Genomic DNA, 72,089 nt, shown 5'->3' on the forward strand with positions numbered 1-72,089 from the left:
AAAGGCTTTATTTTTAAATATGTATTATTTCAACCTTAAATATCAAGAATTTATGGAAGGGTACTCATACGACAAGGAACGTATGAGTAGAGTAGAGTAGAGTAGGAGTAGGAGTAGGAGTAGGAGTAGGAGTAGGAATAGGAATAGGAATAGGAATAGGAATAGGAATAGGAATAGGAATAGGAATAGGAATAGGAGAGTTGGAAGGGACCTTGGAGGTCTTCTAGTCCAACCCACTACTCAGGCAGGAAACCCTATACCATTGCAGACAAATGGTTGTCCAATCTCTTCCTAAAAACGTCCAGTGTTGGAGCATTCACAACTTCTGGAGGCAAGTTGTTCCACTGATTAATTGTTCTGTCAGGAAATTTCTCCTTATTTCTAGGTTGCTTCTCTCTTTGATTAGTTTCCATCCATTACTTATTAATGCTTATCCATTCTATATTAAGCAGCCTTATAAAGAATAGGTACAGAGCCTTGATGGTACAGTGGTTAATGCACCCTGTTATTAACACAGCTGCCTGCAATTTCTGCTGGTTCGAATCTCTCCAAGGCTCAAGGTTGATTCAGCCTTCCATCCTTTCTAAGGTAGGTGAAATGAGGACCCAGTTCGTGGGGGCAATAAGCTGACTTTGTATAAAATATACAAAAGAATGAAGGCTATTGCTTAACGCATTGTAAGCCGCCCTGAGTCTCCGGAGAAGGGCGGCATATAAATCAAATTAAAAAAAAATAAAAATAGGTGCCTTATCCACAGCCTACACATCCCAGATGAAGAAGATTTGCTACAATAATAAGGATCTTTCCAATGGGAGATGCAGCTACTGATCTGAAATGGGTCTCTTCAGTAATAGAGCTAATAGTTAAAGTGCTGGCCTAGAAAACAAAGTTTTAGTCCTATCAAGGCATGAAAGCCAGTTGGATGATTGTGGACTAGTCCCTGTCTCACAGCCCACAACTTGCCTTGTTGCTGAGAGGAAAACAGGAAGCAGAGCATTATATAAACTGCACAAAATAAAGGTCAGATATACAGATAATCCTCGACCTACAAATCCATTCATTTAGTGACTGTTCAGAGTTGGAACAGTGCTGAAAAAAGTGACTTTGACCATTTTTCACGCTTATGAGTATTGCAGCACTCCCGTGGTTATGTGATCAAAATTCAGAAACTTGGCAACTGGTATGTATTTTTGACGGTGGCATGGGGTCATGTGATCATCTTTCGTGATTTTTTTTTTTTTAAACAGGCAAAGTCAATAGGAAAGCGAGGTTCATTTAACAACTGTATTTTTAACCCACCAGTGATTCACTTAACAACTGTGGCAAGAAAAGTTGTCAACTCATTAACCAGTGTCTTGCTTAGCATCAGAAATTTTGGGCTCAACTGTGGTGGTAGGTTGAGGACTACCTATAAATCTATTAATAAATAAGTGTTAAAATAGATAGATGGACCCTTGACTCCCTCCAGTGAAAGATGCCTTACACACCGATTGTATTGTCTGTTCAGTCTCAGGCAAAATGATTTTTATTCTCCCAGGCCTTTGTAATTTATAAATATATCTACTGCATAGACATTTTTAAATCTTCTGGCTGATGCTTTTATTCTACATTAATTAATGTGTCACTTTTTGTGCATTTGAATTATTACTCTGAGGGTTTCTCTTTTAATCTTGTGGTTATTATGTATCACAACAATCCATCTGGAAAAACTTGGTTTTATTGTAAAGGATGGCATATGAATGTTAAAATTCAATTACAAATCCTTTGTACTTTGCGATCACAATTACAACATTTTCTCCTCCCATTTTCTCCAAAACAGGAGAAAAGTAGAGGGGAAAGCCGTAAAAATTAGCCCAAATCTCTGGTCTTTATCTAATACATGGTTTCTCAACCTCAGCAACTTTAAGATGCATGGACTTCAACTCCCAGAATTCCATGTACCTTAATTTGCTGAGGTTGAGAAATACCGGTCTAACATTTTAACTCTATGTTGGAGCTAATATTGCAGCTATAGATAGAGTGCACTATATTACAGTGCATTACATGATTCTTTTAAAGTCCCTCAGGACCTTCCTGATTAGACTCTCAAAAGTTTTCATTATAATTTAATTACTTCCTCAGAATATAGAAAATAATCTCTACCTTGATGGGCATATTGTGCACATTGCAGTCATACTTTTGAACTAAAACGATGCTACAGAATTCCAATAGTATAGTGATTATTTGAGATTTATGTGCCAAGGCCGCCCAGACATCAATCAAAAGAATATCCATACTGAATTACAGCACTCTCCAATGAAAAGAGGGATGATAAAGAAAGCTTAACTGAATGCAGTTAATAAAATGGGCCATGGATCTTTACATTTTGTTTTCTACACATCTGACCCAGAAAATTTAAAATATAGACCCTACGAAGAATCCCATTCCCACAACAAAGTTCATGAAAATGATCCTATGATTTTATTTTCTTCTAGCCCAGGCTTGCTTAAGTTACAAATAGTTCTTTTAGTCACTTAAGAATTATAATCCTAGTACTTTACTCTGTGTTTATTTAGTTTCATCACATAACATTGCATTTAAAGCATGTAAACCAGTAGGTAGCTAACAAACAAAACACCAAACCAGTGAATTAAATTTACTTTGATAATAAACGATTCAGAAGAGCAGCAGAAAATTACAGAATACAACCAAAAGAAAATGCCAATTAAAAGCATAGAGAAAGTTAAACATTAAATGAAACGATGCAACAATTTTCAATCCAGATCAAATGTATTCCCACCAAAGATAAAGATCTGTTTCACGAACTTTCAAAAAGCTTTCATAAAGGGATTTTGAAATCTAGATGCCACCCTCAGAAAGGCTTCCTCGTGTATTTCACTGAATATATTTTCTAGGACATTTTTACTCAGAAAAAAGATACAATCTTTGAGTAATGTTCATCCATGAAATTGTCTTGGAAACAATATGGAAATGGTGTGCCAATGTTTCCTTCAAGGGTGTTTTTCAGCTTCCCAGTCTAGCCTGAAGCTCTGATATTTCCCAAATAATAACTGGACTTCCAAGTACAGACCAGATTAGCAGGAACAACTACGTGCTGAGGCATGGAGCAAGTGTCCCAAACCAGATAAGAAGAACTTCAAAACACATTACACATACTTCTCTGTATCAGTTGGTGCAAAGTGATATCCAACAGGATGAATTACCCTCACCTCAAGTTACATTTTGACATTTTATCTGTTGGCCATGCTGGCTGGCATTTAGAGAGCTCACACTCTATTCTAGCACATCAGGGGCACAAACTTTGGAAAAAGCATGCATGGCCAGCTCACACTGGCTGGAGCAGGAAGTAGGAGTTTTTCTTAATTCTTCTCCTTTACATCTTGGTTAAGAAGGCACCTTTTGAAAGCCAGAGGGTCAGGGAGAATTAACTGTACCAGCCTCAGTAGGAAAGCGACCTCCCAGGAAATAATGGCCTTCCCAGGAAGGAGCAGTTCAATGCTACTTTTGCCTAAATCATTTTGACGACAATATCCAGTAATAAAACTATCTTTCCTGGATTTATAATTAAGATATAATTCTCAGATTGAGAATTATAATTCTCAATTATAATTGAGCCCAAATCTCAACTGAGCCCAATAAGTGAAAGCCCAATAAGTGTTGCTAAGTGAAAATATTTGTTAAGTGAACTTTGACTCATTTTATGACTTTTCTTGCCACAGTTGTTAAGTAAATCACTGCAGTTGGTAAATTAGTAATACGGTTGTTAAGTGAAACTGGTTTCCCCATTGACTTTGCTTGTCAGAAGGTTGCACAAGATGATCCCATCACCCCTGGATACCACAACCGTCATAAATACGAGTCCGTTGGCAAGCGTCCAAATTTTGATCATGTGACCACGGGGATGCTGCAACGGTTTTAAGGGTGAAAAACGGCCATGTCTCTTTTTTCAGTGATGTTGTAACTTTAAACGGTCGCTAAATGAACTGTTGTAAGTTGAGGACTACCTGCTTGGCTCCAAGATGGACATAGAACTTTGCGCCAGATCAAGTAATTGGAGGCAATTAAGTTAGACTTGCTCTGCTGGCAATCCTAGGACATGTGGTTCTGTTTTTGCATGTACAGTGAAAACAGTCTGATTCACCACGTGAAAATCAATCTCCTAAATCAGCCATTTATGGCAGTGCAGCCTGTAACTTAATCCATCCCAACTGTTTTCCTTCCACGTTTCTCAGCATCCTCGTAAATGAAGAAGTTCGTGATGGAAACAAATTGTATGACGGATGAAAATACCCTCAGTTTGAAAAATCAAAACAACACTCTCTTGCTAAGAAAACTTATGAGTATTTTCATGCTGGGGAGCAGATGTCTCCCTCAGGCAAACAGCCAGCCTTGTATGTGGAGAAGGGAGGCCTGTTACATTGCATTCTGTTTTCTGCCTGGAGAAACAATCTTGGGACAAAATCATTTTCTCTCATTCTCTATTTTGTGTTGAGATGGAAAAGTAATACTTAAATGCCAAGTTTCATATGAAAGATCGTTTTAAAAATGGGGATTCGATTAGTGTTGAGGCCCAGCTGCTTATTACAATGCTGATTGGGATATTTGGTTCCTAAATTAATATTTTCCATTTTTATGGATATCTCAATAGATTAACAACACAATCCTGTATATATTGACTCAGAAATAAATAAATCCAAGTTCAGAGGGATTTGCTCTCATATAAATGGGCTGCAATGTAAATCACACTTGGATGACACACTGCAAAGTTATTTGAATTATTGATTTCATTGGATTTAGAGCTTGCTCAACTTCCAGACACCTCTGGATGGCTTACATGTTAAAAGTAGAAGCAGTGAAATGAAAATAAAAAAGAGAAACGTGTATATCTGTTTTGTGGCTATTATTTTTAAAAATTATTTTACTACAGATGCATTTTTTCAAAGTTAATGTTTGCTAATAATGTTATATTATGGATATTTTGTATGTACTAGATGAACCTGTAAGCCTCTGAGAATCATTTGACTGTGGCTGGTAATAAAACAAATTAATAAATGTATTTTTTTCCCCTTTCCATGACCAATTCTTGGAGCCACCCTGGACAAGTCCTTGAAGTTTTCTTGCCAAGGATTACCAGAAGTGGTTTGCCATTGTCTGCCTAATGATGGACTAGAACTCATAATCTCAAGATTTCTAACTTGATGCCTCAACCACTACACCAAACTGGCTCTAAGAAATGTATACATTCTCCTATTTGAATCTCCCTTGCCCTAAGGTTCAATTATAATAAATCTGCCATGATGCAATTTGCATGATTAAAAACAATCATCATCATAATAACTTGAGCTGCTACCCTGCTTAGCTGATCCTCAAAACAGTTAAGCAGGTTTGGACTTGATTAGTACTCAGATGAAAGGCAATCAGGGCAATAGACTAACCTGAGAAGTTTAAAAAATCTCAAACAGAATAACAAACTATTTCCATATTCAGAGTTGTTTTACAACTGAGGAAAAAATCTTAAAGGACAAGATATGGATGCTACTTAGAATTGAACTGGATTGGATCTTACCTAGTGCCTGTTTAGTTCCAGGTGCCAAATAAATTCAAGCTGGACATGCTAAAATCATTTTATAATTACTTCAAGCACACTGAATGTTTCTTAGGTCCAGTCGATCCATTTTCATGCTTTTATTTGAATTGGGCTAATCAAGAACACCAAGTATGTAATACTTTGTTTGTGTGTATTTGCATGTGCATATGTCTGTGCACGCGTGGGTGCCCATTAAACTGAAGAGAAGATCTGATCCCTTATTACTTCAATGGAATATTTTGCAGAATCCCATTGAAAAGCCAACTGCATCACTAGAACTGTGCAGACTTTCAGAGACACACCTTCTTAACTTTGAAACCAGATTTGGTCAAATGTCTCTAGCATCTGAAATTGGGCACCACATATTTCAATTTCAATCTGGCATTTGAAGTGGGCTGGGCTGGGAAATGGTAGCCTCACAATCAGATATATAATGGATTAAGCATTAAACAGTATAGATTGAGAGCTAGAGAACAGAGTGAACTTTTAAAGCTATACTAACATAAGTAATCAATAACAGATAATAGAGCAAGCATCTAGCACTGAAGAATTCTTCATTTCCAGCCAAGAGTGGAAGTGCCTGTCGTATCCAAAATCTGATGATTAATTTGATTTTGAATGCTGGAAAGGAAGCTGAGCTGAAACAAATGGGACAAATGTTTGTTAGAGTTGCCCACCATCAGATGGGGATGGAGAGGCAGTGTTTGGGATTAGGAACTGGGAAATAGGGAGGCATCCAATAAATTGCTAGCCTATAGAAAGGTAGGCAAACTGGACTGAGAAGTTTGTTCTGGGAACCAACAAGTAAAAGACAAGAGAGCAGGGCTAAAGGCTCCAGGCTGGGCATTAATGATCAGGTTCAGCAGGGACCATCAGGGGAAGGTGTCTGGAGGAAAATCCTAAATTCACTCAACAACAAAAATCTGTCACCCAGCCAGTGGGGCTCAGTTTGCTTCATCTAAAAAGCAAGGCATTTGTGGTAGATTGGGAAAGAAAACTCAAAGAAAACTACTTGTGTTACAGAAGCCAAAATCCACCCATTCATAGTGAGGGATTCTTTTATGCCAAATCAGCTGTTCCTAGCACAGGAAGGCCACGGCGCTGTTTGGAATGGAAAGCAAAGGGGAATGAATGAGGAGGGAGATCTTTACCTTTTCTCCCTTCCAGAAGCAACAAAAAAAAGGGGGGGTGGAAAGTGGGGTGCAAAGGGGGCATCCTATATTTCCGCGCGGAAAGAGTGGGGGGGGGGGGTTTCCCGTGACTCACCAGTTCCAGCTTCAGAGCCTTGATCTTCTCCCCCAGCCCGTGGCGCGGCCCCCGGTTCGGGCTGTTTCGAAGCAGGTGAGCCGTGGGGTCCCCCCGCAGCCATCGGATCAGCCCGTCCGGAGGTTTCTGCCCGAGTTTCATCTCCAAATCCTTCAGGTCCGGAGGCAGGGGGAGCTCCGCGCCGCTACCCGGAACCTCCATCTCCCGGGAAAGGGGCGGTAAAGCGAGAGGCTGGATCTGTCTCGGCAGCTGGAAGCGGGCGCTCCTTTCCCCAACCTTCCAGCTGGGCTTTTGAGCTGAAGGCTCGGCCTGGCAGAGAGTCCCTCCCAGAAGCTCGGGGCGTGTGGGCGGGAGTTCCGCAGGCAGCACCCTTATAAATCGGAGCCTCTCCGAGGGCCTCGGCCGATCTCTCGGCTCCGAAGTCTCCCTGCGGGCTCCTCATCACAAGCGGGGCTTCTCCCCTTCCAGCGGTGCTTATTGCCGGGTATAACCCGGACCTTTCCTTCCTCCCCGTCGCCGTCCTTGGGTTCCCCTTCCTTCTAGGGGTGCTGGAAGCGGCCGGCATTCAACCCGGGATGAGTTGGCCGCGTCATCCGAGCAGGCAGCGCCAATGCCTGGCAAAAGTTCCAGGGAGCTGAGGGAGCAGCGCCAGGTCGCCAGGCGAAATCTGCCCCGTCCCGGGATTGCAGCAGCAAACGGCAAAAGTCCGCCTGCCTTCTTCTTCTTCTTCTTCCCTAGAGGGGCTGCCTCCCACCCACCCAAGGCCCCCAACGATGCGGCTCCTCTTCCCAGCCTCCCCTACCTGCCCGGGATAGGAAACACAATGCGGAGGAGCTAGCCGCCGAGACGGGAGCTCAGCTACCGTAATGCCCCTCGGAGAAGCACATTCCGCCTTACCTTATTTCCTGAATGGAGAGCAGGCGCAATCAACAAACACCCGCAAATGGAATCCAGCCTTGCCAGATTTCGAAGTTTAGACTCATTCAGGGGTAAAATCCAGCAGGTTCTGGAAAACCGGTAGCGGAAATTTTGAGTAGTTCAGAGAACTGGCAAATACCACTTCTGGCTGGCCCCCCCGAGTGGGGAGGGAATGGGGATTTTGCAGTATCCTTCCTCTGGAGTGGAGTGGGAATGGAGATTTTGCAGCATCCTTCCCCTGCCATGCCCACCAAGCCACACCATGCCCATCAAGCCACGCCCACAGAACCAGTAGTAAAAAAATTTGGATTTCACCACTGGATTCATTAGTTTAATTTTACAGGCTTTACCTTCCCATGTCTCTTTCTTCCCTTGACCTACATCTGCCTTTTCTTTTATTATTGTATTTTATGCCACTTTTTGGAACTCAAGGCATTTCAGGGATAAAATCCAACAGGTTCTGGAGAACTGGTAGTGGAAATTTTGAGTAGTTCAGAGAACCAGCAAACACCGCCTCTGGCTGGCCCCAGAGTGGGGAGGGAATGAGGATTTTGCAGTATCTTTCCCCTGCCATGCCCACCAAGCCACGCCCACAGAACCGGTAGTAAAAAAAATTGGATTTCACCACTGAGGTATTTGTATATAAAATGACCATCACCGTGAATAAAATCTAATGATTTTCACGACATTCAACATACAGTGTATGAAAGGGAATATATACCATACGGCCAGCAGCCAAGAAAGGAGCACGTCAAGTTGTTCAGGTTGACCTGCAACAAATACACAGATAGTCCTTGACTTACAACAGTTCATTTCATGACCATTCAAAGTTACAGGGGCACTGAAAAAAGTGGCTTATGACCATTTTTCATACTAACGACTTTTGCAGCATCCCCCCCCCCCCATGGTCATGTGATCGAAATTCTTGTTCATATTTATGACAGTTGCAGTGTCCTGGGGTCATGCGAACAGCTTTTGCGAACTTCTAAGAAGCAAAGTCAATGGGGAAGCCAAATTCACCAAACAACCATGTTACTAACTTAATTGCAGTGATCCACTTAACAATTGTGACTAGAAATGGGGCAAAACTCACTTAACAAATGTCTCACTTAGCAACATAAATTTTGGGCTCGATTGGGGTCATAAGTCAAGGATTATCTGTATGTGAAATATTTAGTTTATAACTAAACTAAATATTATTAAAAACTATATAAAATACCTTAAATATTGCTTTTATTTACAAAATAAGTGAATAAGATGCAGTAGATGTATTACCCCATAAAGGACTATGGCTAAGACTGCACTTCTATTCAAAACATACACATACATACACACACACACACACACACACACACACACACATCCATCATCGTATTAGCCGAGCTTGTTCCTACCATGGTTGGGGCAGGGGGATCTGAAGAAAATTGTATATGTATCAGTTTGAATCCATGGATGAAGAGTGAGATATAAATTTATATTAGCATGCAAATGATTTGACCAGGCATAAGGAATCTTTCTGATGACTCTAGAATAAATAAGGCATTTAGTTACAGCAATGGAAAGTCTCTGTACTAATCCAGATGTTTTTAAGTGAGCTTGGTATGGACATGTAAATGTGTTCTTTTCTAAAAATCAAATTTACTTAATGCCTTAGGTGGACTTGGAATAAAACTTTCCTTAGCTGCAGTTAGTGTCATTCTACCCATATAAGCATTTTAGATACAGGTGTATGTTGCTTAATGACTGCCCTGTTTAGTGACTGAAGTCATGATGGTGCTTAAAAAGTAACTTCACAACCAGTCCTCATATTTATGACAATCACAGAATCCCTGGGCTCATGTGATCATCTTCAGGCACTTCTCAAATGGTAGCCATTTATGATATGTTGTAGCATCCTGTGGCCATGTGATTCCCACACTTCAGAACCAGCTTCTGTCAAGCAGTGTCAATGAAGACTGCAGTAAAATTGCAAGTTGATTTTAATGACCTACAGTCTACAGTGAGGTTATAAGTTGGTCATCATTATGTGATGCTTTGCTTACCGACTTTGCTTAGCGATGGAGTTTCCAATCCCAATTATGATCACTAAGCAAAGATATCAAACTAATTGAGGATTCACGGCCCTTATTATTACAATATCCCTTTATCCACTGTTTGTTGCGGTCCACCAGCAGCCTGCGGAGCTGGCAGTGGAATCGGACAGTGAGGAGGCTGGGGAGGAACATGGGCCAGTCCTGGAGTCTGGGGAAGGCTCGGACGAGGGCTCTGCGTCAGAGGTAGAGATGGGGTCAGGGCCATCTGGGAGTTATGTGCAGACTCCAGAGCCTCCAGAGTCGGACATCAGAGAGGCAGAGGAATAGGAGGAGCCTGTTCCTCGTGCACGCATGCACAGAGCTGCCAGAAGGCAAGAACAGTTAAAGCTAAAGAGATGACTCAGGAGTAAGGCCTGGAGATGATTGGCCCCTCCCATAAGGCTTAAAAGAGAAGCAAAGGCAAGTGGGCCCTTTGCAGGAAAGCAATGTTGTTAATTCTGTTCCCAGTCGGCATCTCTGTTTGATTCTGGACTCCGCGTGGCTTTGCCAAGTAGGTCTTTGGCAGCGTGTCAAGGGAGATAAAGGTTGATGATTATCCGGAAGGACTTCTCCCGAAGGACTTTTTGCAACTAATTGGGACTCAGCTGTGAATGAACGTAATTCACAGCTGTTGCAATAAAAGAGGTTTTTGGGACTACTCGTGTGTTTTAATGACTTAGGAAGCCTAGATCACAACACTGTTTGGAGAAGTTCTTATGTTTGAACTATAGCAGACTGAAGTTCAACAGATAAAGCTCTTCTTTCATTGTTGGATTTAAAAGCTAAGAAAAATTGTGCTTATTGATTCCAAGCATATCATTCACATCATTAAGAGACTAGCTAAAAATAAAATTACATCACAAGAGGTGAAGTGGGCTCACAACTCAAAATGCTTCTTTGCAGATGTTTCTGTGACTGTCACTAGACTACAATTTTCCTATTTGTAAATATGAGATAATTACACTAGACATTTTATGATTTCTGGACCAAGGTATTGTATGAATCCAATAACTGACGATTACTCAGTATGTCACAGTTAAATAGTTCAGGACTAAGCACAATTTACTAACCCAGCCAAGGATGTCTTCCTGTTCTGAGTCCTCGGGCTCAAAATATTCTTCCTCTGAACTACCTCTGGTCATAGAGACCATCCTCCCTCTCGCTTGGCCTGCATTCCCATAATGCTGCAGAAGGCATTTCAACCATGTCAAAACTCATTACTACACTGTTTCTCAACCTCAGCAACTTTAAGTGATGTGAACTGAAACTCATAGAATTCCCTAGCCAGCATGCTGCCTGGGGAATTCTATTAAAGTTGCTGAGGTTGAGAACTGAATTACTATGTAGTACAGTTTTACATACCAAATAGCTCCAGTCTAGGAATATGGGATTCATCCATCATCTCTGAAGAATTTCAATTTCAAATGATTGAGGCAACAATAGTTCTTCCTAGCATCCCACCTAACCCCAAATCTTGCTTCCACAGGAGCTCTCCACAGTTCTGATCCTTAGCTCTCTGATCTACCGTATATACCTTGCACACTTCCTAATTCACCTCTCCCAATTTGGTATTTTCCTGACATACAAAGAATACAGGTCAGCATGTCAGCTTGGAAGGCTGGCAGTTACAGTCCCAACATGTGTGAAAGACACAAATGTGAATGTAGTAAAAATAAATACACCTCCAATTGCAGGGAGAAAGTAAGAAAATACATTTTTTTTTAATTTGATTTATATGCCGCCCTTCTCCAGAGACTCAGGGTGGCTTACAATGTGCTCAGCAATAGCCTTCATCCTTTTGTATATTTATACAAAGTCAGCTTATTGCCCCCACAACTGGGTCCTCAATTTACCTACCTTAGAAAGGATGGAAGGCTGAGTCAACCTTGAGCCTTGGTGAGATTCGAACCCTGCAGTAATTGCAGGCAGCTAGTCTTAATAACCAGTTTAATAACAGGGTGCCTTGAACCAGGAGAAAGAAATAGAACTCTAAGAGTTATTCACGATGGCTAGCATTTTGAAACAGATGCAAGCGGAACTGCAATTTGTAAGTACATATGATAATACATAATTATTTCTACTTAAAAATACATATATTTTGCTGAACTCTCAGTACATGCTTTCCCACAACACATTGAAGTAAATTGGCCTGTCACTCATCAGATTACTTTTCTGTGTACTCCTAGACAGTATAGTTAATTTATGGAGATGCAGAAAATTGTGGTTCAATGATTAACATAGGCAAGTTAAATACAGGGAAAGCTACTACTGAGAAAACTGGTGAACAAGCCAATTTAGAATCAAATAAAAGATAATTTAATCATATAGGGAGCTGGAAGATCCATTTCATATTTGGAAATGAAAGAACTTTCAGCAAAATGTTATCAAGGAAACACTCTGCAATGGGTCACTCAGGATTTTTTAGAGGATGTACCAGTATGTATTTTGCCTTAAGTTCTATTAAATTTACAGAGTTTGGGTAAGGTATTTCTAATAGTGCCTTTACCTGCTGCTTTTAATTGATTTTTGTATTTTTCATTTGTTTGTTCATCCACCAGAATTCCAATGGTAGGTAGGCAGGTGAATAATTTAAGGAATAGGTAAATTGTTTTAAATTGCATATTTGGAACATATCTGGAACACCCCACCCCCAATGAAGTTGGGTGGGCCCCCAACTCTGCCAGCTTTTTTGTAAAGCATTTAAAACATGACTGTGTTCCGGGCCCAGGGATTGGGAGATTAGATGACCCCTTGAGAAGGTTTTGTAAATAGTTTTGTTTGGCTTTTACCCTCAGGACCACTGTAGGTGCTTACCTTTGTTAATATTTTAAAATTGATTTCAAGGTATTGTTAGCTGCCTAAAGACACATTTACAAGATGTGAAACCATATAAATCAATTAAAGAAATCAATATTTAGTAAGTCCAATTGGAGTTTATTCTGGGGAAGATATGTAAAGCCTTGTAGTATAATATAATTATTGTTCAAATGTGTAACTCTAGAAACATAAGAAGTGGATGTTTACCAGACAGACTGGCTTAAACTGGCCAAATAGTAATCAAATACTTTTGCTACAGACCAGATAGACCATATTCTCTGGAGTTGCTGCAATCTGAAAGTGTGAAAAATAAGGAACACCAACAGTTCCCACTCTAGACACAGTAGTCTAACTACAAAAGAAGGTGATTTATGGGATCAAAGGGGCATAGGATTATTATTATTATTAGGATCCAGTCATGACAGAGATACTATTCTGAAGATCTGAGTGAAGAAAAATTTCTGTCAGTGGCTATATCCACTTCCATTTGAGAGCAATAAGTATACAGTGAAGGTCAAGAAGCAATGGTGGAAAGGGAAAATAATATCAACTGTTATTTTATTTGTACAGGAGCTCAAGACAATATGCTAGTGTTTCCTCCTCCTATTCTTCCACACAACAGCAAATCTGTGTGGAACATTGGGTTGACTAGAGAATGACTAGCCCAGAATCCCAATGAACTTCCATGTCCGGGGGCAGATTAGAAGTTCAACAGTTTACCCACAATACCACACTGGCTCTTATCATACCAAAGTTCCTCTTGAGTTGCAAGTTTTGTGGTGTTGCAGTAAATTACTTTCTTTCATGGTATTTATGCACCATATCTTTGGAAACACTGTGTGTGTGTGTGTGCATGCACACACCCACACACATACCTTTCAATCAGTGGCAACTGTCTGGACTGAACCCTGCAGGACTTTTTGGCAAGAATTTTCAGAAGTGGCTTGCATTGCCTGCTTACTAGGGCTGACAGAGAACGACTGGCTCAAGGTCATCCTTAGGCTTTGTGCCTAAGGTGAAACTGGAACTCATGGTCTCCTGTTTCTAGTATGGTGCCTTAACCATAATACCAAACTGGCTTTCATTTGGAGATCTGTCAAAAAAAAGAAAAAAAAACTGTTCGCAGCACATGAGCTACTACAGGGTGACCTAGCCTGAAATACTCCTGCCCTTTGGAATTCTTAAAGGGACAAGGGCAGGAAACACAGGATGGGCAGTCTTCAGTTTTTCCAAATGCTTAATTGGAGTAGAACATAATAGCACAGAAGCTGCCTGTGTAATCATATCTTATCATACATACTTATACATGTGCATCCAGCATGAGATTTCCTCTCAGAATAAGTGATGTTATGCAAGGAACAGAAGGGAATAAGAAATAAACATTCAAAGAGTTTAAAAACATATATCTGGAAAGTACCAATTGAAAAAGGATGATGTAACATATCCAATATAATATATCCAACCTATAAAAATAAAATGCAGAATGAGATTATTAATTTATAATAATCTGGCCATTCTGGTTTATACTTTTAAAAAAGTGAGATCTTTTCTTTGTTTCTCCACTTTGTAGCTGATAGTCATGCAAATCTGAATGGCTAGGAATTAGTAGTTCCTGAACCACAGAGCTACCAGCCTGCCTGCGTGGACAATGAATTCAGCCAGAACTTACAAGGAAATGCACACAATCAGCCATTTAATTGTCAGTCTACTCCCAATGAAGTTCCAATCCATCCTTCAGAACAACAGCAGCAGCAACAACAAAGCAACACGTAAAACACCATCCATGATCAATGACAGAGGAGATCCAGACTGCCCTGTTGAGTTTCTTACTGGCGTAGAAGAAAGAACTTCAGCCTAGACAGCTGCAGCTGCGTTTTGACCCTACTTGGCATTTACTCAACTAAGAATGGAAGGTGCATCAGATGAAAGATGACAAGCTGTCTCCTGTCCCAAAAAGTAATTTAGAGGAGGAAATCTGGAGGATTCCCTAAGGAAGGTAATGAGTAACGGCTACTATCCTCTGCAACTCAAATTATCTGAGACACACATAGGCAACTGAAAAAGTATCCATGCTTTGCCCTTAGAATAATCTTATTTTATCAAATGTAAGATGCTGCAAAAATCCTGACCAGCACTAGATGAGGTTTTGCAGCCTAGATACAATAAGCCTAACATAGAAAAAATCCTGATACTGCTAATCAGCATAGCTCAGTAAGGTAGATTTTATTTGTAGACAAAGAATAGGCAGGATTTTCCTCAGCATCTCCTAGTAAGACTGGAAACATGTAATATGTGTAGACTATAATGGTCTAAATCAGAGATAGAAAAATGCAGAAATCCGATATTCCTATCTATACTACTAGATATCTAGGAAAAAAGGAACTTTTAAACATTATTTTGGCCAACTCACAAGAAGGCAGTTTATTATCTGAGAAAGCTTCTCTGGAAACTTGGAAGAACTGATAGCGATACTGAGCTAGACTGACCAAATTGGTATGAGTTTCTTCTTATAGTCCTCAGATGATTCTGTCTATAAGAATAGTGTTGAAGTCCCAAATGCCTACTCTGGATGAGTCTTGCTGCTCTTAAGAGATGAAGTATATTGTAGTCATCATCAACAAATAGTGAAATGGCCCATCTGTGAAACAATATGAAAATGGAATGGGGCAGGGGTGGGTTCTATTTACCTTTCTACTGGTGTGCAGATCGCTGATGACAACATCCGGGACGGAGATGGGGCCTCCTGCCAGTTTTACTACCAGTTCTTGTGAACCGGTCCGAACTGGGGGCAACCCACCACTGGAACGGGGTATTTAGCATTTGGTCTATGGTTATAGTTCTGCATTCACTGACTTATGGTCATTCAGAACAAAACCAAATGAAACTCTCCTCTAAATAGACATTTACTATATATAACTCCATTGCAACAATAGTCAGATTGAAAAGAAAGAACCAACTGATCATAATACAATATTATTGTATTAATTAGATCAAAATTCATTTAGAGCAGTCTGTTAGCTAGAAAGCTGCATTTTTAATAACCTTACAGAAAATCCACCAAGAGCAATAAAAGAGCAAGCAGTAAAATTACCCAGTAGCTAATCACAACATCTTAATGGAATGATTAATTTGAACACTGATGTCAACATTGTGAAGTCAAAACTAATTAATTAAAATTAATTATTTAAATAATCAAATAAATGGATTTATTTTACTGATTTATTTGAATATCCTTCCTGCCCTTTAAAGTTCCCAGAATGGCTTGCAATGTATGGCAATTACAATAAAGCAGATTAAAGCGAAAACATCAATATTAAGAGAAGTACAAATCATCCAACAGTTTTAAACAAAACATAAACAGAGAATTTGAGAGCCCATGAAAAGGTCTCTGCCTGATAATGAAGTGATATCAAATCAGGCTCTCTGGGAAAATTTCACCCATCACCATCTCTGATTAGCAATCAACCTTATCTGGAAAAATGCCCTGGCTGTTTCTAAATATGGCATTTAAATTATGTAAATAATCTTCAGGATGCTCAGCCTTCCATCATACCTTAACATCACATCAACTTATTCAATTTGAAATACTACTTATGTTGACTGGGACTGTGTCTAAACACAAACTTAAGGAGTTAAAAAATTTCAATCTCCACATCTATAAGAAATCCTAAGGAAGCACAGAACTGTGTGGGTGAGACTGTGCTTAGTAAAATATTTTCCCATGAACTAAATCACCCTGATTCTGTTTAGCCATGCCATTATGCTGCCACTTAGTGGTGCAAAATTTCTTCTGCATCAAATAGCCAATCTACTTTTATTACAAAATGATTCAACCTATGGAACAGAGGCAGAGTTGTGGCCACTGCTCCAAAGCACCACTTTTGCCCATCTATGTTTTTAGGTGCAGACTCTCTACAACAGGGGTCTCCAACCTTGGCTGGGGAATTCTGGAAGTTGAAGTCCTCCAGGCTTAAATTTGCCAAGGTTGGAAACCCCTGCTCTACAAGTGCTACAGCCTTGTAAATGAATTGACTATGGGTGTGCTACCAGCCTTCAAAAGCACATTAGTTGCTACAGTGGGCAAGAATAAGTGAACTCTTCCAGCAGCGCTTGGGGTACACTTCTATGCTGGAAACAAAGGAGGGGAATTTCCACTAGCAATTTTCTTGACTTGAACCAGGCAAAAGGGCAAATGGAATAATTTATCTCTCTTGCAGCAGCCTGTTCACTCTCTCCTGTATGCAATTCCTTGTTTCCCGAGGCCATTGGGAAAATGCTTAAATATACTTTTGGTTTACCTGCCTGCAACACCAAAGAGGCCCTATAAAAATTTATGAACTAAATATTTTCCCCATTTCCCCGTAATATTAAAGTAAGCAACTACAGTGATCTACCTAATTAAACGTATCCTGAGTTCAGGCAGGGTTATCAAAACTGGATTGCAAGCATCTGGATGACAACTTAATGGCAGGAAACAGACTTTTCCACATGTCTTTGCTGTCATCTCCTGATCATCTAGATTTTTGCTAGGTTAGCTGTATGTAACATCTTCAGCCTAGGACTAGGTCTATTAGCCCACATTCAGGAGAAATAAAGTATTTGTTTAAAAAATTACACAGATTCATTAATCAGTAGCGATCAGTTAGCTAAAGGTGAGTAGTATATGTCCATGCAATATATCTGAGAAGTTTCAAAAAATAACAAGGAATAAAGAGCAACCAAGATGATTAGGGGACTGGAGGCTAAAACATACGATGAATAGTATGGCTAGGCTAGTGAAGAGAAGGACCAGGGGAGACATGATAGCAGTGTTCCGGTATTTGAAAGGCTGCCACAGAGAGGATGAGGTCAAGCTATCCAAGACACCCAAAGGCCAAACAAGGAATAATGGATGGAAGCTGATCAAGGAGCTGATTCAACCTACCTTGTTTCCCCGAAAATAAGACCCTGTCTTATATTTTTTTGAACCCTGAAATAAGCGCTTGGCCTTATTGCCATGCACTCAAAAGCTCGATTGGGCTTATATTCAGGGGATGTCTTATTTTGGGGGAAACAGGGTAGAAGTAAGGAGAAATTTTCTGACAGTGAGAACAATCAACCAAATGGAACAGCTTGCCTTCAGAAGTTGTGGGAGCTTCAGAAGCTTTCAAGAGACTGGACTGCCATTTGTCAGAAATGGTGTAGGGTCTCCTGCTTGAGCGGGGGGTACAAGGTCCCTTCCAACTCTATTAATCTGTATCTAAAGAACAAGAAATTACCAGGTTTCATGTTAACTATTCAGAATTTATCTCCTTTATCGTACAGAATTAGAGAGCAAAGTAAATCAACATCAATGATCATAAATATTGTCCAAATAATTGTTGAATGCAACGATATTTATGTGCACTCCAGCTAAAATATTGTATTCAGCCCTGCCACTATCAGTCAACTTTTGAAAGTCCCTGACAACTGGGAGGCTATAGAACCCTGATCCTATCTGACATATAACTGTCAAAATTTGACACTATCTGATTGCTAATATACAGCAGCAGTCAATTATTTAACATTATGTGACATGTAGCAGCCAGCATTTATTTATTTATTTTGGTCCTTGCTTAAAAGAATAAGCAATAAACTGGTGCAGAAATCTGCTGTCGGTGATAGCAGGTGATATACCCTGGAACTAGTGATGATGTAATATAAGACATCCTCCTTTGTGTGCCTGTTGGCTTATCCATGATTTAGCTCAATGTGGGGTCCTTCATGTTCTCTGAGCTTGGATGTTTTCTTGCAGATGTTCCATTACCAAACTAGGTGTGATTAATGTACCAATATTACCTAGTTTGGTAATGAAAAGTCTGCAAGAAAACAATCAAGTTTAGAGAGCACCAAGGACCCCATAGTTGAACCCTGAGCTACAAATATTCCCCTACAAATTATTCTATTGGTAAATTCAGAGGTGAAATGCTCCCGGTTCGGACCGGATCACCCGATTCGGTAGCGATGGAGGCGGGTGGTTCAGAGAACCGGTAGCAAAAATCCCTGCCCCCCCCCCCATGCCCAGCTGACCCGCACAATCATCAGAGGCTTTTTTTTTTTACTTTTAAAAGCATTTTTTCTACAACCTCTTCGGCCAAAAAATGCTTTTAAAAGTAAAAAAAAAAAAAAAAGCCTCTGATCGCGCGGCTCAGCAGGGATCGTCAAAGGCTTTTAAAAGAAAAAAACCCTTTTTTTCTTTTAAATGCCTCTGACGATCCAAGCTGAGTTGCCTGATCAGCAGAGGTTTTTTTAAAAAGCCTCTGCCGATCAAGCAACTCAGCTGGGATGGTCAGAGCCTTTTGAAAGCATTTTTTACAACCTCTTCGCCAAAGAGGTTGTAGAAAAAATGGTTTTAAAAGTTAAAAAAAAAAATTAGCCATGCCCACCCAGTCACATTACTCCCCCCTCCCACCAAGCCATGCCCACAGAACCGGTAACAAATTTTAGATTTCACCATTGGCTCAGTTCTCACATTTCTTTAAGGGCTCACACCATTGTAGGGAGGATTTGGGTCAGGTCATATTAATCTGAGATGGAGGCAAAGGAGGACACCCTTTTATAGAAAGTTTTAATAATTTAAAATCAAGGAAGTAATGCATGGCTTCATCTACAGGTGGACCTTGACTTACAACCGTTCATTTAGTGACTGATCAAAGTTACAACGGCACTGAAAAATGTGACTTGACCGCTTTTCGCAGTTATGACCTTTGCAGCATCCTCATGGTCATGTGATCAAAATTCAGACATTTGGCAACTGGTTCACATTTGTGATGGTTGCAGTGTCTCAAGGTCACATGATCTCCTTTTGTGACCTTCTGGCAAAGCCAGGTTGCTAACTTAACAACTGCAGTGATTCACTTAACAACTTTGGCAAGAAAGGTTGTTAAAATGGGCAAAAACTCCCTTAACCAATGTCTCACTTAACGACAGAAATTGTGGGCTCATTTGTGGTCATAGGTCGAGGACTACCTGTACAATACTAAGTGTCTTGGCAGAATCATGTTCGTTGTACAAGCAATACTAGCTTGGACCAATGGTGGGTTGCCCCTGGTTCGGACCGGTTCACAAGAACCAGTTGTAAAACTGGTAGGAGGCCCCGCCCACCGCCCCGGATGTCGTCATCATCTATCTGCGCATGCGTGATCCCGCAATCAGTAAAGGTAAGTAGAACCCACCCCTGCTTGGGATCCTTTATAACACCAAGGCATAAAAGATGATCTAAAACAGGGGTCTCGAACCTTGGCCACTTTAAGCCTGGAGGACTTTAAGCCTGGAGGACTTCAACTCCCAGAATTCCCCAGCCAGCTTTGCTGGGAGTTCAATTCTGGGAGTTGAAGTCCTCCAGGCTTAAAGTTACCAAGGTTGGAGACCCCTGATCTATAAACCTCAAACGTGGCATTCCGTCCCAGACTCCGATCCAGCCACATGAAAGCTTCACACGAAGTATAAGCCTCACGGACGGAAGTCCCCGAAATCCGCCTGCTTCAAATCCTCTTCAAACCCAGGGGATTCCAGACGGCAGTGTCTAGGAGAAAATTCCTGCGTAAGCGAGCGAGAGACCGCGCGTGTACCTGCACCTGCCAACCTTTCCCTCCAAACTGGGAATCTACACTGGGGGAAACCTCGACTTCAATGCAAGCCAAGTCCGGGGGGGGGGAGAGAGGCAGTTCTTCTCACCCCCTCGTTTCCTTCAAGCCCAATGCGGGTCTGCTCTCCACAACGTCGGGGAAGGGGAACACAGGAACGAGCTACCACCTCACAGACTGACATAAAGTGAGACTGCTGGATGGAGTCTTCCCTCCCCCCGCGCCTTCTTTCAAAAGGCGGGGCCCCAACTTGAATTGACAACCGAGATACCCAATCACAGGTTGCGCCATGCGGGCTCTTTTTCTTGCGGCTGGTTTTTGTTGCTGCCGCCGCCGCCACCCGACCTGAATTGAAAAGCAAGAGAGGCCTCGCCTCCTCTCCGGCCGCTCCGCCTTTCCGCCCCCGTCTACCCCAACCTGGCCAGTAGCCTTGCTTTTGAGCCGTCTCCTTTAAGACCCGAGCTTCTAACCTTATATCCCGCGCCGGAAGCGGAGCGGCGCCTTCATTTCAGCTTTTCAGTGTGAAAAGGGTGTCGACAGCTGTGTTTCCACCCGCGCTCTTGCAGGGGGCGGCTGGAGTTCTAGAGTGCGCGGCGCCGGGCTATGGAGAAAGCTCCGCGGCTGGCCTGGCGGGGCTCAGCGCCGGTGAGTGGGGTGTGAAAATCAAAGGGTTTCGCTTGGAAAAAGCGGGAATGGGGGGGGGGGGGGTTTGTCCTTTCCCAGACACTGACGATTCATTTTGCATCATCACCATCATCCACTCCCTTCCGTTTGTTTTCTGGGGGAACCGGTTCCTCCGTCTTATTAATTTTAAGGCGCTTCCAAATCCGTCTCGTTTATTAAACGGGCGGGGTGATAGGAGAAAAGAGATCGTCCGGCCCACGCGTGGGGTTTGTTTTGAGATAATTGTAGGATGGCCGGCTCCTTTCTTTGGTAGCCAAGGCTGTCTTCTCTCTCTCTCTCCCTCCTCTTCTGCGTGGGGATTTCTGCTTGTTTTTTGTTTTGCTGAACGCTCCTCCTCCGCCTTTTATTCGAAAGCTCCAGGCGGCATCCCCGTTTCCTTGATGAATGTAACTCTTGATATAAGCTTGCTTTGGGGTTGGGGTAATTTGTGGGAAGGGTTGAAAAATGTTATAAAAACGGATGGTTTGTACATGTGTTGCCCCTATAAATTCTTAGAATGTTTGGCTGGCATGTCGATGAATGGGACGTTGGAGTCAGGAAAGAGCTCCATGGGATTTGAAGTCCAGAATATGGTAGACGATGGCAGATTGAGGAAGAAGCTATTTTTTAATAATAATAATAAAAAAATCCTCTAGAAAATCTCCTTAGGGTGATGAAGCCTTATCACAGATGCTGATTCTAAAGGATGAAAAAAAAAATCTATAATATTTATCACTTTGCTGTGTGATCTAGAGATCTGTAGAGCTCTATAGAGCTCTGGATCAGAAGGCAATTCATAGAAGAACTCTCTTTCTTAGCAGTGTTGGCAGGATGCTTCTATATGGGAAATTCAGAACCAGACAGATCTGGTTCTTTAACAAGCATTGCAAACTTAGATCAGCCCCCATGCCATTTCTAGCATGTTCAGATTTTTCTTTTAATCTTTCTGAGAATGGAAATGGGACAAAATTTTCTGGATGCCTCTAAGATCTTGCCTCCCCCTCCCGTTTTCTGCTTGTCGCCAACATCTACAGAAGGTTCTGTTAACCTGAAAAATACGTTTTCTGGGCGGGGATTACACAATATGAATATAGTAACTATGATTTTTTGGGGGAAATGTGGCATAAAACTCAAGGTTCTTTGCTTGACTCCATGTTCAACAGTCTTCATTCTTCTTTTAGTTTTCCCTGACAGAGAAGTCATTGTCATTCCTTCCGGTCTGTCCTTGTCACACCATTACATTCTGCAAACTTTCAAGTGTGCTGCCCAGAATAAATTATGTTAATGAAATATTTGTGCAAACTTGGGGTTTAAAAAAAACAGCAAAACATAGTGACATTCTCTCAGACATTTTAACCTAAATATGACCAGCTCTTCCTTTCATTTTATTTGTTTACTTTGTCCTGCCAGGTTTAACTTGAAGAATTCAACTAGAGAAGAGCAGATGGTGAGACTTACCTCATGTTATCTACTGCTGTCCCTTTTGCCCTGCTGTGATGGATGAATGGAAGCCTAACGCACAACCCAAGCCGTGGAAGAAACGCAGCTGGTACCTGGCCTGGAAGTACAAGTTGACAAATCAGAGGGCACTCAGAAGAGTGTGTCAGGTGAGAAGAAGCCCTACTCATCGCCCTTCTGTTTAGATACTTTGGTAATGGGGAACATTATATCTGATAAGACGATTAGCAAAGATCTTGGCTTTGTATACTTCTGGATTATAGTGTTTAAGGAACAGTAATCCTTGAAATGGAATCACGTGGAGATGATATTCTTTATATAGCCTCAAGAGCATATTTACACAAATGGACACACTACTTTGGAAAGACAGGATGGTGTAGGATTTTGCAAGCTAGCAGATCTATTATAATTCAAACTGTTCTTCAGGCAAGAGTACAGGCTATGAAAGCTCAAGTTTCAGTAAGAATTACTCAGCATGCAACATTAAAACATTTGTATCTTTTTAATGTATCAGACAAGGTCATATAATCTGAACATGTTTCTTTTGGACATTTATTTTTCTGCCTAAAGAAAAATTGCATGCACTTTCCATTAAATATTTAACAAAATATGTAATGAAGGGTTTTTAAACCATTTCCAGACTGATACATCTGATAATTACAATTCATAAATTGTATCCTTTTTTTGATAGTATGGACTGCATGTTTTAAAAAGGAAGGAGTGGGTCAGACCTTACACAGGAACAGAAATCTATACAAGATGACTAGGCAGAGTACAATAAAAATCAAGAATTAGAACATATAATAAAACCACTCAAAATACTTATATAATTAAACGCAAGAAGAAGATCACAAGAAGGTTAGAATCAGAATGTTCTGCATGGTTCAGTTTACACATGGGCTCCCTGGTACCAGGAAATTCCCAGCCTGATGAAAAAACAACAACCATGTTTTGAGGCCTTTCCAGAAGACCAAAAGAATTAGGGCCAACCTCACTTCAGGGGAAATGCAGGTCCTTTTGTAACATATTAATTTGTATCCCACTTGCTACAAATCCTGTTTTAGTAATGATGATTTCTAAATGCTCTGGACTGTAAATTCTCCACCAGCATTTTCAGAATAGTAGTCCTATATTAGGGACGATGGGCTAGTATTTTAAATCCAGAACAAGTAAGGTTGCCTTAAGAGGATATCTGTGCTTCACAGAAGCTTCCTAGCAGCAACTAAGCTGAACATTTTTGTAGATTCATTGAAACTCATTGATACTACAATGTATCCAGTCTCTATTGTCTGTTTGAACATAGAGTTTTCTTTGCCTTCACTTTCACATGCTATTTATCTGTGTATATTGATAGATCTAAAACTCATGTGCATTGCTTTTCTGGTTTTAACCAAACAGTTGAATGGGTCTGTTACAGATTGTAATGCAAACATTGTATTGTAGTATGTGTAATCAAGCCAATTATGCCTTATTCAGAAATGATGATTAAGGTTGTGCTGTATATGCCAGGTTATCCTGGCTAGGTGGCTCAGTGGCTAAGATACTAAGCTTGTCTATCAGAAAGTTCAGCGGTTCGAATCCCTAGTATAGGTCTTCTGCGTGAGCAGGGGATTGGATTAGATGACCTCCAAGGTCCCTTCCAACTCTGTTAATTATATGAAAGGAGATTGGAAGCCGGGCATAACCTAAGGTGTTTTTTGTTCTTTTCCTTTTTGCAAAGCAACTTGGTACCCAGGTACTTTTGCTGGCAAGGAATAGGATGAGCAAAAGTTCCTGCTGAGGACCCTATTAATGCTTGCAGAAAGTTCCATGCCATTGGATATGGACGATAATTAGTTCATTTAAGCAGATTCATATAATGGAGTAACAGAGTTGGAAGGGACCTTGGAATTCTTCTAGTCCTGGGGTCCCCAACCCCTGGTCCATGGTCTGACACCGGTCTGTGGCCGGTGGTCTGCGCAAACAAGCAAACCTCATCCATGGGATGCAGGCAGTATCAGTGGTGGGTTCCTCCCGGTTCGGCCCGGTTCTGTTCTGTCCCCCTTCCTCACACAGGCAAACGTAATACCAAGCACGCCTGCCAATATTTTATTAGGTAAACAGATTAGAATTCTTGGCAGACCAAGGTTTTGGCAGCAAACTGCCGAATGCCTGCCAAGACCGTTTTCACTCCCATAAAGCAGAAGAGGACTTATCTTCAGTCCATTCGAGGAGCAACAAATTATCCACAAGACAAGAGTTTAGTCAATGTTCAGTACAAAATATATCCAAGCCGAATTTCAGAGATCACGATGTGACTTTTTTTTTCTTTTCTTTGATTTATATGCCGCCCTTCTTCGGAGACTCAGGGCGGCTTACAATGCGTTAAGCAATAGTCTTCATACTTTTGTATATTTATACAAAGTCAGCTTATTGCCCCCACAAACTGGGTCATCAATTTACCTACCTTAGAAAGGATGGAAGGCTGAGTCAACCTTGAGCCTGGTGAGATTCGAACTTACAGTAATTGCAGACAGCTGGTGTTAATCACAATGCTATCAGTCTGTTGAGCCACCAGGGTTTAACTTTGTCCATCACAAAGCCTGAAGAGCAATCCCACCCACTTTTATTCCTGGTGGGGCGTGGTTCCGTGACTCAGCTCAATCTCTGGTCCTCCCACGCCTCTTCCGTTGCTGCGCACGCTTCTCCCTCCGACGCTGCCTGGGATCAAGCCAGGATTCATCATCCTCGCTCCCTATCAATTTGTGCCTTTCTCCTGGCACATTCCAGGCTGTTCCTCCTGGCCTTTGGATGGAACCTGAGGCATTGCCAGAAAGGAGGGTCCTGGAGAGGGAGGCCTTGTCAGTTCCTCCCCATCGCCTTCTGAGTCCTCTTCCTCTGTTAGGACAGGCTCGGGAGTCAGGGTCATAACAGGTTCTCCTGAGCCAGTAGCAGTGATGATATGATGTCACCGAACCAGTTCTGCCCCCCCGCGCCCCCTCGTTGCCCCCGACCCCACCCTCTGCATTATTCTTACCTTTTATTTGGCCTCATCCCCAATCTGTTGCTGCCTCCTGAGTCCCAGCTGATGGCTAGAGGAAAAAAACTGTTTAAACTCTTGCTGTGGGGCTTCAAAGGGCCGCCCTACAGCTGATCAGTGTTAAAAGAAAACAAATGAGTAGACCAGTGCCTGCAAAAATACATGAGTAGATTAGTGCCTGCAAAAATAAATAGGTAGACTGAGGCAGGGTGGAAAAATACCATAAAAATATTAACTGAATTAGCAGAAGTTATGTTGCTTATATGTTGCAAGCTTTAGGAAAGTACAAAGAACTTGCTAAATGCAATGATGTGCTTAATGACCTATATACTAGATAGTTACGGTAATGGAACATATTACAAGAAGTGTCCACCGAAAGTAACAGATGGTGTAAGATAATACCAGTATATGGAAATATAGCAAGATAACCAATTATATACACGTCTCCTTTTTGTGTTTTGCTGTGTTAAAGCTAAAATAAGAGTAACGCCTCAGGAAAGGCTGGGGTTGCAAAATGTATAAAAGACACACTTTGGGCGTAGCCCGGGGTTCAGAATTTGACATGCTAATGCTCTGAACCTTTGCGCAAATAAACCTGTGTTCTCCAACCCTTCGTGGTCTTGTGTCCTGAATTGGTTAGAAGTTTGCTGCAACAAGACCAGTGCCTGCAAAAAATAAATGGGTAGATCGGTACAGCTCTGCAAGCAGTTAAAAGCCTGGTAGACCAGTACCTCTGCTAAATCTTAAATAATTGTCACATGACCATCAAGCCACGCCCACAAAATAAGCCACACCCACAAAACCTGTAGTAAAAAAAATTTAGAACCCACCCCTGGGCAGTATGCAAATCCACACCCCCTTCCGGTCTGTGGAAAACCTTTCTCCATGGAACTGGTCCCTGGTGCCCAAAAGGTTGGGGGGGAGGGGCACTGTTATGGTCCAATCCCCTCCTCAAGCAGGCGACCATATATCTTGATTATCTCATTTTTGTCAGGTTATATACAAGTACTTCAGAGTTGTAGTACTGGCTGCGGGAATAGCAGCAGTTCATAATTTAACCACTAAGAACAATTAAAGCCTTCATTAATTGATTTATCCAGTTGAAATCCTGGTGGTGGACCTGCATTGACATACAGTAAATCATTGGAGCTATTTCTGATACAAAACCCTATTACGGCTACTGTCTGGTTTGGGTTTGGTTTTTTTTTTAAAGTAATGTGCATAAACCATTGGTTATCTTAGTGAGCAGATTTATGAGGAAGGGCTATGATTTTTCAAGGAAAGGCTAAGGTTTTATAAAGTAAAAAAAATATTCCTTTCCTTCCTTCCTTCCCTCCTTCCGTCCAAAAATACATTCTAATGTGCAGGTGATCCATATGTTGATACTTCAAGATAAATGCACACATGAAGTTGGCAAACTTCCAGCTCCGTGGTAGTTGTGATTGCCATGATCAAAAGCCACTGGACTAATAGCCATTTTTTCTGTGATGCTAGGTAGGTTGCAGTAGTTCCATGCCAGTAGTTCCAGATGAAACAAATGTATTCACCCGAGGACCCCAAAAATGATCTGAAATGAAATCTGGTTTTCTCTTACAGCTTCACCTATTATATAACCAAATCACTTTTTCCTTATGTAGACTGCTCTGGGCCTTCAAAGTCCAAGTCATTAAACATTTGTAGGAGAACACGGGATAGAAAACGGCTTTCTGAAACACAGTTCGCAATTCTGTTTTGGATTTACCGCTGATGATTTGTGACTAATAATGGATTTCTTAGACATTTTATCTTCCTACAAAAAGGGGATAAATTTATCCTACTACATTCTAGAGACTGACAGTGCAGCTATCAGGAAGGTATGACAATGTATTGCAATATCTTGTCTGGATCTCAGTGTCTTAAAATAGCAAATTTAATACAGAGCTGTCAGTGCTGTGGGAGATCCTGACACCTTAGCTACAAGTAGACAGGACTCTTCAAGTTCAGGTTCCCATAGAAACCTATATACTCTTCGTACCTTCATCACCAGAGGCTTAATCATTATAGTACCATACAACATGTTGTACAAATGTGACATATTCTGCACATAGCACTTCGTTACCATATAATGAGAGCAAGAGTGACATTCTTTTCCTGTTGAGATAAATTAAGTACAGGAGAAATTGGTTTCTTGTGGGGAGATTTTGTGTCCAGTAGGAAATTAAGAAAATTTGAACATATGTAAGCATATGAATTGTAGGATATATACTTAAATGATTTTAGAATATCTTGTTGGGGAAAATATTGTAATAGAATGAAGAAACAATTCATATTTTTCCAATGTAAGGCCCAAATGCTTTATTTCTCAGTTTTGAAGCCAATTTTATTTGTAAATTTTATTGATCTTATATTTTCATATTTTTATTAACATCTTTGTCTTATTTTTAACTTTAAAATGGAAAGCATTCCCATGAAGGTCTAATGCATTTGGCTACCTTAATTCAAGTTTATACAAAAGCATTTTTTCATCAAAAATAAGCATAGTAAAAATAAAAGTTACTGTCTCCTTTGTCCATTTTTTTAAAATTTTCTTAAATCATTTGTTGGTTAAATTTTGTGCCAACATTTCCTGAATCTCTGAATCTTAGTCTCTTTTATTTTTATAATATAGAAAAAAAAGTTACACTAACTTTGTGGGGGGGGGAGTGTTGTTGCTGCAAAGGAAAACTCTACCTATAGATTAATTACATTCAAAAGCAGCTAAGAATTGAGCATGGCTGGATTTAATGTCCATATAGACTGTAGTGGAGTTGTGAGTGAAGATGGAATACCGCAACTCCTAACTGCTCAACTCAGGAACTGATTTCAAAAACTTTTGTTCATGCAGTTCACTCCTGAGGAGCATCTGTCTGGAGTACAGATGGGTTTATCTCACAATCGCTTTTTGATCTGAAGAGATTTCACTAGCAGATGTCTGCCCTCTGGTTGGATTCTCAGCTTCAATGTTCTCGTTCCTTTAGAGATGTCCAAGCTGACTTTAATCCCCATCAGACATCACTATTTATTATTATTAATTCATTATTATTATTAATTCAATTTATATGCCACCCTCTCCGAAGACTCAGGATGGCTTACAATGCATTTAAAAGAAAAACCATTATAAAAACATTTAAAAAATTAAAACCTTAAAACCCATTCACATCATTCATGGGTGGATCTCGCGAGATCGCAACAGCGAGATCAACGGCCCCAGGCCTCCCGGAAAAGCCAGGTCTTCACCACTTTTCGGAAGGCCAATAGGGTGGGGGTGGTCCAGACCTCAGGAGGTAACTGGTTCCAGAGAGCTGGGACAGCCACAGAGAAGGCCCTCCCCCGCGGGTCCGCCAGCCGGCATTGTTTAGCTGACGGGACCCGGAGGAGACCAACTCTGTGGGATCTTACCGGTCGCTGGGAGCTATGTGGTAGAAGGCGGTCTCGAAGATAATATTTGAAATACGCCAGATGTCTCTAAATCTTTCTGATTTCCAGCTATAATATATTTTAGATGTAATGTGAATCCTGACCCACAGATAAAGATTAGTGATTAAATCCTAAGATTATTGATGTGAAATCCAAGGGTACAGACAGAAACACAGGGAAGTTAAAAAATATATGACATAGCATCCAATGAAAATCTATTCAGTACAGCCACCTGGGGAAAACAAAAGCTTCTAATTGTCATAGTGATGGGACAAAATTTTGCTGCAATTATAGAGACTTTCTAATGCTGGTCATTTGGCAAGTAGTGCACAATTACCGTATGAGAGCCATCAGTGCTATAACATAAAATAAAAATTATTTTATGTTTGATGCTCAGACTCTGCCTTTATTTGTGTTTATGCTCTTCAGGAAGATACTTTTCTTCTAGACTTGTCAGTTTGTCATCCTGGCAACCACACGTTACATTCTCAAGATTTAAAGTCGGTCCACAAAAGCTAAGGACCGTTGCTCTACTTTTAGGGCTGTTGTCATGAAAGAGAACAAGCATGAGAATAGACTGAACAATAAAAGGCATTCTGATTTTATAGATAAAATTCAGTGAGCTTTAATTTGGGGTTTTCTTTGAGATAGAAAGTAGTATAAATGATACTCATTTTGTACAGACAGCACTCTTCTCTGAGACTGTGCCTTCATATTACACAGCCTTTTGTTTCGTGGATAGTATATTGTGGATGCTCCCCTAAGAAAATCTTACTGCACTTTGCACCTATGCTACGACTCCATATTCCTATCAAGTAGCTTGTTTTCACTACCCTAAAATCTGTTCATAGCTTGTCAGGGAAGGTAGCCTTTTTGAACCTGTTGTGGTATAAATTATAAAGTTCTTCAGACAGCAAAGACGATGTGGGATGGCAATACTGGGAGTAGTTCTTTAAGCATTTAGATGCCAAGGTCTCAGGGTCATCTAAAAGCATGGTGGGGGAGGTCAGGTTTATATTTTAAGTGTTGTATTTTAAGGGTGATACTAAACACAGATGAATGTATGACATGACTTGCTATTGTCAAAACTATTATTGTGACAGTTCACTTAGAGCCGTGTGCCAGTTATTTATTTCCATTAATAAATGACGGAAAACATTCCATATTTATGTCATATGACGCTTAATCCAAAAATTTATTTCTATCACCAGAAGTCAATATTTGATTTTAAGGAATAAACAGCTGGCTACTTACTGTAGAAATCTGGATATAACCTTCAGGACACTCAATATTTTCCTCTATTTCATCATTATGAAAGAGCCTTGGTGGTACAGGGGTTTAAAGCACCCTGTTATTAAGCTTATTAAGACCAGCTGCCTGCAATTACTGCAGGGTTCGAATCTCGCCAAGGCTCAAGGTTGACTCAGCCTTCCATCCTTTCTAAGGTAGGTGAAATGAGGACCCAGTTGTGGGGGCAATAAGCTGACTTTGTATAAATATACAAAAGGATGAAGGCTATTGCTGAGCACATTGTAAGCCGCCCTGAGTCTTCGGAGAAGGGCGGCATATAAATCAAATTAAAAAAAAAAAAATTATACAGAATAGAATAGAATAGAATAGAATAGAATAGAATAGAATAGAATAGAATAGAGAAGAATAGAACAGAGAAGAATAGAACAGAGAAGAATAGAATAGAATAGAATAGAATAGAATAGAATAGAATAGAATAGAATAGAATAGAATAGAATAGAATAGAATAGAATAGAATAGAATAGAATAATAGAATTCTTTATCGGCCAAGTGTGATTGGACACACAAGGAATTTGTCTTTGGTGCATATGCTCTCAGTGTACATAAAAAGACAAGATAACATTTGTCAAGAATCCTAAAGTGCAACACTTAATGATAGTCATAGGGTACAAATAAGCAATCAGGAAACAATATCAATATAAATCGTAAGGATACAAGCAACAAAGTTACAGTCATGCCGTCATAAGTGGGAGGAGATGGGTGATAGGAATGGTGAGAAGACTAATAGTAATAGTAATAGTAATGCAGCCTTAGTGAATAGTTTGACAGTGTTGAGGGAATTATTTGTTTAGCAGAGTGATGGCGTTTGGGAAAAAACTGTTCTTGTGTCTAGTTGTCTTGGTGTGCAGTGCTCTATAGTGTCATTTTGAGGGTAGGAGTTGAAACAATTTATGTCCAGATGCGTCTGTAAATATTTTCACAGCCCTCTTTTTGACTCGTGTAGTATACAGGTCCTCAATGGAAGGCAGGTTGGTAGTAATTGTTTTAATTATCCTTTGAAGTCTGTGTCTGTCTGGTTTGGTTGCAGAGCCAAACCAGGCAGTTTTGGAGGTGCAGATGACAGACTCAATAATTCCTCTGTAGAACTGAATCAGCAGCTCCTTGGGCAGTTTGAGCTTCCTGAGTTGGCACAGAAAGAACATTCTTTGTTGTACTTTTTGATGACGTTTTTGATGTTAGGTATCCATTTTTGGTCTTGCAATATGATAGAACCTAGAAATTTGAAGGTCTCTACTGTTGATACTGTGTTGTCTAGTATTGTAAGAGGTGGCAGTATGGGAGGGTTTCTCCTAAAGTCCACCACCAATAAAGGAAGTACATGATACACAAGGATAAAAAAGCCTGCCAATACACAAAATGAGACATTTTTTAAAAAGAAGAAAATAGGGGTAAGTGGAAGCAGGAACTAAATTTCATCCCAAAAGAACAATGGGAGAGTTCAACAAAGAAGTCCAAAAACTCTTGTCATTCACTTTTCCAGTGCTGTGTCCTTCCTGTTATGTCTAGCATAAAAATCTATGTTTTCATCATGTAGGCATTTTAAGCATCAGGTTTTCCAAATCTATTTTTTCCTAATCTAATAAAGGAGACTTTGTCTTACAGATGGGGGCAGTCCTTTTCTTGCTGGTAACTGTTATTGTGAACATAAAGTTGATCTTGGACACTAGAAGAGCAGCTAGTGAAGAAGAAGAATCAGCTCAGGATTATGGTGAGCAGGAAATGTGATTAGATGTTGGTATTATAATGTACTGTGTGATTTATAGTCACTTTCTGGGAGAAATGGAATGTTCTAGGAAATGTAGACTGTTCTGTGATTGGAGAATGGAATTTTCCACGCAACATTACTGACCAATGAATCCCATCCCATATTCCTAGTTATAGCAGCATTGAACATGGTCTAAATTTTTGATAGTTTTGCTCACAAAATAGTTTTTGATAGTTTAGAAAGAGAAAGACACTATTTCTTCAGGAAATATATGTAACAATGGACTGGTGATACCTTCCAGATCTTAAACATTTTCAGGTAAAATTAAGCAAGTAGGCCATGGTTTATATTCTGACTTCTGTCAAAAAAATTGTCAAAGGGAAGGAGAACTGGAAGAACTGGATTTCTTGTATTTACAAATGAAAACTGACTAGTCTAAAACTAAAAGTAGTTTAACTAGGTAATCATTACAACTAGAATTTTAAAATCAAGTAATACTCAGTTGAAGTCTTTAATGCTGCAGGCTGTTAAAAGCTAAATGGAAGGAAAATGTTAGTTTGTTTTTTATATAGATAACATGATGTCCTTTGGGAGATAATTCTACATGCTTCCACATCAAATGTTCTATCTGTGCTTTCATGAATTAACCTCACCATACCTCGTGGTATAAAAGCTAGTCCTCGTTTGGCAATCACATTTGGGACTGGCAATTTGGTTTTTAAGCAAAGCAGTCACTAAGTGACATCCCAACTATGCTAACAATCTTATTTCAGCTTTCCTTTGTTTTATAAACCTGAGAAGGTCGTAAATGTGAGAAATGGTCACAAAGTTATTTTTTCATTACTGTCATAACAGTGAATGGTCACTGTCGGAGGTAGTTGCTAACTGAGGGCCATCTGCATACAGAAGGCCTTTCAGAATGATCATAATTTATGGAGAGATTACTACAGGATAAAAGCATTAAACGTATGTCCATAAGAATCTGAAATATGGTGCTCTCTCATTTCCTAGATGAAAGTTTGCAGAAGCTAGAGATCCCTCGGCGGCCTATTAATAGCAGAAAAGTTCTGGACATTGAGGTCTATTCCAGTCGCTCCAAGGTTTATGTTGCAGTTGATGGGACCACGGTGAGAATCTGCACTGCAGCTGTAAATGCAAGAATCATGACAATAATAAATTCTCACATGGTTTACTATGAAGGAGAGCACAGTGCTTCTTGAAGTGAACAGTCTCTTCCTGCATTATTTGACCGTGTGTGTGTGTATATATTCTGGCTTTCAGTTTTATTGTGTCCTATTAGGCCAGCAAGTATATTTAGTAATTTTAAAATATGAATATACGATACTCATTTTGTGTCTCTCTGAATGGCCTTTTATTTTTTAATAAAATTTCTAAGTGGATGTATTCAAGGTGAAGGAACAAAACAATTATTTTTTTTAAAGAGCAGTCTGCTCATTAATAGAAATTGAACACATTTTCTATTTACAATTTACAAGAATAGTGGTTTTGCAAGTAATACGGGAAAGGTATAGTGTATTTTCCCTATGTGTCTGCATACCCACTTATATACATATGCATATCATGAAACAATTTCATGAGTTGCTTTCACCTTATAATGCTTTTACATCTCACCTTCCAAATTATTAGATAAAAACTGACTATAACTCTTTCCAACATGCTGGATTATGTTCTGAATAAAGAGCACAACTAAATTGCAAAAGCTAGTTCAGAGGGATTCTGGGTTACAAAACATCACTGTAGAAAATTTCTGGAAGAAAATGATGTACAAGAAACAGGGGAGGACTGATAAGGGTAACAAGTGTGAAAAGGATAGTTTGATGACAATTACTTTTGTGACTGTACAGGTTTTAGAAGATGAAGCCCGGGAACAAGGCAGAGGCATCCATGTCATTGTGTTAAATCAGGCCACAGTAAGTGATGAAGAACATAAATATGTTCAATATGCTTCTTTTTCCTGACAAAAAGACAATGTGGAGTTTCTTATATTTCCACAAAACTATTCTTCACCCATCACTGAAGTCCCCAAAAGCTGTATTTTGGAGTAGATTTTTTTGGTCAGAGTTCTGGGTTTTTGGTCAGAGTTGTAGAAAAGTCTTTTAAACTCCACTGAAGATTTCAGCAAGTTTCTAGACCTCTAGAATTATGCCCAGCCTATGTTCCCCAAAACTAAAGCTAAGTGTAAAAGGAACACTTGGTAATAAAGGTAATCCTTGACTTACAACCATTTATTTAGAAACCATTTGAAGTTATAATGGGACCCCCCACCCCAAAAAAAAGGTACTTATGATTTGGATTCTGCCTCCCTGCCATCCTGTGACCACATTTTGGACATTTGGCAACTGGCCTGCATTTATGGCTTTTTACAGTGGCCTGCATTCACATGACCATGATTTAGGACATTGGTTCATTTAACAACCACTGTAAAAGTCGTAAAATCAGATTTGACCCACTTAATGACTGGCATGACGTAAGACTGTAATTGCAGGGTCTGTTATGGTCATAAATCAAGGACTACCTGTATGCTATCTTCCCTGAATTACACCAGACTTCACCCAATTCAGTGAGCTTACCATGGATGACTGCACTCCCCAACTGGCTATGGTAAAAAGGTGCTCACCATTCTGTATTTCCAGTAAGCTCCTTTACTGGGGAAGGAATTTCTATATGCCAACTTCCCCTCTTTCTCCATAAGTCTGTAAAATGTGCGGCTGGGAAGTCTTGCTTTTACAGCCAGTGATCTCCTCTGGCATTGAGCTCTCCACAGCTCCCTGAATGTGACAGATGTTCCTATCACTTTTCTTTAAGAAAATGAATTGGAATAATATATGGTAGGATACAATGTTGTAATGGGGAGGAGAGGGCAGAAATATTCCTTAATGGGATTAATCTGGAAAAAACTGCCAGACGTTTTTAAAATATTTCCTCTGTTCAGACATAGAATTTTTAAAAAGTTGGAGGGGCCCATAAGGATTAGTGGTGGGTTTCAAAAACTTTTACTACCGGTTCTGTGGGTGTAGCTTGGTGGGCATGGCATGGCTTGGTGGGCATGGCAGGGGAAGGATACTGTACAATCTCCATCCCCACCCCACTCCGGGGGAAGGTTACTGCAAAATCCCCATTTCCTCCTGATCAGCTGGGACTTGGGAGGCAGAGAATAGATGGGGGCGGGGCCAGTCAGAATTTTTACTACCGGTTTTCCGAACTACTCAAAATTTCTGCTACCGGTTCTCCAGAACTGGTCAGAACCTGCTGAAACCCACCTCTGATAAGGATCATCTAGTCCTAACCTTTGCAATTATCAGGAAAGCCGATTAAACCATCCATGACAGGTGGCTGCTCAGTCTCTTCTTAAAAATCTCCATCAATAGAAAGTCCACAACTTCTGTAAGTAGACTGTTACATTGTTGTGCAAATCAGGAAGTTTGTCCTTGTATTTAAATAAAATCTGTTGTACATCAATGTCTCAACTGCAATTCCCAAAAAAAGAGTTGTGGTCCCAACCTATTTGGAAGGTCACAATTTGAGAAGAAGTGATCTAACACAATTTTGGATTGTTTTGTAGGGCCATGTGATGGCAAAGCGAGTTTTTGACACATATTCTCCCCATGAAGATGAGGCCATGGTTCTGTTCCTCAACATGGTGGCCAAGGGTCGCATCCTTATTTTCACAATTAAGGTAAGTTGAAATTGGTGTTGTAAATGTTTTTTTCTTTCTTTCAAATAACTGACATTTAACAGAAATTAAACTTCTAGTTTCACTTGAAGATAATCTAATGAAACTAGAAATACTTTGATAGAGAAGAAAAGGGGATTGCTCTACTGTTAAACATTAATTTTATGGATTGTATTTGAAAATTTAATCTTGTAATTTTGTATGTATTTAATTTTAAATTATATGACACACGGGTGGGTCTTACTTACCTCCGCTACCGGTTCGCAACCGTAGCACGCGCTTCTGCACGTGTGCAGATTGTCAGTGATGATGTCCGGCCGGGTGGGCGGAGCCTCCTACCGGCATTACTACTGGTTCGCAAGAACCAGACCGAACCGGGAGCAACCCACCACTGATGACACACTAGAAAAGCAAAAAAACCCCCAAGACTTACTGTCAGTTTTCCAAGTAACACCCCTAATGAAATCAAACTTCGAGGCTTGAATTTCCTCAAAGCTAATTTTTATTAGAGATGTCATATTGGCACATCTGGGAAAACCCGAATCTGAGAACTTCTGGGTTTTCCTCACCCAAAAGAAAGTTCAAGTCCTTGCCCTTCACCCACATGTCCATCACACGAACCAATCGGGTACCCTCTGGAACAGAAGATACCTCCTCATTCTTCTCAGCACAACTGCAGGCACAACCACCTTGACTTTCTAGATAGAATGCTATTTTGACTACATATCATTTTCACTCCATACAATCCCCGCTCCCATTTTCCCACGGTAGAATTTGTGGCAGGCCTGAAGGCTCAAAGATGAAAAGATGGCTTCCAGGTCTGACACTTACTTTGACATCTTATTACCAGTTTTTTTTTTTTTAATGGAACTTTAGCTTAAAAGAACCGAGGCAGCATCGAATGTTTCTTTATGCTTAAAGGATATATAAACCATGTATCTGTATTAATATTGTGGGATTTCTTCCTTTTCAGGATGAGGGCTCCTTCCACCTTAAAGACACAGCCAAGAATCTTCTGAAGAGTTTAGGGAGCCAGATTGCAGCTTCCCTCAGCTGGCGAGACATGTGGACATTTGTGGGGAAAAAAGGAGGTCAGAACTGAGCAGGGGCAGAAATCTCCAGGGGAGAAAGGGACGCAGGAGAGGGCTCCTGATGGGTTGTAACTTTTTCAAGGAGAAGTATAATATTAACCAAGCCAAATATTTGGTGCTGCTCTAGCTTCTTGTTTTTCATATATTCATGATATTGGAACTTCTCAGCACCATTAAATTGGAGCATGAGAAACTGAGGACTTTTTCTGTTAACAATATGCGGCATAGGCAGCTGCAATGTTTCATATCCAAACCAATTTTCTCTCTTCTACAACAGTTGGGGTTGTCTTTATCTCCTCCTACTCTGAGTGCCATAGAGGGATATTTTGTTAATCTTTCTTTTGCACTATAAAAAATATCAAAAGGAGCCTAGTGAAAAAGTAAGATTGATTGCTGCATCAGGGATCTAATAGCCAAAGTAGTGAATGGTTATTGGCTGCCTATTGCCCATAATGTGTTGTGTTCTCTGTAGGTGAAGTCTATGGCGAGAAGCATGCCAAGTCTGCACTGCTCTCCTCATGGGGAGAGCCAGTCTTACTGAAAACAGAAGTCCAATTAACCTCTGTGGAAGGTATGATATTCATTCCCAAGAAGGATTGGTAGAGACTACTCTTGAACAGCTTTAAAGCTAGGCAATCGGGAACCTGGCTGAGGTAAAGAATTGAGGAAGAGGACTAAAACTAGTAAAGTTTCTACTGAAGTGGGATAAAAATTGTCAAGTATTTTGTGTGACACAAGTATAGGAGATCTGAGCCAAGGATAGATTGACTTCCTACTCAGTGTAATACAAGTGATCCTCAATTTATAAACATTTGCTTAGCAACCATTTCAAAATTACAATGGCCCTAAAAAAGAGACTTGGGATCAGTCCTGACCCTTGGGTGCTTGGCAACAGATACCTATTTATAATGGTTAGAACCTTCCAAGGTCACCATACACCAACTTCTCAACCAGCTTCTGATAAGCAAAGTCCATGGGGGGGGGAGATGGATTTGCTTAACAACTGCAGCAAAATAAATAAATCAGGCATGATTCATTTAACAATCATCTGACTTAGTGACAGTTGTCTTGATCCCAAATATGGTTGTAAGTCAAGGACTATCTGTATGTTGTTTTAGCTTTTCTCATCCTGATTTTCTTCTGAAACCCAAAATGATAGGCTGGATTAGGGATAGGTTCAGAAATTGGCAGCTCTAATATTCTGACTTACAGTGCTGTTCTCTCTGGTTTCTCTTGAAGCAAATCCAATGAAATTAAAAGCTTCCTTGAAGACAAGATCTTATTTTTTTATTCCATATTCAAAAGAGAGGATTTTTTTTTTAAAAAAATCATTTTCTGCTTGGCAGCCAGGCATTATTTGTCATAGAAATGTTTTGAATTTTCACTCTCAGAATTTTGATCATTAGTGATGTTTTGTTGCTTATGGGTATCATAGATTGAAACATCCTAAGAATGTTCTGAGCTGCCTGTAGCAGAACATAAATTGATAAACGGCTTTCTATTTCAAAACTCTCCTATATCTCATGATGATGTATTCCACAGAGGCAGAATGCCATTGGCCAGATACTGAGTTGAATCGGCGGCGAAAGCGTTTTTGCAGCAAAGTGGAAGGTTATGGAAGTGTCTGCAGCTGTAAAGATCCTACACCTATAGAGTTCAATCCTGATCCAGTAAGTACAATAATGGCCCTTCTTCACCAACTCGTTCTAGAAACAAAATTTCTATCTAATTACATAGATTTTACTGACCTATCAAATGATTAATGTGAGATAGATAGATAGATAGATAGATAGATAGATAGATAGATAGATAGATAGATAGATAGATAGGAAGGATGTTCTATCTGGCAATAAAGTTTACCAGACTGTTTAGTTGGGAGTCAGATTTTTTTTAAATGATCTTTTATGTTCATATGATTGTTGTATTTGTCCTTCATGCCTTACCTTTTTTTTTTTTTTTTTACCTTTTCTGACTTTTACTTTATTTCCAATCTCCTTCTTTCTTTGCCAACTGCCTATTTCTCTGAATGTGAGATACATGAGACAAATATAAATACTACTGGGAATCTTTTCTGAATTCTGCAACATATAAGTAGATAGATAGATAAATAGATTTAAAATCTATTTATACAATCCTAATTCTGGTAGTGGTCAGACAGTATTGGTTTGAGTTCGTAATCTAAGTCTTGAGACTACAGGCAAGGAAAAATTGCTTATACAGAATTTAGCTATTCCCAGCTTTCTACTTCAATCAGTGTTTCTCAATCTTGGTAACTTGAAGATGCATGGATCTCATTTCCCTGATTTCCCCAGCCATCCATTCTGGGAGTTGAAGACCACAGATCCTCAGGTTGCCAATGTTGAGAAACACAGCCTTAAATGTTCAAGTATAGAACAGACAAAAATAAAAGGTGAAATGGGGGAAAAGAGCTGTTGACAGTCTATTTTAAATGTCTGTTTCTGGTGTTCCTTTTTTTAGCTAAAAGACAACAAAGTTTTTGATGTACCTGTTGCTGTCATTGCAGGGAACAGACCGAACTACCTGTACAGGTGAGAGACAGTTAGTAGGGACAAAGTAACTGCTATGCAACATCAAGTGGAGAATTCATATTTTTTGCCTGCCTAATGTCTGTTGAAATATAATCTCCAGTTCCCAAATGATGTGGTCAAGTTTTCTTGATTTTGTCCCTCTAAACCACGGGTGTCAAACTGGCAGGCTGAGGCTGGATGCGTCACGTGCAGGCCACGCCCACCCCTGCTCCGCGAAGTGGGGAACCGTCACGATACGTCACATGAAGGCAACATGATGCTGCAAGTTTGACACCCATGCTCTAAACAAAGTCTTCTATCCTGCAAGGAAGGGAAAAGTTGTCACAATCCAGAATCAGCTGGAAGAGTTCATCTAAAATAGAACAAAAGTGTAAATCTGAGATCCTGCAAATCTCATCCTTTGTTTATTTGTCAACAATTTATATTCTAAACAGTCAACTCTTGAGTGGCATACAATACATAATTTGAGATTAACATGAATAAAGGTTAGTCAAGTTTATATCACTAATACTAAAGTGTTAATCTAGTATTAGATATATATTCTAGGAATATATTAAAAAGCTTTCTGGGAATCACAGCAAATATATTAACCCTTTTCTGTTTAGGATGCTGCGGTCTCTTCTATCAGCACAAGGGGTCAATCCTCAAATGATAACAGTTTTTATTGATGGATATTATGAGGTAAGTCATCAGGAAGAGTGGATCTACTTCTACTTTGGAGGTGTGTAACTTTGGGGGGGGTCAAGTTACAGCACTTGGGGTGGCCTTTTGGGTGATGTTCTTTACATCAAAGAATTAGGCCACGACAAATTCAAATTAAAGTTGTTCCCCTACTATATTCTCTTTATGAAAGAATACACTTCACTGAGAACTTTTGAAGTTCTACACGCACCTCTACTTTGGAGGTGTGTAACTTTGGGGGGGGGTCAAGTTGCAGCACTTGGGGTGGCCTTTTGGGTGATAACTTTAATTTGAATTTGTCCTGGCCTAATTCTTTGATGTAAAGAACATTAAAGAATTAGGCCAGGACAAATTCAAATTAAAGTTGTTCCCCTACTATATTCTCTTTATGAAAGAATACACTTCACTGAGAACTTTTGAAAAGGCTCTCAAGATGAACGTAGAGCCTGTAGGTGACCAGCACTGTGTAATATGGGAACTTTAAGAGAGCCATCTTTATCTGAGCATTGCAAATATATTTTGGCTAAAAACACTGAGGAGATTTTGTTTCTTCTGTGTGTTGTATTACTAATACTACTACTTTTTTTTGTGTTCTGTCATGAAATTTGTTCTGGGGGCAGTAGTAGTATTTACTAAGTGGTATGGTTCAACTCAGACTTAACGTTTGTTGGTCCCTACAGCAGAGCTGTTTTCCTTCCTGAAAAGGAATACCTCTATTCACATGGTAGATACTCCTTTACAGAGTTGTTTTGTTGCCATAGCAACTGTGTCACCTGGCTACAGAAGGGCAGGATGAAAGCAAGTCTTTAAGGCACTGAATCATTCAGTTTTATGCTTATGCATGTATGAGAAAATAAATGGATTATTTTATTATAGATGAGAAACTTCTAGATACGAAGCCTTGGGATCCTTGTAGACTTCAGAAATCAATCTTAACTAGATCCCTCAGCAATTGATCAGATCTATAATAAGGTTGACACCATCTAACTACTGAGATATTTAATTGTAAATTGTATTTACAGTGAAACAAAGCTATGAGTCATACCCTTTTTTCAAAGACTATTTCAGGCACTTTGTTCAGACCAATATCTGCCATTGGCTATCCCTATAACATAATCTACCCTCTTTGAAACTGGGATGTAACTACGTAATAAAATGCAAATAGACTATATATATATATTCTGATCTACTTCTGTTTTTCTCTGAACAAAATGAACAACTTGTATTCCGTGGGCAAATAAAGAGCCTTCAGTGTTTGGCATTGAAGAAGCATATTATAAAAACATACTATGTCTATAATAAAATATGCTAATGTACCATTTAAAAAAGATAAGGAACATTATAGGAATTTGGATGGTAATTCTTATTTTTGTAGAAGCAGACAGTAATTTTCATTAGTTACATGAAGTTATGCATCTTGGTTTGAGGATCTGAAAGGTGAAGTTCTAAGATATGTGTCACCTGTAGGTCAGAAACAGAATGCAATACATTTTGAAAATCTGGGGATCACAGTGGGCAGAATACTAATACAAAATTAAGAACTGTGTACAGCTTTTACTTCAGGTATTTCCTGCTTCAAAATAGTGATAAATTATTAATCATTAATAGTTTCAGAACCCACTGAGGACTATAATGAAAAAGCTAGAGGCCACAGGTTGTTTACCCCTATTCTAGAAAAAAACGGTTCAATCCCAGAAATCTCCAAAATAGAAGATGATTTGTATCCAACCTGGAAGATGAAAATGAACGAGCACAGTTCAGAAAACCTTATTTACCACACACATTTCCTTTTTTTCCAGGAGCCAATGGATGTAGTTGAATTATTTGGCCTGAAGGGAATCCAGCACACGCCCATCAGCATTAAAAATGCAAGAGTCGCTCAGGTGAGTGGCTCATTTCATTTCATTGCCTTGACTGCTGCTTCCATTAAACCATTAACTCCATTAGAAATCCTATTCTGTACTTGTTATCCTCCAGATTGATTTATGGTGGATGAGCTCAAGCACAAGCCTTGGCTCTCCATTGGCATTCTGGGCTTGAATTTGTCAGCTTTGTATGATTAGAAATGCAGGGTATGTGTCAATCTTGCTTTGAGGCACAAACGAAGCCAAGAGTTGAAGATGGTTGGTCTGAATGTTTTAAAAAGTAGCTTTTCAGTAATGACTCTATTAGTATTACCACATTTATAAGAATAAACAGATTTCGAGAAATGCCCCCATTCTTACTCCTTCTTTTGTCCCCATATAGCACTACAAGGCCAGTTTGACTGCAACATTCAACTTGCACCCGGTATGTCAGCTCTTCTATTTTTGCCAGTCTAGAGAGGACTATTCATTTAGGAAAATTCTGCTTTGGAATATGCTCTTCTATGTAACTACTGAGAGTTAGTTTTAATTAATTAAAGGAGTTATAGTAATAAGTACCTAACGCAAACCTGGAAGTTGCAGTTCCTGTTTTACGTAAACATAACATGATGGCAAATACTCATAATGCCATGCTTTTTAGAAATACAGGTTTTGATGATTTAGTTGTTACTGAAAAAGGAATGTTCTTATATTCTGATGAAGATAATACATTGCTAAATTGTCAGCTTTCCAGAAATTCTTACACTGAGTGAAAATGTGTATATAAATTTGAAACACTGTAGGTTCCCTTATATCCTGATTGTTTTGTAGGATGCAAAGTTTGCTGTGGTATTGGAAGAAGACTTGGACATTTCCATTGATTTCTTCAGGTATTAATTGAATTCATTTTCTACCTTGGTCTTATTTTGTTTTGCCAGCAAAGAATTGCGGTTGGGTCCTGATACTTCTTCTGTCAGTGTGGCTGGCAAGTTTTAGATGAATAATATATTGCCATTCATTGACAATGAAAGTATAACTCCATTGCAAGGGAGATACTGTAGGATGAGAGTTCCTCCATCAAGTCCATCAGAAGAAATTCTGATGGTCAGGAAAGATAACTTAGATCACAGTATGCAAGCTGACTCAGAAAAAGTATTTTCACTGAGAAGTATGAATTAGCATTTTAACACAAAATGAGTCTTTAGAGCTTATACAAAATATCTGCATATGTTTGAAGCTTGTTCAGTATCCCATTTTCCAATTCTTATACTCAAAGTGAGAACATATTTAGCTCATGTAACTCATTCATGTCATTAGTTTCGCTAGTGCTTCACTAGTGCCTTTGTTCCAAGCAATCTCCTTTTTAAAAGAATGCTTCAATCTTAAGCAATTCACAGCATTGCTTTCATAAATCAAATCAGTGTTGGCTTGTTCTTTGAAATTCTTCTTCATTTTCTTAGCTTTCTAAGCCAGTCTATCTATTTGCTGGAAGAAGATGACAGCTTGTATTGCATCTCTGCTTGGAATGATCAGGTTAGTTATCTGTTACCCTGATGCTCCCTGTTATCACATTTCACATCATTCCCCCAAACTTGGATGAAGGACTGTGTGATAAGTTTACTGCTGGGGAAGATTTCCTAAATCTTTCTCTTTTGTTAATTAGGGATATGAACATACCGCTGAGGACCCTTCACTTCTGTATCGTGTAGAGACCATGCCAGGCCTGGGCTGGGTGCTAAGAAAGACTCTCTATAAGGATGAATTGGAGCCCAAGTGGCCAACACCAGAGAAGGTCAGTCTGTTTTCACAGGTTGTTTTTCCTTACTGAATAAGACCGTCTCTCTCTCTCTCTCTCTCTCTCTCTCTCTCTCTCTCTCTCTCTCTCTCTCTCTCTCTCTCTGTGTGTGTGTGTGTGTGTGTGTGTGTGTGTGTTAGGTTGATGGCCAGTTTTGCATTACTATCCTCTGGTATTCATAATGAATTAATGGTAGCTTTTCTTTCATAATTGGGATTATGGGGCCCTCTAGCATACTCTTTCTGACCTTTGCAATTTCCAAATAAGTAAACTCAGCATTAGTTTTATTTGTTTTATTTCTATAACACTCAATTTTCATCCAACAGTGTGTATTCTGGGTACAATTATGTTTAAATAGTCATATTTCTACATCTTCATTATATTTAGTCATCACCATCATATTAATAATATAATAAAATTATAATATACTAATCTTAATGCTTAACATTTAACATCATCTTTAATGACTCTCCTCTATACCATTACCTCCCTTTATATCTCCTCTTTTCCAACTTCTGTTTCTGTTATCTAGCCATTGATAAAATGTGTCCCTTATCAAAAAATATTCAGTTTCTTCTTTATCCTTAATAGCAAGTGTTAATCTATCCATTTCTGCACAATCTAATATTTTTTTAATTACATTCTCCTCAGACGGGATCTCATCACTTTTCCGTTGTTGCAAAAATACGATTCTAGTTGCCGTTAATATATGCAGAATCAAATATGCAGTCTTTTTATCATATTTTTCTGTAGAATGCCCAACAGAAATATCTCTGTAAACTCAGCATTATTACTAAAGACCATGTTGGCTGAGAAATTCTAGAAGATGAAATCCATATACTGTATCTAAAGTGCAACCCAGGTTCAGGAAACCTGCTCCAACACTGCAGTTGAAAAGCTTCCGTAATTGGGGAAACTTATTATTTGGAAAGGCTTTATTTTTATTTTTTTATGCTTATACACATAAATGTAGTTTTAAGATTTAAACAATCATGAATTGTCCCTCAAATCATCAGAAAAATTTCAGAAGTTGGTGCATCAAGGTTTCAGTAGAACAGAATAAAAGGAAGCCTTCCATCCTTCCGAGGTGGGTAAAATGAGGACCTAGATTGTTGGGGGGCAATATGCTGATTCTGTAAACCGCTTAGAGAGGGCTGTAAAAGCACTGTGAAGTGGTATATAAGTCTAAGTACTATTGCTATTAAAATAACTGACTTCATGATAGCTATTTAAAAGACCTGCTGCTCTAACAATAATAGTGAACTAATGTACTGGCCTCTTCTAATCTGATGTCTTTCAAATACATTGAATTCCACTTCTAATCATTTCCAACCACTATGCTCAGAGGGACCAGATTTGAAGGACCTAGGCTGAGAAAGGCAGATTTAGTTTCTTCTTCTAAAGAAACTCTTCATAAAGGCAAGCATTGGCAAGCTGTTGCTGTGCCTCCATCTACCATCTGCTTAGAAGTCATTTTCCTGATTGGCCTTGGCAAAGTAATTGAGAATGCTTAATACAGATCTAACAATTAACATACTTAAATAACATTTGGTCATGCATGCTTATGTATTTTCTAACAACTTCACATCATTCCCAACTGTTCATGCAATCTAAATATCACATGCAGGTGTTTAAAAAAAATGTGGAACATACAAGAACAACGAAAGCATTAGAAAAAAGGGGAAATGCATTTTTGAAGCATTTAGATTTTTTTCAATAAGCTCAGTGACTTGCCATTTTCTCCCATTTATTAGTTTTTATTAGTTTATAATGTAGCATACAAAAAAATGCAAAAGTAAATAATAGGAAAAATAGGGAAGGGAAAGAGAAAAATGAGGGAAAGAAAAGGGGGAAAAGAAAGAAAAGGCATTGACCTGCCATTTTCCAACTCTATAATATCCAGACAATTTTTTTTTAAATCAAGGACCATTATATGACCAGCAAATGCCTAAACTAATGCTATATAATTACATTAGTCAGGGATTCTAAAATGGCCCGACTTTTAATGCCAAAGAAAATAACTGAAATCAAACACAACAAAAAGTATTCCCATTTCGTCCAGATTTTATGCTTACATATAAAGTATGCGTTGGAACAGAAATCTCTTGAGCATTAGTGCCAGGATACATTCCATTTTCAAAATTGAGAAATAATAAGAGCCTACATCTGAAACTTGGGTTGAGTTATCTTCTGCTTCAAACTTCAAGGGGGTTTTAATGCAGTACAAAATGCTTATGGTGGCTGCAGCAAAATAAGTTGCTCTCCGAGAAAAGCTTCTTCTCCGTGTTGTATTTTGCCTGCTTTTTTCTCTCAGCTTTGGGACTGGGACATGTGGATGCGCATGCCAGAACAGCGGAAAGGCCGTGAATGCCTCATCCCAGACGTGTCCCGTTCGTATCACTTTGGCATTGTTGGCCTCAACATGAATGGCTACTTCCATGTGAGTGACCCTGCTAAACTCAAATGCAGAAATAGTAGCTCTTCCTCATACCCTTATTTATTCACAAAATAGCCTGTGTAGGTGTTGAGCGGTTTCAATTGGAGAAGAAGCACAGTTAGATTGTTCAGTTTCAAGTGCTTCCTTGCCTTTCAGACAATGTCTACTAATGGCATCATAATTTTGGAAGGAGGAGAAGGTGGTTTTTTTTAAATAGTCTATGCTAGTCTCCCATATTAGTATTCAAAGGCCATTATAAGTAAATGAAATTTCTCTGGATGGGCAAAGTAGATTTTAAAGCTTCATCTTGTGGGATGGAAGAAGCCCGCTTGCTTGTGAGCACTCAGAAAAAATCAAGTAACTGTTTCAGATAATAGAATAGAAGACTAGACTAACTATAAACTGGCCCAAGAAAGCAATCAATATCATCTTCAGTTGCTTGATTCCCTAATCCCAATGTTTGCAATTTGTCCTTTTAGTCAAACATTGATAAGCAAAACTCAGCAAGTTGTTCACTAAGTACAGCTCTCCCCAATGATTGCTGCCTTATCTATGAAACAAATGAGATGGTTTAGCTGCAGTTGTTCTTCTTCGGATATGATGGAAAATATTTTCCTTGCAAATCTTTGTATGCAGCAGTAGTATCCATGGTGCTCTCCCTGCTGTACTTTGGAGGAAAAAGTGGAAGGCTAGGGTAAATGATACTTGAAACCACCTTTTTTTTTTTTCATTCATATTTTCCCAGGAAGCCTATTTCAAAAAGCACAAGTTCAACACAGTCCCCAATGTACAGCTTAAGAATGTGGAGAGGTAAGTTCAGTACGTAGAGAATATGGAGAACAAGCTAACATGGACACCTTCTGACTTAACCATAAGCTTTCTTGTGTAGGCAACTCACTAATATGAGTTGCCTGAGCCGAGGTAGTGAAGTGGTTAGAGTGCAGTACTGCAGCTACTTCTGCTGACTGCTAGTTCAGCAGATCAGCGGATCAAATCTCAGCGGATCAAGGTTGACTCAGCCTTCCATCCTTCCGAGGTGGGTAAAATGAGGACCCAGATTGTTGGGCTATTTAGTATACTGTCTTTGGTGTAAGCCTCCCAGAGTCCTCAGAGTGGGCGGCATAGAAATATATATATATATATATATAAAAATAAATAAATAATATGAATGTAGCCATACTAGAGAACTTGAGGAACATGAGCAAGTAAAGATCAACCCTAATATAATACTCTTGACAGGAAACCCTGTCAGGACAGAAATTAAATTCCCTTACCATTTTCAGAGAGCAAGGATTTGGACTAATGGAGGGACTGGGACTATTTACTAATGTCCAACCAAAGTAGACTTGTAAAAATTATAATTCAGTGGTTGACTCTTGGCAGCTTCTCGTTTGGTTCAAACAAATATGCATCTATAAATGTTTCATATCAGTTCATGAGCACAAGGAACAAGAAGAAAGAATGGAATAAAAATAGAAGAGCAGAAATATAAGAACAATTAGTTTGGTGCAGCTGGCTAATGGTTTAATAGAGACTTCCGTGTGTATTATTTGCAGGGGGGAAAACATTTTGTCATGGAAAACTTGAGTGTACATTAAAATAAATAAACAAACAAACAAACAAATAAATAGCACTTCAAATTGTATATCATATTTGAGCAATAGCTGCATGACTATAAAATGCCTTTACAAAAAAGAATGGGGTGGAAGATTTGCGATTAACAGTGCCTGCCTTAGTAGCTGCAGCATTTACTGGGCTTGTTTATCTCTGCAGTCATTATCTGCCATTCCCTCGATTATTATTATTTGAGCTCTGTGTAAGCACAAACATACACATACCAACGCCAGAAGATTCTGGCATTTCCTTTTGTTTCTGAGGGGTTTTTTTGAAAGTGGGAGCAAATGTTGAGGCCTCTGGGCAACAAATCATTTGGTAGAACTTCAGCAGCAAAATGGCTGATGTTTGCCAACATATTTTTAGACCATGTTTTGAGGATCGGCAGGAAGTTAAGGATGGAAATAAGAGCAGTCCTCCTCTTCCCCACCCCCCACTTAAGATTTCACTGCTTATTTTCAGAGGAAGGTATGTGGAAATGGGAGAAGAAAATGCACTGCTGCAAATCAGCCATTTTTGCCACCATTTTTAGTGACAGTCTTACAGTATGCAAAATATCCTACCCCTTTAAAGCAGGGGTGTCAAACTTCCTGATGTGCTTAGTTCCGGCCCACAGGGCCGCCCTGGAAACAGCAAAGAACCAGCCCATGGTGCCTCTGCCAGCGAAAACAGAGCTCCATTTTCGCTGGCAGAGGATTGCAGGAGACCATTGCAGCCGAAAACAGAGCTCGCAAGAGTCATGGGCCTCCCGAGCTCCATTTTTGCTGACAGAGGGTTGCAGGAAGCCGTCGCATCAGAAAATGAAGCTTGAGAGCCTATTTTTGCTGGCAGAGCCCAAGTGCCCCCCAAAAGAGTGATGTCGGGCTGGCCACGCCTCCCCCCACCCGAGGTCAAACACAACCCTGATGCGGCCCTCAATGAAATCGAGTTTGACACCCCTGCTTTATAGAGTGTAAAGCAATTCTATTTCAGTTCTGACTTTTTATTTCTCTTTCTATTGTATAGTTTAAAGAAAGATGCATATGAAATTGAAGTTCATCGTCTGCTCAGGTACCTTATGTGTTAAACAATGGATCACTGAAACTGATAGAGAGGTGGATGTCTTATATGGCCTGATCTAGTGTGCAAAATGTTGGGACTGGAATTATGAAATGCTGGCAAATGCCTGAAAGGTGAATTCAGAAGAGCATTATGGCTAATTTGGCAACTAGCATACCCGTTAAAAATATTTTGATTTTGAAATAAGAAAGGAATTTTATTATCTCTCAAAGCCAGTTAATATTTTTTGGATTGCATGTTCCTGTTTTGTATCTTTAATGTGGCATTTGCTTCATAATATGGACTTTCCTGTCTGCTTGCCCTCTCTGATCTTATTTTCACCCATTTCTTCAGTGAGGCTGAAGTTCTGGATCATAGCAAAAATCCTTGTGAGGATTCTTTTGTCCCAGACACTGAAGGAAAAACCTACGTGATGTACATAAAGATGGAGCAGGAGGCAGATTTCACAACTTGGACTCAGCTTGCCAAGGTATTTTTCAGACAGACAGACAACCTACTTATTAAAATATCTTATATCGATGTGAAAGTTGAAAAAAGTATTAAAATAAATCAATATGTCATATTGTTATATAGTTATTACCCGCTTTAGACAGCATGATTTAACTTATACATTATAAGATAATTAAAAAGCAATAACTTCTGTCTGCCTTGGAAATTTTAATGACTTTAGAAAACCATAAAAAAAGGGAAAAAAGCTACCATAAATGTTAAAAGTTTATGTTAGGAGCAAATAAACTTGAGATGTTGTACAAATCTGTTTACAAAGTTATAATCTAATAATAGCTCCTTCATTCAGTTATATTCTCTATCAGATCTATTTAAAAAAAAAAACTTGGTTTTAACATTGATTCATACACCCATAACTTAATTTACCATTCTTTTACAGGAGGAATTATTTGTACTTTCCATTAAAAAGTATAAAATATTCTAGTAGCTGTTGCCATGTACAAATCCAATTCATTTTGTAGGATTACTTGGTTTAATAACTGGTAAAAAGATAACAGGATAAAAAAAAAAGAAAACCCACCATTAAAGCCTGTTTAATTTCCACCTTTACTTCTTGCCTAGCCTATGATAAGGTTGAAAAGGAATTCCTGCTCAAATTTAGGCCGTACCATATTATAAGCCAGCACTGAAAGCTGCTTAGAAACACTCAACTGGTTTAGATTTTGAATCTTTAGTCACATGATTCATTCAGTCTTGCTGTCAGACACTTATAACTTGTTCTTTTAGTGCCTCCACATTTGGGATCTGGATGTCCGGGGGAATCATAAAGGACTATGGCGGCTCTTTAGGAAAAAAAATCACTTCTTGGTTGTAGGAGTCCCTGCCTCTCCATATTCGTAAGTCATCTTGTGGGTCAAGTTAGACTTAATTGTTGTATGAAACTTTTCTTTTTCCCATCCGACTCTTATGGCCAGATTATTTGGCTAGGCACTTTCTCTTTTATACATGTTGTTCTTAAGCAAAATGTCAGATCAAATGATTTTTTTTCCAAAGGGAGTCATGGAAACATCTCCTGTTATGGGTAATTAGCTTCTATTCATTGCTTAGCTCTGCTGCAAGTTGGTCCTTATTTAATTCTTTAATGAAATGGACATTGTGTAGAATTTTAGAGCAAGAAGCACTAATGGGACTACCCCCTTGTAATCCTTGGGTGTAGTTCCAGAGGCTTTCAGAAGTTATTCTTAAATTGCAGTTTTTAACATGCGGAAGGAAGAACCTGTTAAATTCATAACTGGACAGCAATCATATTAAAATAATTTTTAATTACATTTACATGTACATTTCATAAAATCAACTGTTGTCCAAGTTAGTTTTTGGAAAGCAATGCCCAGTCTTCAACGGCTCAAGGTTGACTCAGCTTTCCATCCTTCCCAGTTTGGTAAAACAAGGATCCAGATTGTTGGGGGCAATATGCTGACTCTGTAAACCACTTAGAGGGGGCTGTAAAGCACTATGAAGTGGTATATAAGTCTAAGTGCTATATTGTTTAAAAGCCAGATGTGAACCTTGGGCCAACATAAATTTTGCACTCTTGCTTTTCAGTGGATCGTAATAGAGAATAGAATAGAGCAACTATAAAAAGATAAGCGGGATGAGGCAAAAGCTAAAGATGCCCTACATTTTGGACATACAAAATATTCCAAATTCAGTATTCATGTAAAAACACTGGATGCTTTAGTTGGATATTATGGAAGACTGGTACAAATCAGACAGCACTAGGTTAGATGGATATATTGCAGTCCACTTTATTCAGCTTGCATTTTCCCTGACCTCAGTCATTGACTGATACCTTAGAATTCTAAAGTTGAGACTTGGTGCTTCTAGAAAGCACCAGATTAGAAAACTCTGTAATACTTTGCCCCTCAAGACAGTTTTATATATTTTGTTATTCATCCTGTTGAATATTTTCCATCTCCTTTTCTGTACTGGTAATTCGAGACCAATTTTTTTTCCCTAGATTCAAAAAACCTTCTTCGGTGACCCCAATCTACATGGAACCCCCAGCCAAGGATGAGGCAGCAGGAGCAGAGCAAACATGAAGCAGATCATGGAATGTTGACCATATTGCCTTCATAGCCTGCAGAATAGGAGGGCAGAGGAACAGTTAGAGCTCTCTGGAACTGGCTTTTCTCTGGAAGTTTTGAGAAGTAGGACAAGCCAAAGGGAGCTCTCTCCATCCCTCATCCTCAGGCTGCTGCCGAGAGTGGATAAATTGCCTTGGAAGAACAGGCGTCTTTAATACTTTTCTAAGCCACTGAAACAATGCAGTTGTCTCAATTTTAATATTGATGCTTTACTAATTGTGGGCCACTATTTCCCCAAATTGGGGTTGGGCCTGAGGGAGCTGTTTGAAAGGGATTGAATCCCTTTAGAAGCTCTTTCCACATTGTTACCTGAGGATATATAATTTTTTTTTAATTTATTAGTTTGCTGCAATGGTCAGCCACCTTCTGAAGGCTGTTTTCTTGCTTTATATTTCTGCTGGTTTTTGAGGTGAGTGATAATGATGGGAATTGTCCCTGGAAAGCATATGGGCCATACCTTAAACCCACATACCACTGCCTGGCTAGTGACTTTATGGCCAGTGGTTCACATGCGCACAAAGAAGAGGTTTGTGGCCTTGGCTTTGTGATCAAAGGATGCAAGCTGCAAAAGAACTGCATGTATTTACTGTGTACTGAATGTCCTGGTCACTCGGGCTCAGAATTCCCTTTTTTCCTCTCTCATCCTCTCCTCCCATTGGGCAGAGATGGCAGTGAAAGGTGGTCCCTTTCAAAGCTATGGGTTCTAAGTTCCCAGTGGATGTGCTTGGATTCAGCTAAGGCAGTTGGTCTTGGTTGAAATATCTGAAAAGATACAGGCTAGATGGTTTGGTCATTTCCATAAAATGCCTGCAGGAAGAACTAAGCATCAGTAAAGAAGAAAAGTGCCTTGAGCGAGCATGTGCTGGCCTGGGAAGCTTTAGTGTTTACCAGTATATCAGGGAACAGAAGTAGTAAATGAGTCAAATTAAATCTTACTTCCGAGTGAGGCTGGTCTGTAGGTTTCTGAAAACCAAACCCAGAAGTAGCCAGCCATCATAGGTCTTTCTACCACTAATGACAACTCCACTTACTCTCCCTCCTGCGATATAACCCATGTCCCTTCCTATTAAATGTGAGGTGCAGGTACTAAAGTATTTTGCCCCCAAAGAAAAACCCAAAGGGACTTGTATGCACTGAGGAAGGTTTTGAGACTAAGTCCTAAGAAAGGGCAACTCAGGGCTCTGCTAGGTAGATAATCAGAGGTGAAAGGGTGTGGGGAGACAGAGGAAGAAGCAATTCAGGGATAAAGAGCAAATCATGGTTTCCTCTTGGATATCCTGTGCCTTATGGAGAAGAGGGAAGGTTTTAGGTCTCAAATGTGACTTTCAGTATATTCACACTATGAATAGATTAAGGGAAAAGGAAATGAGCATTCCCCTCAAGAGAACAAGTAGATTCTAGTTTGAGGCCACCTTTCCTTCATTTTGTTGAGTTACCTCTGTTTTCCTCTTTTTCCTCACTGTCCTCAAACCTGTGCAATACCAGTATGAATTAAACAGCAAATACCTTTTCCTATCCATAAGGCAGCTTGAAAACTTCTTGTTTTGATTAGTTAGCCACTGCATGGTTCTCCTTGAAACTCAGGCTCCTACTTATTCTAGAGCCCAAGGGTTTCTGTGCTTGAATGAGACCTCAAATAGAACATATGACCTAACACTGTCCTAAATATATTTGCAAAGGTCACCTGTCTGCTGCGTCCCTACAGTTTTCATTGGCAAAGGAATAGTTCATGCGAGGATTTCTGCCGACAAAAATTGTGGTCCTCTTGGCCCTATCAGTCTTGGTGGATGGTGGTTTTCCATTTGTAAGATGAATGTGAACTCCAGTGTGAAAGTACAACAGTGCTGCTTTTGCTCTGCCTTGACTTCATTTCCTGCCCTGTTATGTGAAGGAGAAATGGCTTTTTCTAAAGAAACACAGAAGAGACAAAACTTACTAAGATTCCTGAGAGGGATGTTGCTTGGTGTGTTTTAAGTATGCAAATGTGCATCAGAAAAACAAAATGTTCTGTGCAAATGCAGGGGTATGAAATAGCTCTCATTCTGGAGCCACAAGCACTTAGATCATTCTGTGGAACTTGGCATAGAACTTCCTTTTTGGGCTCGTGTAGTCTCCCAAAACTGGTTCTGTTAATGGGGAGTAACTTCTACATTTGGGGCTGAGGAGTCAACAACTTGAATTTACACCTTTTAGGAAGCATGCTGTGGTTTTTTCCCCCTTATTTATTTGGCCACTGGAACTGATAAAAACAATCCAGTTCCCTGATTTATATGGTGGTTCAACCCTTAATTAGAGACTCCATATCATGAACAGATCCTAAAGGCTATTTTCGGGGGGCAGGAGCAGAAAGAGATTTAATAGATTTGTTACCAAGTGAATGTCAATCAATGCATGGCCCTCTTCCATTTGTAGATATAAATTTGGATTTATTATTGGGTCTTCAAAATCCTTGATTTTGAAAGATGGATTAGGCTACATTTGGGGGAGGTGAGATTCAGGAACAGACTTCTGGTCTGTGCTAATCCTTAATGTGTTGTGTTCTCCCTACCTTCACAGTTCTGGTTTCCGTTGTCCCTTAAATCCCTTAAATCCTTGGTAGAGAAGAGCACATGCCACTTCCTTCTATTGCAATTTCATAGTAGAAAGGCCATTCTTGCAAATCTGGAAACCCTGCTCACTTTATATAATACTTCAACTGGAGTGGTGGAGGCCCTTACACTTCCAAGGTCCATCTCTTTCAGAACTGCATTTTCTATACAGTGATGCAAGGTTACTTTGTTAAGACACAACCATATTGTTTTATCAGGTCCAACTTTTGCCTTGTCTAGCCAAGTGTAGGAATACCTGACAGTGATGAAATGCTATGGAAAGGAAGGTTACTTTGATGCAACATTTATGAGAACTTTATTAAATAGTTTTTGATATGTTTTTTTGTGGGGGGGCAATAAAATGCTAGAGATGATAATTCTTCTCAAGGCCAGTTCAGCCATGAAGGTAAAGGCAAAAGTCTAGAGATCCATAAATGCCTTGCTCTTCATTCATCAAAAGGCAGTTGACTAGAGTGATTAGATCTAGAAGATACTTGTATTAAAGAAAAATATTTGCCCCTTCTAAGTAATGTATAGCCAAGAAGAAACAGTTGACAGCAGGGGAAGAAAATGGCATGAATGTTTATACTGATTTTATTTTCCTTTCATCTAATTGTTTTTAAAAAATCTTAGAATTGTTCTTTTTCTTACCAAAAATGCATCTTTATAAAATTCCCTGAAGATGTTTACATCTGATGCTTCTGTTATATCAACGTAGGGTTTGGAGAAAAAAGAGCAGTATTCATCTCCTTGGTTAAAATGAGATTTTTGTCCTCATCAAACAACAAATAAATCTAGGGGATCTGATATGTCTAGTGCCATTCTTTACAGACTACACTATGCAGAAAATGGCAATTGAATTTTCTCTCCTATTTCCTTATGCTTATACACTCATTCTGGCTAGCCACTCTTAAAGACGGAATAATATAAAAGTAAATGAAATTACTTGTAGTCTACAAGGCAATAACTATTAGCTCCTTAAAACAATTGAGGTGTGTATGGAGAGAGTGAAATAACCAAATGATTGTCCTTTTTGAGATTTTGTTTAAATTTGAACTAGTGCAAAACACCTAGCAGTTTTCAGGCATGCCTGAAACAATGGGATATATTCAGATATTGCTGGATTGTCTGTCATTTTGTATAAGATCTTGTGGCCTAAGCTGCTTATCAGGTCCAATCTTCCCCCATTCTGCATACAACTATGCTTCACTCCATACTTGCAACATCAAAACTGGTGTTATAGTCCTCTGAATAGATTCCATCTGGGCTAGATTTACTCTTGCTACCCTTTTTTCTATTGTTAATTTCTCTCTCTCTCTCTACCTCCTTCCCCCTCTCCCTTTCTGTTTCTCTCTCCCTCTCTCCTTTATTTCCCCCTTTCTGTTGTCCAACTTAAGCAAAGTATTTGTGGCCTGAGTGCTTCTGGTTTGTGGGCAGGCATCTCGTCTTGCATGCAGTCAGGGAGGGAAGAGAGGTTGAGTGAAACTGGGCTGGCTGCTTTTTGGTATCTCATGTGCCTGTGTTTTCCAAAAATAAAGATGCAAAAAAGAATTGTTGCATCTCCTGTCTTTTACATCTCTATGCATGGTGATGTCTTTTCCTGCAAATAAAGGCTGTCCTTTTTTAGAAGGTGTGGCATAGATTATCATTTCATCCTGAGCAACTTTGACGAAAGTGTTGTGTTCTCCACTTATCTTCTCAGGTCCTTAAAAGACACAAATAACAAATTCTGTCCTAGATTTACAGGAGTTTTCAAAATTGATCATCTGCAAACAGTACAGGTAGAATAAGCATCTCATCATATTATTTTACAGAGAGTAAAAAAAAATGGATATTACTGCTTTTGCAGGAAACCAACTCTTCAGAATACTGCTGTAGTGTTATTTTGTCAGATTCCTGTTGTGCGTTGGCTCACTCTACATAGCACCGTTCTTTCTGTGATCAATCAAAACTTGTACAGGTAGTCCTCGACTTACAGCAGTTCGTTTAGTGACCATAAAGTTAGAACAGCACTGAAAAAAATTGACTTATTTTTTAAAATAGTTTTCCACACTTAACGACCGTTGCAGCAGCCCCATTGTCATGTGATCAAAATTCAGATGCTTGGCAACGGACTCACATTTATGATGATTGCAGGGGTCATGGGATCACCTTTTGCGACCTGACAAGCAAAGTCAAATGGGAAAGCTAGATTCACTTAGCAACCATGTTACTTACTTAAAAACTGTAGTGATTCATTTAACAGCTGTGGCAAGAAAGATCATAAAATGCGGCAAATACACTTAACTGTCTCCATTAGCCACAGAAATTTCAGGCGCAATTGAGGTCATAAGCTAAGGACTGCCTATACTTAGTCCAATCAGGTACATAACATCAATAACTTTATTCAAGGCGGACTTGCCTGCCCCTATGTTTTTTCATCTTTCCCCCTGCCAGACATTTCACCTTGCTTTGTAGTGCCAAATAAAAGAACTATTATATAGAACCACTAGAGGTCCCCAGCTCTTCATAAGCTTCAAAGGAGCAAGCTGCTTTTAAGCACTGATGCATTTTAGCCCCTTGGAAATATAAATGAGCTGAGTTGAATCAAAAATATATCAGGCTGTGGACACATAAGGTGAATGATCTCATTCCCTATCACTTCTTCCAGATAAGAGACAAAGAACAAATAAAGTGCTATGTGCCTGCTCAGATGAAGGGCAGCTCCTAGAAAGGGGCATGATGAACATTAATAACTGAAAAGGTGTGTTCCTTTTAGTGTTGTATAAATTTATTCCACTAAACTCCACACATGCATCTACTATAGTAACTTGGCAAAAGCATATTGTTCCATTCAAAACCCTGTTGCCCAATCAGGTACATTAAAACAAGCTATTTCAAACACTTTAAATACCTGTACAATTAGCACAGGGACCCCCCAAGGCTGTGTGCTCTCCCCACTTCTCTCTGTATACCAATGACTGCAACCCTAATGATCCATCTGTTAAAACTACTGAAGTTTGCAGATGACACAACAGTGGTCGGTCTCATTTGAGACAATGATGAATTCGCATACAGACGGGAGGTTGAACAACTAGGCTCGTGGTGCGACCGGAACAATCTGGAACTGAACACACTCAAAACCGTAGAAATGGTAGTAGACTTTAGGAGAAACCCTTCCATACTTCCACCTCTCACAATACTAGACAACACAGTATCAATAGTAGAGACCTTCAAATTTCTAGGTTCTACCATATCAGAAGATCTAAAATGGACAGCTAACATCAAAAAGGTCATCAAAAAAGCACAACTAAGAATGTTCTTTCTGCGCCAACTCAGAAAACTCAAACTGCCCAAGGAGCTGCTGATCCAGTTCTACAGTGGAATTATTGAGTCTGTCATCTGCACCTCTGTAACTGTCTGGTTTGGTTCTGCAACACATCAAGGCAGAAACAGACTTCAGAGGATAATTAGAGCTGCAGAAGAAACAATTGCTACCAACCTGCCTTCCATTGAGGACGTGTATACTGCACAAATCAAAAAGAGGGTTGTGAAAATATTTACAGACCCCTCACATCCTGGACATAAACTGTTTCAACTCCTACCCTCAAAACAACACTATAGAGCACTGCACACCAGAATAACTAGACACAAGAACAGTTTTTTCCTAAACGCCATCACTCTGCTAAACAAATAATTCCCTCAACACTGTCAAACTAGTTACTAAGTCTGCACTATTATTAATCTTCTCATCGTTCCCATCACCCATCTCCTCCCACTTATGAGTGTATGACTATAACCTTGTTGCTGGTATCCTTACGATTTATATTGATATTGTTTCCTGATTGCTTATATGTACCTATGACTATCATTAAGTGTTGTACCTTATGATTCTTGATGAACGTATCTTTTATGTACACTGAGAGCATATGCACCAAGACAGATTCCTTGTGTGTCCAATCACACTTGGCCAATAAAAATTCTATTCTATTCTATTCTATTCTATTCTATTCTATTCTATTCTATTCTATTCTATTCTGTTCTGTTTCAAACACGGATATCCTTTAAAACCTGAAAGATAGAAGCATTGTAAGCGCCCTGAGTCTCCACAGAAGGGCAGCATATAAATCAAATTAAAAAAAAAAAAAGCCTAGTTTGAATTGGCAGCATAGAATTGCCAGCAACCCTGAACAAATAATGTCATTAGCGGCTTTGCATGCCACATATTGTTAAAAAGTCCATTTCCATTAAATAAAAGTCTGAAGAGAAAATGCATTACATGTTTTATTGTAGTAAAGTAATGAACAGTATATGTCCATTTGTGCATGAGTTGATTTGGCATATTTGTCATAGTGGATGCTTTCTTATAGCATTGACTGACCTATGATATTTCATATCTCTTAAAATATATACATACTCCCTTCTAATGCAGTTCCAAAGCTTCCTCCCATTCCACATGGCAGAAAATATTAAAAAACAAAATTGTATTAAAATGGAGGGAATAAAGATTAGATCTTCATAGACTTTTCCACCATAAAGGGCACAACAATCTAGCAGATTATCTGATTTGGCAGAAAAACAAAATCTTAGTTGAGACATGATGCAAACCCAGGTGCTTTTATGTACCTTTCAAAGAAACATTTAAATGTTCCTTTGACTCTTGGTCAGTTGTAAGCTACTATAGACCAAAGGTAACCATGATCCTCGAAGAGTCATAGAACTGCATAGTGAAATGAATGCACAACATGAAAGCATTTGTCCATATTAAAATAATTCACTGGGCATAAGCATACTTCCCACTTCTATCCATAAGCAACTGAGTCAGAGAAGCAGTCTGTCTGTAATAAGGGAGGTAATATGAAATCATGCCTTATAGCCATTGTCCATGAACCGTCATGCCTTATAACCTCCATGAATTTGTTACTTTCCTTTGAAAGCTGAAAATGATGGTTATCTGTAGAGCCACGACAACATATTTTGCATGTTAAATACCCTCTGTGTAAAAAAGTGCTTCCTTTGATCTGTCCTTATTGGTTTCACTGAAATTCAATAAATTTCATTCTGTGTTGCCTAATCTAAGGCAATTTAGTTAGATTAGGCAACTCACTCTGTACATCCCTCAGCTTCATACGGTAGTAGTAGCGATAGGAAAAGGATATCCTTTTACTAATATTTTCCTATTACATATTCATTCCCAGCACTGTAGCATTAAACTGTAACCTATGCAAATGGATATGAAAAGTCAATAGCACTAGCAGGTGAAAGAGATAAGTAGGAATACAACAGCTTGTAAATTAATGGCATTATGTCAGAACAGGCAAGGGCACAGTTGATGTCTGGATAAGATGGTTGTTACCATATTAAATACGATAAAGGTACAATGCTTGTAATTCCTATTAGTTGACTTTTTTTTGCACAGTGAATGAGGAGTGTTCTGTAATCCTTAATTCTCCCCCGGTGGAACACAGCAGTGTAATCTAATCTATTAGTTGCCATCTGGAATATTTGATGGAAATGACTCAGATGGTTTGTGTTTGGTGTTAACATAAATGCGGAATTTACTTAAATGCAACAGTCAGAAACTACAGACTAATGAACTACAAGATCAAGGTTAAAACATGTTAAGCTTTGGTAACTCTTAATATACTTTTACTGGTTAGTGAAACTTTAAGATTTGTTTGTAGAAAAAAGATGGGATATGGGGAGAGGATTCTCAGAAAAGACAGAATGACTGTTAAGAATGTTAAAACAAAGTATAAAGCTAAATTTGATTCAACTTAATGTAGGTAATAGGATACGTACCACATATTAGGTAATCTTCATCTTCAGAAAGATTATCCATGAAATTGGACAGCAAGCCTGTAGGGGATCTAAGGTTTTGAAAGGGCCACAGACCCTATTTCTGAGGCTAAAGGGGAACTCATAATAATATATTTAACTTTGATAATTATCAATTGCAAATAAGTATTTTTGCAGGGGTATCCAGATTTTACTGTGAGGTTTATCACTAAATAGATATTGGCTCTTACATTGGGAAATTTTAATGACCACATGATAGTATTAAGATTTTATTTGAAAAAGGTCTTTTTGAACATGTTTCTTCAACATCATTTACCATAATGCAATGTTTCTAAAGGATCTGCTTGCCATATGAACAAGTTTAGTTTCCAGTGACTCTAGTGTTATAAAAAGTAGGTTCTATTTGCAATTGAAATATCTTATTTATATTATTTGAAATATTGCTGAGTTCAGTGTGTTTTGGAAGCTTTATCCACAAGGTCATGATGGAATAATAAATAGATTAAATGCAAATCATTTTACCAGGCCTGATTATTTTTTTAAAAAAGAAAGGTTCTTTTCTTTCTCCAGTGTAAATAGAGACTAATTGCACTACCTTTCCTGGACTGTGATAGGCAGCAAAGTACATTTTTCTGTAAAAGATAGCATTGTTGTACAACCATGAATCATATAATCAGAAAGTTGGCAGGATTCTTTTAAGGCTCTCGAGTCCAGTTCCTGCTGAGTTTAGAATCTAAATTAAAGCAACTCAGAGTGAAGGGGCGTGGCCTCCTTGTGAACATTCCCAATTAAAGGGATCCCACTTTCTCTCTAGATCAGAGGTGGGGAAATATGGCCCCTTTATCACCTGTGGACTTCAACTCCCAGAATTCCTGAGCCAGCCCCTTTACAACCTACAGATTTGAAGTCCGTAGGTTGTAAAGGGCAATGGTTTCCCATCCCATGCTGGCTCAGGAATTCTGGGAGCTGAAGTCCACAGGTCATAAAAAGGCCATAATGCCTCACCCTACTCTAAATAGTAAATGCGAGGTTAGACTGATTGGCTTGTAGGATCTTCCTTTTTCTCCCTGTTGAAGATAGGGACAAAATTTGCTATTTTCCAAACCTGGCTTTTCACTAACTTTCTAGATTTCTGTTGGTGCACATGCCCCCCCCCCCCCGCTTTTTTTTGCAACAATTGCATACTACTAGGCCATAACTCAGTTTGCCCGACCATCAGTTAGTTCCTCCAGTACCTTGAAATACAATTCATCTGAATCTGAAGAGTTCAATTCTTTTAAATCAAAGAGGTATTTCCTGCACGTCTTTCTGTCCTCTTTCCTGCCTTTCATCTTGCATAACTATGCTTTATTTGTTATCATTTTACAGTCTTAATTGAGCAGTTGGTGTATTGATTCTTCTTCTTTTAAACAAAACTAAAGAAGACCCAGTTGTTAGAGTTAGGTTTCCCTCCTTTGATAGTAGCTCTACAGTTCTAGGCTGGTGCTACTCTTCCTTTGTAGTGTGGCAGGGGCGTAGTCTAAACAGCCAAGATGGTGGTTGTATAACAGTGTGATGGAAGCTCTGCCTGTTGTGTACTGCACTTAAAAAAAAATAGAAGTTCAATTGTACCATTACAACCATCATCTTGACATTTTTGAGCACACTCTTTGACAACCCTTGAACTGCAGCCTCTTTCCATTTCCTGCATTGTGCACATTCTTTTATATTTCCTTATCACTACGTTTTTTTGTGTCCAAAAAACTTCCTTTATTCCCTTCCCTTATTGCAGGGCTGGGCAACTATGGTCCCTTTATGACTTATGGACTTCAACTCCCAGAAATCCTGAGCCAGCCTCTTTACAACCTACGGATTTGAAGTCCGTAGGTTGTAAAGGGGCAATGGTTTCCCATCCCTGCCTTATTGGGGTGATTTGCAAGTGTCCTTTTAAAATCTCCTCCTTTAGGAATTTCCACTTATCCACAGCTCTTTTTCCCATTAGAGGGCTGTGAAAATATTTACAGACCCCTCGCATCCTGGATGTAAACTGTTTTAATTCCTACTTCAAAACGACGCTATAGAGCACTGCACACCAGAACAACTAGACACAAAAGCAGTTTTTTCTCGAATGCCACTCTGCTAAACAATGAATTCCCTCAACACTGTCAAATTAGTTACTAAGTCTGCATTGCTATTAATCTTCTCATCGTTCCTATCGCCCATCTCCTCCCATTTATGACTGTATGACTGTAACCTTGTTGCTGGTATCCTTAAGATTCATATTGACTATTTCCCTATGACTATCATTAAGTGTTGTACCTTATGATTCTTGATGAATGTATCTTTTCTTTTATGTACTCCGAGAGTGAATGCACCAAGACAAATTCCTTGTGTGTCCAATCACACTTGGCCAATAAAGAATTCTATTCTATTCTATTTCCCTGCCACATGGTGCCAGTTATCAGTGCTCTAAGTATAGTAAAATCTGGGGCTTTGGGGTTAGGTAGCTATTTTTTCTCAGGTTCACTTCCTCATACAGTTCATAATGACATTGCATCTTCCTGTTGATAAGTATTGAGTCAAGGCTAACCGATCTGCCTTTTTCTATCATCTGACTCTGACGTCCTATACTTGGCTGAGCTCCCCAAAGATATGAGAGGAATTGAAGTCTTCTGACATTAAATTTTCATGCTTCTGTGCTTCAGAAAGCATTCATCCACATTTTTTCTTGTACAGGCAGGCAATAATAGACAACCACTAACAATTTGTTTATTTGTTTCTCCTTATTTTAATTCAGATGCTCTGTTAAGCTGGTCGAGTGGACATTTTTCACAAATAGTGCAACTGCTCCTTCCTTTCTTCTGCTTCTGTTCCTTTTCAACAAATTATAGCTTTCAGGTGATATACTCCAGTCATGTAAATCATTCCACCAGGTTTTGATTAAGTCTCTCAAATTATATTTGCCTTTCCATACCAAAAGTTCAACCTCTTACCTCCCACACTCTGAGATAACTAATAGCATTACTTTTTTTTTATACATACTCAAAGAATCATATATTTTTAAATGCTGCTGGAATAATCCAAAGGTCTAGATAGTGGATTTCTGTGGTGTGTGTGTTATTTTTTCTGAATAGCTTAAAGAAACATTGCACAATAGGTTAGCGTTCAAAGCTGGTTGAGACTCTTATATCTACCACTTCTAGCTTAGAAATATGATAGTAAGCTGGAGAAATGAATAGCAGCTACCTAAGCAACCAAGCCTGGAATGTACACAAAATACAAGATTGTTGGGTTGCTTCAATCCTTGGGCCAGTGTAAATACATTATCCATGGCTAAAATCACGTTATAGATTACAGAAGAAGACTACGGGGTCATGCTCACCTTTCATAAGTGAGATATGGTCAAGTCATTGGTGAAAATGGATCCTCGGTATTGTGAAATTGCAAAGATCCATATTGTTTTTCTCCATAGTTGCCCTGTGTATTGTATATCAATGCATGTTGAAAAGATTGTTTGATCAATACTAAGATTTATATTCTTTATTTTGTGAGGAAGTCCATCAGTGTTTTTAAAGGAACCTATTTAATATAAAATAAGTTGTAATACAGTATGCTTAACATATGTGGGCTTCATTCCCATCCTTATTTAGTGGAAACACATTTTACACTGTATAAAGTAAGAACCTTTGTCGCTATCCTTATACCAAATTCCTAGTTTTTAATTTTTCCAATTGTTCCTGGGAAATTTTAATCTTGATTAAATAATTTAATTTCTATTGCATTTGTAGAAATGCTTCATTACAATTCATGCTGAAGTGCTTAAAGCAGTGTTTCTCAGTCTCAGAGCCTTTAAAATGTGTGGACCAACTCCCAGGACTCCCCAGCCAGCATGGCTGACTGGGGAATTCTGAGAGCCAAAGGCCGCACATCTTAAAGGCTCTGAAATTAAGAAACACTGGGCTGGAAGAATGGTTCAGGACTGGGACAATAGATCAATAAGACATTCAGTTTGGGATAATCATGTTCATATAACCCATATAACTCTAGAGCCGCATGTGGCTCTTTCATCCTTCTGCTCTGGCTCCCTGTTGCTGCTCAGTTGCACACTTGATAGGGCTTTCAGTTAGGACAGGTAGAGGAAAAAGGATGCTGTGCTAGGAGGAGACTCTATGGTAGGAGAACGGACTTCCAGTCGGCAGAGGAAAAAAGATGCCGTGCTAGGAAGAGACTGTGATGGGGGAGCTAGACTTCCGGTCGACTCCAAAATTGACGGGGGCTTCCGGTTTGGACCTTTGTGGCTCTTTGAGTGTTTAAGGTTGCCGACCCCTGATATAATCTAATCATTGACAAGATTGTTATGAAGACATATAGAAGTAATTAAAAAAATGAAGAATGGGATGGCCGAGATGATTAAACTGAACAACACAGTAGGAGGATAGGCCTCTTTCACTACAATAAAAATGGCATAATCAAGGACAGGACTAGAAAAAGTCAAAGCAGCTCCAGACCTTTCACATGTGTATAAAAGAGCAGGATTTTGATTGTGAGAATGCAACTGAATAGTCACATTTAGATAAAACCATGTCATTCAACCCCAAAAATTAGCTGTGTGGAGAAACGTGGAACAAATACATTTTAATATGAAGTTATTAAGTTCAATAAATTACTTGCAAGTATACATAAAATGAGGAACTGAGAAAAACTGACACGTATTGATTCATAACTGACATCCCTAATCTTAATTGGCAATAAAGAAATAAAAATTATATGGCAATAGTCAAATAATGACTGTGTTCTCATAGAGATAAAGCCATCATCTTAACCATATTTTGTTAAATAAGCCATAGTTGCCTAGGTTCAGTGACAAGCATCAATGTACTATGCTAAATCCAAACTATGAGAACCTGTTTGGTATAGCAAGGTTAGATTAGAAACTGGGGGTCTATGAATTCTAGTCAGGTCTTGGGCATGAAGCCAGGGCCAGTCATTTGCTCTTCTTCCTAGGAAAGTAGCAATGGCAAACTACTACTGAGAAATTTGTTCAAAGGAAACTGCATGGACTTGTCCAGGTAGTCTCAAGAATCAGATATGTTTGAACAGAAGAAATATTCCAAAATAAACAATCAGCATTTTCATTTATTATGGCATCTGTGGAACACAGCATCGTGATTTAAACACTGCCCTATTCATAGATACAAAAGGAGCCTTGGTGGCGCAGCAGACTAAGTGCTGTTAAGTAGCACTTAGCTGCCACCTGCCTGCAATTACTGCGAGTTCAAATCTCACCAGGCTCAAGGTTGACTCAGTCTTCCATCCTTCCGAGGTAGGTAAAATGAGGACCCAGATTGTGGGTCCTCATAAGCTGACTTTGTATAAAAAAGAATACCGCTTGGTGGGGGGGGGGCAAAAGCCCTACTAAGCAGGTATATACAAAAGTATGAAGGCTATTGCTTAACGCATTGTAAGCTGCCCTGAGTCTCCGGAGAAGGGCGGCATATAAATCGAACCAATAATAAAAAGATGTTGACCCCACCTTCATATCTTGCCTCTTTTGACCTCTCCTCCTGGTTCCATGCCATGGACACCACTCTCTGGGGGAAACCCAGCCACTTAAGGAAGTGGAGCTGACTTTCCTAAGCAAGAGGAAAGGAGAATTCAGTGATCTAATAATATCCGGTTCTTCCTAATCAAGAATTGAAAGGATGCAGAATTTATTCAAGTTACCACGTTTAGATTTTGTTCATATAAATCCTCCATGTATATTCTCTGAATCACAACTTTATTCCTGGGCATCAACTGAATTTATCTGGATCGACTGAGAGGGTTTTTTTTTTTTTTAAAGTACTACTGCGTCTGTTGTCCTTGCAATTTACAACCATGCTCTTTTAATTAGTAACTTTTTCTTATTTAATAATAAACTCAAAGCAGCTAATAAGCCTTATGTGGATTCTTAATACAAGTGAGATGGTTTTTCTGTTTTTATAAATAAAGTTTAGTAGGGCTTTCAAGAGATTTAATGGGAATATTTTGTGGAGGTTTCTGCAATTTGCAAATCAAATTCAAAAGATAATTCACATTCAAAACCTCTGAGATCTTTTTAATATTGTATCCGAACTTAATTAAAGTTCAATTATGTATTCAATCTGAACATAGTTAAAACTTAACTGACTTGTTCCTATAACAGCAAAACAAAGCACCTCTCAAAAGCTTCATCAATGACTTTAAAACTTATTCCAGTTAAAAACCTTATTCCAGTTAAAATAGCAAATAAAACAGTAGTGTACAAGTTATAAAATCAGTAATCAAACTGCAAACTTGTCAAATAGTGCTGTTTTACAGAATTATAACTGAGACAGAACAGAGTGATCTGCCAAAGGTTAGTCCAAAAAGTACAAGGCTGTAAACTGAAATTAACAATTTAGTAAATGAATAATGATCATTTTGTGACAAAGACAAAATGAACCCATTTCACTGCAATCACTTTAATGGAAAATTATTAATGGTGTGCTTGCATAAGAAAGCTGTCGTACTGATTTGCTAAACTATAGCCTACTGAATAAGCCATGAATAATGTACTAATTAAACCGTAAACTATTATTCACAAACCTTCATGGTTGGGATGATACATGAGAAACCTTTATTATGGCTTCACACAATATATGACTTTTTAATCTTACATGTGCACATTGTTACACTGGAACTAACTTTCATAACATGAAATAAACATAGTTATTTTACCGAGAATAGGGGCAAGTATCAAGCGTACAGAAGTGTTGAATTTTGTAATGTTATAATAGGTCTTTTTTAAACTTTTTTTTTTTTTTTTTTACAAATGAAGTAATATTAAAATGAAGCAATTGGTGCACTTAAATATATTATCTGACCATACATCATTTATTGTTTCCAAACTTCTGCTTGCTGTAGCTCATGCCTGCACTCATGTCAATGCACAAGCTTTATGGACTGTTGCAGATAGGCCTGCCAGCACGCCTCAGAGGCTCCACTTATTAGAGGCCCTTGTACAGATTGCCAACTCTCAATTTCTCACCATGGCTGCATAGGTATAGTAGGTATCTGGGCTTCCAAAGTAACATTTGACTTGAATGCATAATCTTTGGAAGTAGTTGAAGAAGACGAGAGATGACTGTGCAGGTTGTGTTTGCATTTTTGGCCCAACCCTCCTCTTTTTTGACTCTTGACTCACAGGTTGCAAGCTCTGGTTTAGCGGCTTTGACGAACCAGGAACTCAGTTGAAGAAAAAAGAAGGAATTGAACTAGCAGGTGTGTTAGGGTGTATTAATTACCTTAGTTTTCTCAAGGTGCTTTTTGTATAAACTTCATTAACCAAGGTGACTAGAATAAACAGGAATAGGGCTGTGCCGTCAGAGAAAGGAACACCTGGAAGTGCCATGACTTACCCATGTCCTTCTTTACACAGCAATCTTTTTTCTTAAAGGACCTTTTACTCTCTGTTGTTTCAGAAGCAGTGAAGCAAGAGGTAACGCTTCAGAGGTAAACTTCTGAGTGGTTTGTCCTGGGACTAGTGCAATGGATATTAGTATCCACTAGAGCTACTGGTCCCTCCTGGCATTTAAAGAAGGAAAGCAATAACAAAGATTTAAGATGTTCTGCACATTTTGTAGGCCTATTGTATCAAGTCAGGAAATATCTGGATGACCACAAGATGGAGCTGCATATTGATTTCTCCCTATTTCCAGCTGCAATCTTGTGGTCATCAAGATTTTTGCAGATCAGATTTAGTAGACCTACCCGTCTGGTACCCTCCAAAGAGCACCATCTACAGGCTCCCCTGCTTTCATCAGCTTAAGGAAAGCAGTCTCCATTTGGTGCATGTGTGCAACACAGTAATGAAATCTAAAATTTGTTACTACTGGTTCTGTGGGCGTGGCTTGGTGGGTGGTGGTGGTTAATGTGACTGGGTGGGCATGGCCAATTTTTTTTTTTTACTTTTAAAACCATTTTTTACATGTAAAACCATGTAAAAAATGCTTTCAAAAAGCTCTGATGATCCCAGCTGAGTTGCCTGATCGTCAGAGGGTTTTTAAAAAACCCTCTGCCAATCAGGCAACTCAGCTGGGATCGTCAGAGCTGGGATCGTCAGAGCCATTTAAAAGAAAAAAAGTTTTTTTTCTTTTAAATGGCTCTGATGATCCCAGCTGAGTTGCCTGATGGCAGGCAACTCAGCTGGGATCGTCAGAGGCATTTAAAAGAAAAAAAGCCTCTGATGATCACGCGGCTCATCTGGGCATGGGGGGCGGGGGCAGGGATTTTTGCTACCGGTTCTCCGAACTGCCCACCGCTGTCGCTACCTACTCGCCGGTCCAAACCGGGAGCATTTCACCCCTGGTGCAACATCATGATTAAAAAAAAACTGTGGCTTGTATCACAATACCCCAATGCCATTTTCTTCAGCCTGATTATCCTTGTCTCTCCAGAAGACCCCACTGCCTTCAGACATCTGAGATGGGCATGATGGTCTAACTCAACTAGAGGATGCCAGTGGAGAACACTGTAAATATGATTTCTTAATCATAATCTTCACTTACAGCGAAATTGAGGTGAGTCAATGGAATATGGAAATTTTTATGGTATTCTCATTTGGTACTTTGAATCATTGTGAAACATGAAGTAAAACATATATAAATGCATGACCATAATGCCTCAGCTGTTCTAAACCTCTTATCAGGGAAATATTGAACAAAAACATTATCTTCAAACATTTTAAAATGTTTATTTTGGCTTTTAAAATAGTATTTCCCTGTGGGGATGAGAACTTACTGTTCTCATTAAATTGCGATAAGCTCATTTCATCCTGGGTTCAGTGATAAAGTCTTCAAAAAGTCTCTCTCAGAACAGATTATAACATATACCAAAGATGTTTTATGAATTAATTGATCATGCATATCCTCTTGCACTTACGCCATAATGAGACCATGACTTAGAACAGAATCTGGTAACCTTTTTTCACACAAACACACATACACAGACCTACAGTAACATCTAGGTACAGTAAGTTATTAGTTATCTTCAAAACTTTTTATTATTTTCTATCTTGATTTCACACTTGTAATCATTCTTGCTATGGTGTGCATGGTAGGAAAATACAACTCTGACAATAAGGACTATTGCTCCCAAAAGAATCTCAGTTCTTGGAAAGTGTTGCTTGCAAACCTGAGTAAAATAGAGAGGTCACACAAGATCTGTTGCTAGGACAACTTGTTAATCATCAATAGCCTTGTACTCTGCTTCATCTAGCCTTGAGAATTTCTGGTCTCCAGTTCATGGAGAAACAAAGCTTTTTTAAAAATGCAAGCATATGTAGATACAGCCAACCAGGAGGTTGACATGTCTTTTGATTACTTTGCCCTCTACACATAAATTGTATTTCACAATACCTGACGTACTCAGTCCAATTGACTAATTTTAGTAACACTTGATGTATTTTCATTCACTTCCTGTTACAAAATCAAGCTGATATCCTGAAAGTGGCTCTCTTTATGTCCTCCAGGCTTTTATGGTCTGCCTACAGCAGGCAAGTTCTTATAATTAAGGTAATGACTTCTATTCATCATCTCATATTCGGAGATAGTTTGGTCACACTGCTAGCTGGCAATGTTGTTTATCTGGAATTCCCCCTTTAACAGGAATTCCTCCTACTGTCTTTTGTGAACTCTATCTGGCCACTAGCTGGTGTTTTAGGAAGATAAACAATCTGATGCATCCTGACAGGAATATATCTATTACAGTACATTTGACTGGCCAGTTTTACTTGCTAATGTCTCATCCACACAACATTCAAGCTCGTTGTTTGTTTAAGAAGTTTATTGGCTGTGTTTATGGGAACTGCTAAACCACCTAGATTCATGATAGCGAACCTATGGCATGCATGCCACAGGTGGCATGTGGAGCCATATCAGTGGGTATGTGAGCGTTGCCCTAACTCAGCTCCAGCATGCATGCACGCGCTGGCCAGTTGATTTTCGGGCCTTCTGGGCTCACCAGAAGTCAGGAAATGGGCCATTTCTGGCCTTTAGAGAATCTCCGGTGGGGGAAGACCATTTTTGCCCTCCCCAGGCTCCAAGAAAGCCTCTGGAGCCTGGGGAGGATGAAAAATGGGCCTACCGGGCCCACCGTGCCATTGCGTGCCAAAAGTGGGGGGAGCACAAGGGGGGGTTGCGCACATATGCGCCCTGCCCCCATAATTCAAGTGGCATGTGAAACCCCGCATTCCCCCCACTTTTGGCACGTGACAGCAAAAAGGTTAGGCAGATTATATTGTAGTTTAGTGCAATGTGTGAATCGTTATAAAAAGTTGTGTGGGGTGAATGAAACTGTGTTACAGTGAACTCAACCTCATGTCTGTGCTAATGTGCTTTCTTCCAGTTCCTGGGATGGGAAGAAAGCATGTTGAAAGAGATACCACTGCTCTTAGGAACAAGATCAGTAGTTAAGGTTATTTTCAGGAAGCAACTAGTTCTCCAAAAAGCATTCCTCGAAGGGAAAATGATCTCCATACCAACCAACTCTGCTACCTGATTTTTTTAAAAAAATACAAACAGTACATTACTATTCAGTAAGGATAATTTCTTTTCTGGGAATCAAAGGTCAAGCAAGCAGCTGGAATTTCACTGAAAAAAATTACATCTAGCTATACCTCCCAAAATTCTAAACAAGTGAGAAGCCTACAGAGAATATTATTTGCAAATTCAGGTGAGTCCTGGGGGATAAAAATGAGTTCAGTATTGATGGAAACATCAACCTCCTGATAGACCAGTGGCTGGTCTTCCATCCCCTACCAAACTACAATGGGTGGGGGGGGGGAGGTTGCACTTAGCCATAGCAAGACCAGCGATGGAGAGGCAGTACTGGAGATGCAGGGACAATGGGAGGAGCAATCCTAAAGCAGGCCAATTGAAGCCCAGCAGACTGCCATCTTCTGAAGATGGATCTAGAATATCCTTTTGGGATGACTTCTGCTGTGATAAGTAGGGAACTCAATTTTCATGCTAGAACATTTTATACTGGCTTTGGTCAGCCTCAGTAGTTGCTCCATTATGGGGACTATGTTCTTGGCAAAAGCTAAATGGGTCAACTTTACGTTTAAATAATGCTGCTGAGTCCAATTATAGTAGCAAAAGTTTCCTACAGTTAATATGATGATTCCATGGTGATCAGAATGAACATCTGAGCAGCTGCTCTGAAGTTTGTAAAAGTAGAAGTTTTACTGGGAAAAATAAAACTGGCAGTTATATATTCCTTTTCATAAGCTGTCCCTGGCTGTACTTTTCCCCATCAGCATTCAAGATACTCAGAGTGTTTGCTCACAAAACTAAACATGAATGCTTGCTCAGGGGCAGATTTGATGAACCAGTGACTAGGTCTTTTACTGCTGTCAGTTTTCTATTTTTATATTTCTATGATAAGGGGATTTCTATGCTCCACTAACTTTTAGAAATTCCAGGAAATGACCTGCAGAAATTTTATAGTACTTCCGTGTGCTTCTTTTTTAATGATTACACAGTAGTTGCAGATATGGTAGAAATAACATTTGTGAAGCTTAACTGGAGAAAGATCGTATCTAAGGAATTAAAGCCTGACAATATGACGATTTACCGTACTGTATTTTCAAATGTTAGGCAATTCATTTTACTTTAAAAAGCTGAACTACCACACACTCTATAGATATTAGAATTCTGATTCCAGAAAATTATATTTTTAGAAAAATAATTTTAGCCAGAACTTCCTTATTTCACTGTTAAGTGCTGTATTCAACTTAGAGACACCTTATTGATTAGATGTTTGGATGTATTTTTTATAAGAAAAACCTTACCAAGCAGGATTTTCAGGATGCCATGACTTAAATAAGGCTGTGTTTGTTCACCTATAATGCCAATCTCAATTCATACTTGTCTAGAAAAGACTCTGTCTTTGTATTCTAACTGAAACCAAATTTATTATTTAAACAATTTATATAACAGCCCAAGTCATGAAGATCACACTAAGCATTGTATCCTTACCCTTATATGGCAAAATAGGGCACGTTTTCTGTTCTTAACAGTATAAAACCCTTGCTATTGCAAAGAAAGACAGGCACACTTCTAAGAGAAGGCAGTTATCACATCTGTTCATTCAAATTAGCTTTTCTAGGATTTGGCTGAAACATGCAATAGTATTGGATGTGGCTTGTCACAATCATGAAACACATTGCAAAACCTTGGAACAGATACCATAGTTAAAGATGGCCTTCATTAACTGGATGCTTTCAGGAAGGCATGGCTGGGTTTTCTGGGAATTGTAGTTCCAACACATCTGGAAAGCATCAGATTAGGAATATTACTACTAGCTGCATATATACACCGTGCATTCTGAATTACAGAAGGCTGGAAAATGAAAAGAACTACCTCTACCATTTATCATATTTAGCTTCCTTGCAGTCCAGGTTCTTCCAAAACCTTTTTCACTCTGGGAAAACATTTTTCCTCCTCCCCTTTATTTTTTATTTAGAACACAGAA

The 72,089-nt window shown here is 39.2% G+C and overlaps 2 protein-coding genes across 2 annotated transcripts in view; one reads left to right on the forward strand and one right to left on the reverse strand.

The window, feature by feature from the left end:
- Positions 1-7,368, reverse strand: part of LURAP1 (leucine rich adaptor protein 1) — a 13,803-nt gene extending 6,435 nt beyond the window's left edge. Inside the window, exon 1 of the mRNA XM_070939592.1 lies at positions 6,854-7,368. Coding sequence (XP_070795693.1) covers positions 6,854-7,054 — 201 coding nt within the window. The 5' untranslated portion in view covers positions 7,055-7,368. The remainder of the gene's footprint in view (positions 1-6,853) is intronic.
- A 13,432-nt stretch (positions 7,369-20,800) lies between these two features.
- On the forward strand, positions 20,801-55,427 carry POMGNT1 (protein O-linked mannose N-acetylglucosaminyltransferase 1 (beta 1,2-)). Its single transcript, XM_070941369.1, has 22 exons — positions 20,801-20,909; positions 22,338-22,534; positions 31,753-31,858; positions 32,867-32,982; positions 33,721-33,786; positions 35,439-35,552; positions 36,523-36,640; positions 37,113-37,211; positions 38,183-38,310; positions 39,119-39,189; positions 39,795-39,870; positions 41,670-41,753; positions 42,118-42,159; positions 42,546-42,604; positions 43,175-43,247; positions 43,378-43,506; positions 45,824-45,949; positions 46,692-46,756; positions 48,566-48,610; positions 48,953-49,088; positions 49,853-49,962; positions 51,084-55,427. The coding sequence occupies exons 2-22, from the start codon at positions 22,424-22,426 to the stop codon at positions 51,163-51,165; spliced, it is 1,956 nt and encodes a 651-aa protein (XP_070797470.1). The 5' UTR covers positions 20,801-20,909; positions 22,338-22,423; the 3' UTR covers positions 51,166-55,427.
- The last annotated feature ends 16,662 nt before the right edge of the window (positions 55,428-72,089 follow it).

This window comes from Pituophis catenifer, unplaced genomic scaffold, assembly GCF_029215685.1.
Source record: "Pituophis catenifer annectens isolate HBS135680 unplaced genomic scaffold, rPitCat1.0.hap2 SCAF_3, whole genome shotgun sequence".
Lineage (NCBI taxonomy): Eukaryota > Metazoa > Chordata > Lepidosauria > Squamata > Colubridae > Pituophis > Pituophis catenifer.

Coding starts and splice junctions, on each gene's coding strand:
- POMGNT1 (XM_070941369.1), top strand. CDS start 22,424: ATGGATGAATGGAAGCCTAACGCACAACCCAAGCCGTGGAAGAAACGC. Junction 22,535..31,752: donor CACTCAGAAGAGTGTGTCAG/GTGAGAAGAAGC, acceptor TTTGTCTTACAG/ATGGGGGCAGTCCTTTTCTT. Junction 43,507..45,823: donor AGTGGCCAACACCAGAGAAG/GTCAGTCTGTTT, acceptor TTTTTCTCTCAG/CTTTGGGACTGGGACATGTG.